At 42.0% G+C, this 52,831-nt stretch overlaps 2 protein-coding genes across 3 annotated transcripts in view; one reads left to right on the plus strand and one right to left on the minus strand.

The window, feature by feature from the left end:
* Window positions 1-15,146: 15,146 nt before the first annotated feature.
* NDRG1 (N-myc downstream regulated 1) lies at window positions 15,147-41,553 on the plus strand. Its single transcript, XM_009083980.1, is given in 16 exon segments — window positions 15,147-15,223; window positions 18,163-18,198; window positions 25,765-25,870; window positions 27,505-27,625; window positions 29,950-30,012; window positions 31,672-31,732; window positions 32,185-32,271; window positions 33,777-33,833; window positions 34,779-34,882; window positions 35,276-35,332; window positions 36,269-36,320; window positions 37,101-37,148; window positions 38,660-38,695; window positions 40,035-40,086; window positions 40,818-40,943; window positions 40,946-41,553. Coding segments are annotated over 16 exon segments (1,188 nt in total). The 5' UTR covers window positions 15,147-15,160; the 3' UTR covers window positions 41,065-41,553.
* Window positions 41,554-51,318: 9,765 nt separating this feature from the next.
* The window catches only part of WISP1 (WNT1 inducible signaling pathway protein 1), a 7,230-nt gene continuing 5,717 nt past the window's right edge, over window positions 51,319-52,831 (minus strand). For both annotated transcript variants that reach the window (XM_009083983.1, XM_009083981.1), the window contains exons 3-4: window positions 52,192-52,385; window positions 51,319-51,689 (exon numbers count right to left, since the gene is read on the minus strand). In XM_009083983.1, coding sequence (XP_009082231.1) covers window positions 51,390-51,689; window positions 52,192-52,385 — 494 coding nt within the window. In that variant the 3' untranslated portion in view covers window positions 51,319-51,389. The remainder of the gene's footprint in view (window positions 51,690-52,191; window positions 52,386-52,831) is intronic.

Genomic DNA, 52,831 nt, shown 5'->3' on the forward strand with positions numbered 1-52,831 from the left:
TGCTGAGGACTCGCTCCATGCCGCCGCTCGGCGCTGCCGTGTGTGTCCCCGCGGGGCGGTGGCTCTCGGGGGCAGAGCAGACCCTGACTGTGCCCCGAGGGGTCTGTGATGTGTGTGATGCTGCCAAGGTCCAGGCTCGCGGGAGCAGCGCGCTGAGCTGTGCCGTGCTGGGTTGGGAGGCAGCGCGGACACCAAGGCTCGTAACTTTCCCCATGAAGTTCTCCGCTGGCGCTTGTTGCTTGTGTCTCGCTGCTCTCGCAGCTCTGCGCTGGGTTTGGGGCACGGCTCAGCCTCGGGTGGTGTCTCAGTGGGGTTATTATCTTTGTGGGTGATGATGGGCACAGCTGCCACTCGTGTTTCCAGGCACTGCTCACTTCAGAGCAGTGTTTGCAGTGGAGGCACATTGCATGTGCTGGGGCTGATAAAATAAGTGACTTCACTTATGTTACAAAGTTTTGGTTAACGCTTTCCATCGTGTTATGGTTTTCCTGTGGAGCACTTGCAAACTGGCGTTGCTCACTGTTTTATAAAGACTACAGTGCCTGATTTTGTACCCCCTCCTCAGGACTTCAGATACTAGTATTTACCAACTGTATTATTTTGATGATTTTTTTTTCTCCTGTTCAAATAGGAACTGTATTTTGAACATAAAACATGTAGTTGTAATGACATGAAGGAGGTCAAAGACAACCTGAAGCTTTCTGTCCAGGTTCTCTGCATGGTGTTGCACTATTTTGACTTGCTCTGGCTTTTTATATTAGCTTTTGTGTGTGTGTGTGTGTGTGTCCAAGTGTGACAAAGATACACAGCTGCCGAAAAACTTCCAAGTGTAACAAAGATACACAGCTGCCGAAAAACTCACTGTTGAGGGCAAGAAATGGAAATAACCTGTAAACAGGAGCTATCAAGTGCTTCAGGTAAACATGTGAGAAGCCTATATTGCTGTTTTTAGTCTTGGCTGTTACAGGCATAATTCACATCAAAACTTCAGCCAGTGGCATTAAGCTGTGAACTTGGAACTTGGCTCTGGGAACATGTTTGGTGTTTCTGTTTTGGGTTTTTTTTTAAATTTTATGTTCTTTTAACCAGAGCCTAATGTAGTTTGACATAGAATGACTGTGTTTTTATCATAAGTATTTGAGTAAACAGCAGGCAGCTAATGCTGCACTATGTCCTGTGAACAGCAAGAATTTAATGATTGTGGATGAAATGGTAAAACTCAGAAGTAGATGCTGCAAAAATAATGTCCCTTAAAGGCTTATACAGTTCCCAGGGTGCTAATGAGCCCCCTGGCCTTGAAGGAGCATAATGCATGAATGTGTTCAGGAGGAACTGGTGTGTGTTTTGACATGGAAAACACAGATGCAGTGAAAACAGGTTTAAATGTAGTAATGAGAAACTCCTTAGGGTGTCTATGGTTTCTATACCTAATACCTTTCAGTATAAACTGAACAGATGCCGTGGCATAATGGTTTGGGAACCTGGAGGCCTCAGCTTCTGAATCTGAGTTCCTTGCACAGTAGATACTTGATTGGGCTGGATTTCAACTTTGAAGACTTTAATCAGAATTTCTACAACTAGTGAACTGAGAGATCATGGAATGGTTTGGGTTGGAAGGAACCTTAAAGATTATCTAATTCCAAGGCCCCTGCCATGGACAGAGGCACCTTCTACTAGATCAGGTTGCTCAAAGTCCCATCCAACCTGGCCTTGAACACTTCCAGGGATAAGGCATCCACAGCTTCTCTAGGCAACTTGTTCCAATGCCTCAGCACCTTCACAGTGAGGAATTTCTTCCTAATATCTAACTGAAATTGACCCTTTTTCAGTTTAAAGCTGTTCCCCCTTGTCCTGTCACTACATGCCCTCGTAAAAAGATGAACTCATCCCTTGAGAGTGGGCACTCTGCAAAGTGGCTGCCTTTGAACCAGGCTGGGGGAGAGGATTCTAGAAGGTCCTGACAAGCTGGGGTTTTCACTTGTTTCCCTTAGAAAGAAGAGTTAGTGTACTTCTTCCCTACCTTCATTGGCCTTTCTACCAAAGTGACAGCAAGATAGAGATGTCAGTGTCAGGTGTCCACAGGATTTGGCAATAGCCAAAGAAGTGTCACCCGCTGCTGTGGGAGGGCTGCCACATGCACTGCCTGTGTTTGGCAACCAGCATCCACCAGAAAACAAGCTCTTAAGTTTTCCAGTTTCTGCCCTCACAATGGCTTTTTTATTCTTGCCAAAATAAAAAGGAACACTAAAACTGACAGATCATCTGGGTAGATTGGATGAATGCTTGGTAAAACCAGCAGGATTCCCCAATTATCTTTACTCCAGTGGGAGGTATTTTGCTCTTTGAATATTCCCTTTTGCACTATGACAGTTACATGGGGAGATTACAGTGTACCTTTTGGAACACTTTGGCAGGGGAGCCTGGTCCTGAAAAGTAGTTATAAGGCAATTAAATAATTTGCTCTTGTCATTCAGGTAGGATTAGCAGTGAACTGTTGTGAGAAAAATTCTTTTATTCACATTTTTAAACTTAAGTGATTAATTTATTTGACTGAAGGGCAACATACATCTTCTCATGACCATCTTAAGGGATTTTGGCAAACCTCAAGCTTCCCATAGAAAATACTGTTTTTTCACTTAACCTCATTAAAGCACAAAACATGGAGCATATATGTAATGAGATATTTCCTGCTTTTATTGTCTCAAAATAGACAAAGACTGAAAGACAAGATAGAGAAGGGGTGAAACTGACTTGAAGCTCTTCAGAATGAAGAAATGTAGAAACTGCAGAACTCTCAAAAATAATGTGAATTCTAATTGTAGTGGATCCGCAATGTTTACATCATGTGTACAGCTGGAAGCTTAAGGCAGTAAAAGTCTGTTTGTTGTCGTGGAGAGCACAGTCTGGGGAAGCAGTGGTGTGAATCAGTTCAGCCCCAGCAGTATGCTGCAAGACTGACTTTGTCTAGTTGCTCTGGTTTGACCACTTGACAGAAAAACCTTCCAAAGACCAAGAGATGCAACTGCTTGGTATTAACAGGGATGAAATATTTGTTCTGGAGATGAAGTATGACTTGCAGCTGACTTTTCAGATCTGTCTTTCATGTTGAATCACAGCACCTAGAAATCTCAGGCAGAAGTACAGAAGGGCCCATTTTGTCCTGACACTGTTTGACCAAATAAATGGAATTGCATGTAGACTGCCCTTGGATTCAGCTTTATGTGTAAATTTTTATGTTTACCTAATGCACAGTGGTGCTGCCCCTGTGGCCTACTTGGTGAAGAACTTCCCTGGACTGTTGAGTGGGGAGCAATCTACAGCTGTCAGCAGGTTGTTGCAAAATCACAGAAAGGCTTGGGTTGGAAGGGACCTTAAAGATCATCACTCCTCTGGTGTGGGCAGGGATGCCAGCTGCGAGGTCAGGTTGCTCAGGTCCAGGAGCAGTGGCAACCCCTCTGCCCTTTGTCAAAAGCTCTACTCCAAAATTTGCAAGTAAATTATCTGATACTACTGGAAAGTTGGGGGAAATGTTCTGCCACTGTTTCAAAGGCTGAGTAAGGCAATCCCATTTTCAGGTTTGATGGTGTGTGTTGCTATGGATGGCTAAAATCTGGGTTAGATCTCTTGGAAATCAATGGCTGTGAATATAATGGCTATTGAACTTGGTGTTTCTCTTGAATGGTGGTGGCTTTTTCTCTTATCTGTGTCACTTCCAGAGCCCTGGGTGACTTCAGTGAGGGACAGTCAGCAGGAGGTATTCCCTACTGTTAATTTCTTTTGGCTTTGGAGTTGGAGCAGCAGAAAGGAAGCATTAAGAGCTTCTCCTGGTTATGTGATCATGTATCATTAAAGTGTTATTATGACATAAATAAACTCAGTACTGAGTGTCCACGTGAATCAGTACCATTATTTGGCATTTAATCCAGCACAGCAAGTGCAGAGTAGAGAAAAAAGTAAACCCTGAAATTATCCAAGTGTCAGACTTGAATGTGCCACCTCCAATGTTGGATGATGAGGAGATGAGTTTAGTTTTACTTCTAGGTAAGGCCTGCTGCATGTTCAGGACTGTTTTGTTTCCCAACTGGCATGAGTGTTGCCTTTGGATAGTGCCCAGCAGTTTGTTGTCAGAGGGGGTTTTCTCCATGCAGAGGTGCTCTGCAGTGTGCTTGCTGATGCACAGATGGACTGCCTGTGCTGATGAAATTTTCCACAGCTGTATCTGTTTGTACTGAGCAGGATGTATGTCTGTTTCACTGCTCTTATTTTATGTGGCTGATCGTGTTTCCTATGTTTCTTTTGGGTTTTGGGCTACTTCCTTTCAGTTAATTGTCAAAATTTTAATATGTTTTTTTCATCTGTCAGGTTTTTTCTCTTGGTGGCTGAAATTTGGTCAATGAAGATTTTCCTTTTTGAGCCCTGTTTTTTAAACTGTATTCACTACTTTTTCAAACCTTTAACTGGCTGCTTCCTGTCTGACCTAAGTATAGCTTCAAAAGTACAGCTCTTTTAGCTTATTTTCTACCATGGATGTGTATGGTCAGTCTGGTAGTACTGTATGGGTGATGTAGAAATTAATAGAAAAAGCAAATCTGATGACTTAGTGCAGCCTGAAAACCTAACTTGCTGCAAACCAAATCTTTCCATGTGCTTTCAACCATCCTTTGGGCTTGTGGGAGGGTTTTTTTTGGTTGTTTTTTTTTTCTGTCCTTGTCATTTCACCACTCTTACAACTTGAATTCTTTAAGAAATTGTGTTTTTTAGGAAGCATAAACTAAGTCATAAGGTTCTTAAACTGTGATGCCCCAATGAAGAGTCTGTAGGTGGAGGCACTGGTATTCAAAGCAAAAAAGTGGCAATGTATTTTATATATATGCTGGTGTGTTTACTGGTAGGTGTAAGATATAATGGAAAAGTAATCAGCGAAGTAGGATGCAACTTTCAAAGGAACTTCTATTTGTTAACAGAGTAAACAGACATCCAGATGGGACATGCACTGTTAAAGGAAGAAAGGATTGCTCTTCCTGTGGGTTTTTTGGGTTGCTTCCTTCAGGAAGTTCGTTGCACCTTGTCAGACTAGTGTTGTCATTTTCCTGCTGCCATAGTTCTAGAGTGCTCTAAAAATACTTTGCACGTACCATGTATAACGTATCCCTACTAAATATGAAGATGTATTTGTGTCCTTGGGCAAAGTTGTGACATACTGGGTTATGGGACTAGTCTACGCAATAGAAGCAGTGCAGAGTTTTTTGATGACTCTTTTTATATTATGACAAATTCAAAGTACTATTCTTTTTCTAATATGACTCAGTTTAAGAGCATCACATATTTTTCCTCACGTGAAACACTGAGTTTTATGCAGCTGTGTATAAAATCCCAGTCTTACATAAAAACTGGGGCTTGTGTAACTCCAAGCCTTCTTGTAAACAGAGCCTAGCAAGTAGTAACAAAGTTCTCTGACTGATGTAACAAATGCTGACCTGGAGTGTAGTTCGGTAAGGCTTCGGAAAAAAAAAAGTCAGCTGTGGATGGATAATTGCTTTTTGCCCACTTTGAATGATTTTGAATGTGCTTCTTTTTGAGAAGCAAGGAGTATTCTGGCACTGGGTGGTGCTGACTTAGCTCACCAGTCCTACTGTTGTGACAACAGGCAGTGTGCTCAGCCCTTGGCAAGATCATATTGTATCTCTATGTGCTGAGGCTTGCTGGTAATGGAAGACTGTTACCCAAATCTAGAAACAAGTAATTCAGCATGTGAAAATGCATAAATTTGGGTAAATTTATAGAGGGACTTTCTTGTGAAGAATTAAAGATGTATCCATAACATAATGGCCATTTGTACAAAGTTTGAGTCCATATTAAGCTGTAGAAGGCTAAAGTTCATCCTAGAAAAGGCGACTGGTGCCTCACAGGAACAGAATAATATCCACAAATCATACTTTTCTCCTCAACAAACAAATAAAAACCCACATACACTCATCATGGAAAACTTCAGCCCAGATATTTTGGCAGGGGTTAGAAAGTGAACTTGTAATAACAATGAACAAGCAATTTTAATAGGTGGTAGAACAAGTCTTATATGTACTTATATAACCCAGGAAACTATAGACCAGTCAGTCTCACCTCTGTGCCTGGCAAGGTCGTGGGGCAGTTTCTCCTGGAAACTGTGCTTATGCACATGGAAACCAAAGAGGTGATTTGTAACAGCCAATATGGCTTTACAGGGGCAAATCATGCCTTGCAAATTTGGTGGCCTTCTATGATGGGGCCACAGAATTTGTTGATAGGAGCAGGGCAACTGGCATTGTCTACCTGGACTTATGCAAAGCATTTGACACTGTCCCACATGACATCTTTGTCTCTAAATTGGAGAGACATAGATTTGATGGGTGGATCACTTGGTGGATAAACAACTGGCTGGATGGTCACACACAGAGTTGTGGTCAGTGGCTCATTGTCCACGTGGAGGCCAGTGACAAGTGGTATCTCTCAGGGGTCTGTGCTGGGACTAACACTGTTCAACATCTTTATTGGCAACATGGATAGTGGGATCGAGTGCACCCTCAGCAAGTTCACTGACAACACCAAGCTGTGTGGGGCAGTTGACATTCTGGAGGAAAGGGATGTGCCATCCAGAGGGACCTTGACATGCTTGAGAGGTGGGCAAATGCAAACTTCATGAAGTGCAACAAAATGAAGTGCAAGGTCCTACATCTGGGCCATGGCAATCCCAGGCACACCTACAGGTTGGGTGGGGATGTAATTGGAAGCAGCAGTGAGGAGAGAGACTTGAGCATGATGGCGAATGAGGAGCTCACCATGAGCAGTGTGCGCTAGCAGCCCAGAAAGCCAATTGAATCCTGGTCTGCATCAAAATGTAGTGTGGGCAACGGGTCAAAAGAGGTGATTGTTGCCCTCTACTCTGCTCTCATGAGATCCCACCTGGAATACTGCATGCAGTTCTGGTGTTCTCAATGTAAGAAGGACATGGAACTGTTGGAGCAAGACCAGAGGAGGCCACAAAGTTGATAAGAGGACTGGAGCATCTCCTCCCAGTATCTGAAGGGGGCTACAGGGAAGCCAGAGAGGGACTCTTTGTTAGGAACTACAGTGACCGGACAAGGGGTAATGGGTGCAAATTGAAGGAGGGGAAATTTAGATTATATATCAGGAAAAGGTTTTTTACTGCGAGGGTGGTAAGACACTGGAACAGGTTGCCCAGGGAGGTAGTGGATGCCTCAACCCTGGCAGTGTTCAAAGCCAGGTTGGATAAAGCCTTGAGCAACCTGGTCTAGTGGGAGGTGTCCCTGCCCGTGGCAGTGGGGGTTTGGGACTAGTTGATCTCTAAGGTTCATTCCAACTCCTTAACAATCTGTGGATCTATGAATTTGCTCAGAAGCTGTAACCCATATAGTATGATCTCATAAATAAATGTAAAGTAAGAAACATAATCAGCCTTAGCTGTGATGTTTCGAAACTTCAGTCCTCATCTTTGCAACATCAATGTGAAAATGCAAAACATACACAAAGAATCCACTACATACTTGCGAGAGTGCAACCTAGAGAGACAGAAAACATTCCTCATCTCTGAGTATGCTGTGAGTCTGTCCCTTCTGGAATAATCTCAGTATGTTTTTGCCTCTAACTCTGAGAGAACCACCCACTTGTTGAAGCAGTTGCAGCTGGGCAGCAGCTATGAACTATTAAAGCATGGCAGATTGAGAATAGGAGGGGGCAGGGAGCATGTCCTGACACTGGTGAGCTGTAGGAACAATAGCTTGTTTCTTGTCTGTTTAGACTGCAATCTTTGTGGCACAAGTCATCTCTTCCATATTATGAAATGCCTAATCCATCTTTGCAGTATGTTATTTCACCTGCCCCCAAAGCCTAGCCTAGCACCCAGGTGCACAGCAGGTGTCAGGTCCTGTACCAGTGCATAGTCTTTAACCTTTACTTCAGACCTCTGTGTACAGCCAGTTGAAGGAAGACTGGGACAGATGCAGAGGAGGGTGTTGGGAGGATGCTACAAGGGTGCTGGGGAAGTGGAAGGAGACAGGCTGGCCAAGGGTGTGTGTAAGGAAGTGAAGCCTGGGAAAGCTGCTGATGGCTCTTCACCCTTTTCACACTGCAGTACTACCACCCACGTCCTGGAGTCCTTTCAAGCTAAAGGACAATATTGGCACTGGTGCAAATGGGCACAGTGTGTTTCCAAAAAAACTTAGGCTGCTGCTCAGATGTAGGATTTCTTAGGAAAGCCCCATGTTCCACTACCTCCTCCCTGTGCCTTCACACTCTGCAAGGACAGTCTGCAGACATGTCAGCAGTGCAAGGTGGCTGCTTAAGGAGGGAGGTTGGGCTGACAGCACTCCTCATAGCCAGGGAATCACTAGGATTTTTCTCAGAATCCTAGAATGGTTTGAGTTGGAAGGGACCTTCAAGATCGTCTAGTTCCAACCCTCCTGCCATGGGCAGGGGCACCTTCTACTAGGCCAGGTTTCTCAGAGCCCCATCCATCCTGGCCTCGAGCACTTTTAATCTCTTTAAAGAAACTTCACATTATTGGAGATGACTGCTTGTTACAGAGGCATGACCAGAAGCAGTTTCAGGTGCCAGATGCTAAAGAAAACTGAATCTCAGAGAACTTAATTAGGGGTTGTAATCATGGAATTGTGATATTATAGCGTAGGTAGTATTAAGGGTTGCTGCAGTAGAAAAAAGACTGCAAGCTTTCCATTTCCCTGCCATCTAGGAAGAGAATAGCTGCTCTTTATATTGATGGGGGGACAACGGGGGTGTCTAGCACATGGGCAATGGGGACAGCAGGCATGTCCTTTGGCTAGCACACCTACCCTTCCCACAGCCAGTTTCTACTCCTGTGAAGCATGGGAGGATCTCAAGCTTTCTAAGGAACATTCTTCACTGCATCCCACAGCGAGAGGATTGTGCAAGCTGCATTGCATCAGTTTTCTTGCTCAACATCTGCAGGGTAGACAGAAGGGCTGCTCCCAGCTCCCTGTGTTTTGATGCTACTATCACTGTGCAGCTGCCAGTGCGGTTTGTGCGTGTGGAGAGTGACCAGCCCTTGGTCTGAGGAACTGGCAGTTTCAAGGCTGTGTCTGATCCCAAACTGATCACGGCTGAGCAGCTCCTTGTCCATTCAGGCACTGCAGCCAGTTGCAAGAAGTGAAAAAGAACTTTAAGAGAAGGGCTGGAGTCGAGCCTGGTGATCTTGTCTCTCAAACTGCAGGGGTGTGCCACAGCTGCAGCAAGCAGGGTTGGGGGAGACACTGTCTCCCCACCTGTGCCTGGCTGGTGGGTCAGCTGCTGCTCTGTCCTTGCAGCTGTCTCTGTGTGGCTTTCCCTGACTGTTACTTGGCACAGGGCTCAAGTTCTTGGCTGAAACATTTCGGTTTCCTAATCAGATTGATTAGCACATAGCATAAGTCTCAACTTAAAAATGGCTAAAACTTTATGCCCTTCTTGATTTTTTTTTTTTTTTTTTCCCTTTGGAAAAACACGCTACATTACGTTTGCAACAACTCACTTCGAGGGTTTTTTTGATGCCAACTCTTATTTTCAACTAGGGCCTTCATGAAGGCATGCTGGTGGGGTTCCTCACAAAGAGCTGAAAGAAAACAAAAGCAAAATGGTTAGAAACAAACAAAAAATAATGAAATTGAGCATTGGCAGCATGCTGTGTTGAAGAGGGCTGGGTGATAGTGGCTCTCAGAACATCTGTGAAACATAGCCCACCTGGCAATGTGGCTGTTTCAGTTTCCTGATATATTTGATTTAATGCTTTGGTTCCTGACCTTTTCTTATTTGAAACTTCAGGCTATTTAAGAGTTCTGCTTCCAAACATTCTTTGTGTCAGGTTATTAACTCTTAGTTGCAAATTGAGATGATGTGTAACTAAGGAAACCCAAAGAGTCCCAGGTAGTTGAGTCTTCAACTTCTAACACTTGCTGCTCAGACTGTTTAGTCAGATGCTACTTAACTGTCAAAAGTCATCTGCCTTTTTTTAAAGGACATAAAGTGCTGTAAAACCTCTTTCATAATTTATTGTGTGGAACGATGTCAGAGAAAATCAGTAACTGTACACAAAGGACCTCGTGATACCAACGCCTGCAACAAAGGGTAGTTTAAACAGGGCAGAGTGTGGGCAGATGCTTATGCATGAACTGTTTTAGATGCTTGCAAGTGAATACTTTTCAAATGTTTCACAAACAGGGAGATTAAATTTGTCATCTTGGTTATAAAATATCTGAAATGCATACTGCACTTAATGAGAGATGCTTTGTGGACCATAACCATACATGAGTGCTATTAACTGTCTTGTCCTGATGTCCACTTGTCTCTGTTTAGTCTCTACTTAGAGGAGACAAGTTTTTTCAAGCTGCTCTACAGTTTGCAGTAGCCATTTTCTATGTTTGGGCCAGTCAGACGAGTTTATAGCATTTACTGCTAATGACTGGAAGAGGTCTAATTGACCATGTGTAAGACTCAAAGGCTGTTTGAGCATCACAGTAACTTTCCTTGCTTCATTGTCAGAAGCCTGAGCTGACTGGTGATTTTTCTGATGTGAACCTGATGTGGGGATATTTGCTGATCAGCTTCTGCAGAGCTTTGGAAATATCTTAGCTTTTTCCATTCTTGCCCCATTCTTCCTTTAATTGTGCTGTGAGCTGCTACAGGTGCACAAAACCTCCAACTGCCACCCCTGTCCTTCCTACCTGCTTTGGTGACAGAGTGCTGAAGACACCTGTGGCTTTCAAGTGATGAAGTGCAGGGTGATGTGACTGGCTTGGAAACACCTCCCACCTGTTGCCCTGGAGCCCAAGTCTCATATGGTCCCTTTCTTCAAAAAGAGCAACACCAGTGCTTGGGAGCTGCAACCCTCAGTGCCCATGGGTCATCCCCTCTTTGCTATTAGATGCTCAGAAGCATTTAGTCCCATATGAAAAGTGATTGCTGTCCCTCCTGCTCACTCAGCCTGCAGGTATGAGAATGCTGTCAGGCTGTTCTGGTGAGGTTACCCTTCTATGCATCAGTACTCAAAAGGAAAATAATCTCTGTTTCCAGTGTTTAAACAAGCAGTTTTGAGGAAATTGCCTTCTTTATGAAACACTCAGGCAGGAGTCTTTTCCTATTCTTTGTTTTCTATGATAGCATGTAAATAAAAACCAGTTGCATATGAGGGCAGAGGTAAATCCTGTAGTGCTGGTAGCAGTGCCCCCAACCCCTTCATGGGTGAGGCCATTGCACTTGATGATGCATCCCATGGCACAAACTGGGACAACCCAATGTGTGTCTTCATAAGTATGAAGTTTGAAATGAGGGATCTTTGAACTTGATTTGCTTCTGTGCTTGAAATTATTTCAGTCACATATATGCATATTACCTAATGTGTATTTGTGATTGCAGCATTGCCAGAATCTAAGGATGAATGGCCTGATGGGGCTTCTTAGCTCCTCTGTTGTGCAAACCCAAGCTTCATATTCATCCTGTATCTTCTGCTACCAAAACAAGGTTCCAGCAATGACTGTCCCTCCTGTGATGATGCAGAGGGACAGGGGATGTGTCCTGAATCTTTAATATCAAAATAATCAGACAACTCATACAGATTTCTGAACTACTAACCCTGGTTATGGCAGTTGCTGCAGTGGTTTTGGAGCAGTGGGTTTGGGCTGGAATGAGTACAGAAAAGCCTCTTTGAATGAAATTGGTAAACACAGATGACTTCACCCTTCTCCACACCCCCCTTTGCTTCCTAGAGGCTGGTTTGATGCCCCTCTTGCTAGTCAGCAAAGCTAGATATGTCATCAGTTTTAAAGCACTTTGCCACTCGCAGAGGTGTTTTAAACCTTTAGCTTTTTCTTAGAAGTATGATTGTTTTCAAACTTAATCCTCTGAGCAGCTATTACAGCAGGTGTCTGCATGCAGGGTGGTGGGTGTCCACTGAGTAGAAGTGGCTTACCCTGGAAAGGAGAGCTTGGGACCTCTCAGCAGGCCAAATTAGCCAAGTGGAGTGAAAAAAAAGTTGTTTTTCTCCAAGTTGGCAACTTTACACTGCTGCTTGCAGATATAAATGAACTTTGTATTTGGAAGACTTCTGTGAGGCAAGTGCTTTGAAATGTGTATAAAGGGATGCTTGTATGGTTATCTGTTTAGGAGAGTTAAGCAGTTACACTAGCTTCAAGCTGCCCTGTCACATAATGGGGGGAGCACAAAGCACCTATTTAGAGAGCATAAAATTTGTGCTGAACAAGGGTGGTACAAAGCCACTTCCCCATCTTTCTCCTTGGAAAATAAGATGTTTTTTACAGTGCTGTCAGATAGCAGGGCTTTGTTTGCCAGCTCTTGTGAACAAATAGCATGTTGTTGTGCTGCCTTATCACAAGGTTGTTGCTTGGTAGGAATGTTTCAGGTATTCCCGATGCACAGGAGGGAAATCCAGAGCTTGGAAATGTCTGATCTGAAAACATTTTGTGGCTCCAAGATATGGTATCCTTCCAAAAGTGAAAATGGTCTATGTTGGGCTTTTGTTCAGCAGACTTGATGGGAGTCGTGTAATCTGCTGGTCAGCACTTCCTAGTGCTGGCTCTTTCGGAAACATAGAGCAACAACTTTGAACTGTTATGAAAACAGGATTGTTTTTTAAGGCTATAAAAGGCATCCATCTTGTTCCCTTTTGGCATAGCTTTTTTTTTGGTCATTTGTAGTCAATGCTCCGAGTCCCTGAAAATCTGAAACTATCCTGTGTAAACAACTTTATTCCACAAACACTAGCTGCAGCTCTGTTCCCTGAACCACTTCCTACTGGAAAACTGTGGGGGACCTGACTTTTTACTACCCTCACCTATGGGCAAGCCACAGAAAAATCACTTGCACTTCCAGTCCCTGTTGCATAATTAAATGCAACATTAAGGTGTTGTTTCTATCTTAACATAATGCATTGAATTGCAAAATAAAAGGTGTTTGACTTGGATACAATTGAATATGAATATTTTTGGCCTACAGATATTGCAGCAGCATTTGTTTTTCCTGCATGCCATGCACAGTTGCTGACTGCGTGGAATGGCAGATTACGTAGATGGCTGTAATAACAAAAATATGTAAAGTTATTACTAAAATGTCACTTGAAGTTGTTTGAAATTTTGCCAACTTGGTTTTTGCTTGTTCATTATGATTAAAATCTGTAATGGACAAAGCAATGGAAAACCTGGAGAAAAAGGGTGAATCAGAGTGACTGCCAGTGAACTAACTCTGTCTTGATTCCTCCGACTAGTTAAGTATCTCTGTGTTGTAAATTTGGATTACACAGCACTGGCAATGGGGTCAATTTTTGTCCTGTCCCTGTTCCTCAAGTGGTGGGATAAAATATTCATGAAGCATTTTGCTAAGCATAGAGTCACTAGTCTAATTCTTTACCAGAAATCCTCCCAATTTCGTAGCTAGCAAGAAGGGCTCCTAAAATCTGAAGCTGTTTGCACGTGCATGGACGCCCACGTTTCTTCAGCATTAACTTTCATTGTCTGAGTGTGTCCCTTCAGAGCTTCCTGTAGCATACAGCTCTCTGGCAAACTGTCACTAGAGCATCTTTGCCTAGGGACAAGTGCATCAAGTTAACCTATGGGGTGGAATGAAAAACGAAGCTGCTGCCACTGCCTGGATGCTCCCATGGGCTTCACAGCCCTTTTTGAGCACCAGGTCATTTATGTAGACAGGGCTGATTGGCTTAAATCAGATTTAAGTCAGGAGATGCAAAATTATGGTTTAGTGAATCGATGTGAGTTTTGCTCTGTAGTTCTATGCTTATCTTCAGGAAAATTGTTGATAATTAAAAATGTGTGCAATTACACTGTATAATTCCTAAATGGGTTTCAGCCCTTTGGCTTGCTTTATGAGGACACTTCTCATATGCTTCACTTCTAAGTGAAGAGACAGTTCTAAACTTTTCTTAAAAAGTGAATACCTGATTTGTTTTATAGTTATGTAGATTGACAAAATTGGAGATTTATTAAAGATGGCCAAACCCACCATTTCTTCAGCAGGCCAGGGGATCTGTAATAAACATACTTTGACTTTTGTATTTCTCATCCTGCTGCTACAACAGTTCCAGTATCTCCTTTGAGAACTGTTTCAGGTCATTCATTAGAGCTTCACAGGGAACAGCCTTCTGCCTCTTGCACCTTATCTTTGTCAAGATAATGAAAATTTGCTGTTCTTCTTTTTAAGTCTCAGTTTGGACTGATGTGGTTGCTGAACTGAGGTGCCCATTGGTCCCAACACAGAACACACACTGTGCCTGCAGCACAGCCTATGGCTCTGTCTGCCTTGGCAGTTGCCTCTTCTGGGGTTTGGCCTTGTCTGTATTCCCAGTTAAGCATCCTGCAGTCCAGGGCTGGATATGGCAATGCCAGTTCTGTCCTGGAGCTGAGTATAGCAATCCTGTTCCTTCCTTTGACAGTTTTGAAAATAGCATTATTGCATGTACCTTGTTGGTGTCCACTTAAAGGAGTATCTGATTTTTATCTGTCCCAAAGAATGGAGCACATAAATCTCAGAGTAAAATTATGCTAATGAGTGTCTGGTGCAGTTTTCTTGCAGTAAAAATCTGGGGGATAGAGAGGGGGCATTGCATAAGTAAATAATTATAAAAAAAGGTTTTCAGGAACAAGTTGTCAAGCAAATTTCAGAAGGTACCTTGTGCAGATTTAGCTATGCCTCCTTTCACCTGTGGAATGACAGTTTTAAAAAACGTTTTCAGGAACAAGTTGCCAAGCAAATTTCAGAAGGTAGCTTGTGCAGATTTAGCTATACCTCCTTTCACCTGTGGAATGACAGTTTCCAGGACTCTGGTCCCTGCCCTGTTTCCTTCAGCATTCCCTGGTTTGAAGCTGCCAAACTTTTGTTTGATCTTGCAGCTCTAATATTTCTTTAATCTCGTATTGTGCGGGAGTGTGTATATAAATAAACCAGGGAGGCATTTTACAAGAGATTCATAGCGTTTCTGCAGAGGTCTTTTAAACTCTAACCTGAGAGAGTGGGTCAATGGGGGAGTGACTGGGTGGAGCAGGATCTCTACTTGTTCCTGTATTTGATCTTTGATGCAAGCTGAGAACAAATCTCTTTTCATCTTTGCAGATATCAGCTACTGACCATGTCAACAGAGTTCCAGGATGCTCACCTTGCAGAGGTGAAACCTCTGGTGGAGAAGGAGGAGGTAATTATTTTAAAGCTTTTAGAGCTTATATGTTTTGTCAGGGCTGCTGTTGGAACTGTTCTTGTTTTCTTAATCTAGTTCTAACAAACCATATGGAAGGAACAAGAAAAGCTGGAGACAGAATAAGACTAGCTTGTCCAGGGTTTTTTTTTTTTTTAAAAATAATGCAAAACTGAGCCTTAATTATTTGGTTTTTTTTTTAAAAGTAATGCAAAACTGAGCCTTAATTATTTGTTCTTTCTTGCTGTTTGGTTTTTCTCTTCTCTTAATTGTGGGGGTGACATTTGTTTTTCCCTGAAAAATGACAGCTTTGGCTGTGTTTTGCCCAATTGGCATCATTCAATAAAGCTATCTCATGTACATCTGTCTGTATCAATAGACTTCTCCAGGGAAAGACACAGTGTTTGTTCTGTCAGCCACCTTTCAGGGAGGCACAGAGAGAGCCTTTACATTTTCTTTGGGCCCATCTGACTCCACAGGTTGGGCTGAGCCCCATCTAGTCCTCTCTGACCTTTACGTTTTCTTTGGGCACATCTGACTCCACGGGTAGGGCTGAGCCCCATCTAGTCCTCTCTGAGTTCACTGAGCTATGAGTTTCAGCCCAACTGCCTGGTCTGCAGCCAGCTGGGTGTGCACAACCCACAGCCTGTTGCAACCTCTGAGGTTGCAGCATAGAAATATCTTAGCCTGGTTTTGGTTTTGTGTTAGGTGGGATTTTTTTCCTTTAACCTTCTTGTACTACTTTCCATTTATTTTTGCACCATTTTTTTCAAAAATCTGCCAACAGCATCTGGGTTCAGTGGCTGTCTGACTCTTCGGTGGTAGCAATACTCTGCTTTGGTATGTTCTTGGCAAATAGTTCACTGTAATATGTGAAGAAACCTCTCAGCCTTTTTTTCTTGAATCAAAACTTAGATTTTTCTCTTGTTCCCAAATGATGTTAGTTCTTGACAATGATGTGTATAAATGTGTTGGTTTTTTTCCTGGTTTTCTACCCTAGAATTCCTTTCTCTATCTGCTACTTTATTTTTTATTCCCTACCTCTTTTGCATAAACACTTCAGCAAATCATTTCCACTTGTGACTGCAGTGAAATTGTTAGAGAAACTTTAAATGCAGTTTCTTTTCCAAGAACACTGCATGAAAGCAGAGCTTGTTTGGATACCAGTGAATGCAGCACTCAAACTTTTCAGAAACTAAGGCCCATATTGTTCAGTAGTAGCAAAGCAAAGGAGACACTAAGCAGAAGTCCTGTTGGTACTGAAACGCCTTTGCTTTAAAGTTCAGAAATATCTTAACACACAGATTAACTTCCTGGGTTTCTGTAGCATGTAGGCCAAAAGCTGGAATCTTGACCATGAATCCTATATGCTTTTGTTCATGATGTTACTTTAAATTCTGTCTACATGAGGAAACTAGCACAGAGTTTGATTTCTCCTGTGGCCATTCGTAACACAGATGAAGTTATTTAATGTATTTTGAGAAAGTGGAAAAGGTTGCCCTGAAGGACAATCAGCACATGCTAAGGTTAACAGCGGAGCTGGTTTTGAGTGGGTGATGCACTCTGGAGTCACATTCTGGCTTGGTGTGCCTGAGCTTCTGCTACAGCCAAGTCTTCATTCCTGAACAGTTGTCAGCCTTATTTCATATGCTGTCAGTACAGATGCCACATATGCTTATTCCTTTCAACTCTAGGTCCCACTGGAACAACAGTGGATGTAATGTTATGTTTAAAAGGTCATGCGACCAACAGTATAGTTAGATTAAAACCCAGTGTGTTGCTTAAAGCTAAGGCTGTGTTAAATGACTTCTACAAGCCCAGTCAGCTCTTTAGCTACTTGGTTTTATGTACTAGACACTGCCTAATTGCCTAAAGATCACTGCTCTCGAGTTCTGTCAGAATTACAGGTAGGGCTGCAATGCTTTGAGGTCCACCAACTGCCTAAAGATCACTGCTCTCGAGGGCTGCAATGCTTTGAGGTCCACCATCTGAGATGATACTACCCAAGACAGCAGCTGTATTGCTTCTGACACCTGTCCTTAATTTATCTGGGCTTCTGAGGCTGAGGGACCTTGACAGGATTCTAAGCTTTCCTTTTTATCTCAATTTTTTTCAAGCTTTGGCCTCTCTCATACTTTGCAGCATGAAGTATTTGCTTGACTGCTCTTCCTTATGTTTTCAGAGCTGTGGTGGAAATAGGAGTTTGACTTCTTTATTGAGTTTTAATAAAAGCAGGTGACTATAAGACACTTCTTCCTTCGAAACTATAAGCCTTGTAGACTATTGGAGGTGCTATAAGACACTTCTTCCTTTGAAGCTATAAGCCTTGTAGACTATTGGAGGTGGGGAGGATGACACTTAACTCCTTTCCTGGTGGAGCACCTTGACAGATGGAGGACCTTCTCATTAATAGCTATGGCTGCTCAGAGTTTGGAATGGATCTCTGTGTCCAGCCAGCCTTCCAGACACTACAAAGACTAATTTAGGATAAAATCCCTTCCCACCTTCCACATCATGTAGCCAGATCCCAGTAATGACTGCTTAACTAGTTGCAAGTGCTCAGTGCATGCCTGAACAGTGACTTTTCATCCTAGGCAGGACTGAGGTGGGCTGTTGGCTGTCCCATGGCTACAATAAGTGATGGGAAAAATTGTGTTTTACTGTTCCTTGTGAATATATTGTTCAGTGAGGATGCACCAGCTTTTGTGCTTCATGTTGCTCATCTGTAATCTAGTATTTTACTGCTTTCACATTCTCTGTGATGATTAGTGGGTGAAAAACCTCTTGGGTGAATTTGACATTCATTAAGAGAGCTTTCATTGAATGAAGGGACAGGACAGAGCTCCCAGCTACAGAACCAATGGGTTAGAATGCATGTCCCAGCACAGATTTCTGTACCTGCAAGTTACTTTCAGTAATACTTTAAAATCTCTTTGCAGGCTATCACTCGCCTCCTTCCAGACTTCGATGTTCAGGCAAGTAAAGCTACTATATTTTTTGGGCTTTTGGTAAAAGGAGAGGCTGAATTGACATTTGAGAAAACAGTGAGATGTGACCAGAAGGGACTGCTTGCTGCCAGAAATGCTGTTACTGTGGGAGAGGAGTCTGAATGGGGCTGTGCCATAGTGCTGTGAAGGGGACCACAGGAGGTCTTTTCACACTGGAGCTGAGAAAGTTTCATTCAAAAGGGGTGGCTGGGCTGGAAGCATTTCTATTCTTGCTAAGAGAACGAGAATCTTCAGCAGTGGTAGTGAGAACAATATATTCCCCTCCCACATGGACACACACACTTTCCCCAATTAATTTGCTTTCATTAGCAGTGTGCATGCATTTCCCCAGAGGAAATGTTCCTCTGGATGCATCCCGTTATGCTGTTGAAATTGTCCAAAAGATTCCTGAGGCTTGTGGGGTGGTGGAAGGTGCTAAGCAGTCAATTTTGTCTCTAATAGGAGTGATGGTATTTCTGTATGTTTATTTAAAGCCAGAACAGAAGAGTTCATAAAGCACACCACTAGGTCTCATGGTGGCTCTCCACTTTCCCTGTGTATCATGATTTTGAGAGACAACTTGGTAACTCTCCTGGCTCCTCCTATTTTATTGCCTTTTGGGCTTTTGACTGAAAAGCTTGTCATTGCTGGTTCTTAAGCTGAGACTAAGGAAATCAACAGCTACAGGAATCAGGCTGGGTTGATATGGAAGGGAGAAGAGGGAGCTTATACCTGCCATGACTAAAAGAGTGAGTGGTGTGTTCCCATTGCTGGGGACAAGGAGTATGTATTGAGAGAAGAGGCTCACTGGGTATCTCATTTTTATCAAGGGGTATAGAAATGGAGGAAGACTGTGCAAGAATAAGGAAAGCTATTGAATTTTTCTAGTCTTTTGAATGTTCTGGCAGAGGTCCTTGAAGGAAATAACCCTTCTTTATTTCATGTGTTTTATTAGCAGTTGTCTATATTGTTACTCAATGTTGTGCACATTGGTTAAAAAATACAGCACAAACTCAACAGTCTGTTCCTTGGAAACTAAGGCACACAGTTATCTTGGACATACTTTTAATCTTTCCATGGTTCTTACTTCCACAGCAAAACTGTACTTTGCATTAATCCTGCACATTCCCCCTTATCTTTTCTAATGATGAAATCCACTGCCTGAACTCTTGATAAATATAAGTTGAAGTTGTCGCCATGTGGCTTCTTGCAGAACTGTGCACAGCATGGGAGAAGCTTTCTGTGTGGGTCCAGATTGATCACTTACTTGGTCTAAATAAATCTGAATCCCAGATTAAGCCTGCTAACAGGAATACTGTGGTATTTTGATTAAGAATCCAGAAGTGACCCATATTTCATTTCTATTCTTGGAATAAATTGCTTGGTTTGTAAACCTTGTGTATATATAGGTTTTTTAACTTGCAAGATCAAATTCTCTAAGCCTTTTTGGTTTTTTTTCCCCATGTTTTGGATTAAATGTCACTAATCCAGAGAAGTGGTTCTTGTCATTTCACCGTGTTCTGCCAGCTCTTGCTTTTTTAATGATCTTTCTTTGTTAAGAGTTTAATCTTTGGTTATTCTAGTTCTAGAAGGAAAAATGTGGAAGAACAGTCTCAATGCATTATGTTAAGAGCTGGCTGCAAAGGAGGCTTAGCTTTGGTCCTTAAAACCACAAGTACTCTACCTATGTGTCTTTCAGTTCCTCTGTGGCTGATTTATGGAAGAGGTGTTTTGGTGCTGTTATGACAACCTTGATTGCTTAGTTCATTAGAGAATTTCATGTGTGGCCCTGGAGGACCCAGGTCACTTAGGACTGATACTGAAGCTCAGCCATGCTCTTAGTGAGCAACCTGTGCCATAAGCCACTCTTGGGAGGAGGATAGGCCTGGCCAGGGAAGGAGATGAGCAGTGCTTGGCAAGAGCTTGTTTTTCAATGCCTGTGTATGAATGTGGGTGTCCACCATACCCACTGCAGCTTGCCCGGCCCTTTTGGGGACAAGTTATGCAGTGTTCAGGTAATGACTTTGTTTCAGCCACCAGAGAAAAGTAGTGACTACCTGTGCAGTGTTTCGGTTCCAAGAATAAATTTTATCTAGTTATTCAGGTTTGAAAAGAAATAGACTCTTATTTCACATGCTGTTTTACACAGACTTGAGTTAAACATACTTTCTCAGTTTTGAAGTAAACCACTGTGTAGTGCAATGTTGCCTTTCTGAAAGAATGTGTTGCAAAATGTGTATGTGGTTATTCTCAGGAGAAAGCATTCATCAAGTTACCAGATCATGACCATGATGGAATAACTGACAGCTATGAACTACCTCAGCACATGGTGTCTGTTACTATGTCTGTCTGTGCCACCCACCTGAAACTTGAAGTGAAGCTTCCTACCTCTCAAAAAAAGAAGTGTTCCTGACCAAACCTGTTTTAGCATAATTAATGATAAACCGATGCAGGGCACAGTGCCCTGTGCTGCTTTATGTTGGCTTTGTACCAAGCACATTTTAATTGTATTTCCAGTTTGATGTATTTGCCTATTCTCTAGCTCACTAGTGTTGGAGCCAGTGCAGACCTGGCTCCTCGTCACTGTGTATAGTCTTTCAGCCCATCAGGACACTGCTTTCTCAGTAACTAAGCAAAACGTTCAGATTTATGTGCTAGCTGTAGGTGGCAGAGATGAGTTTGTCCCTTGCAATCCATGGCTTATAGCCATCTGTATCCCCTGGCACTTAAGAGCCTTTTCTGCTTTACCTCCTCGTCCTGCCTCTTCGGATAGAAGGAGAGAGCAACAGGAGGTGAATCAGCTGGTCCTTGTGGCATGAGGGCATGGGTTTCCTCCTGGCATCGGTGGATACCGTTTGGGGCGTTGCAGTGCATTATGTGGATTTCCTCATCCTTCTAGTTCTCTGAAGGAAAGAAATGGGGGTGGTTGTGGTTTTGTACTTGGCAGAGCAGTGTGACCCAGTGTTAATCGGACTAGGAAGAATCCCTGGGCAGAACCATCACAATAATTAGCATCAGTTCCTGCACCAAAGTTTTTGTTATTGATTTCCATCTTAGCAGGGTCACTTACATTTACATCTGAAGTCATCAACCTTATTAATGTACCTGACTTACAACCTGAATTGAGAAAACTCTTAATTTTGCTAATTTAATACAGAAATCTTAAAAAAACGTAAGAAGCTCCAACAAAAAGCACAAAAAAAATCCACATTAAAAAAAACCCAAAACTCAACACCAAAAGCAAAGCAAGCAAGCAAACATAAAACCCCAAAAAACAACCAAAAAAGCAAACCAAACCCCCCAAAACCAAACCTAAACAAAAAACAACACAAAAAGGAAAAGAAAAATGCCTAAAACCACATTTCCAGAAAAACATTAGACTAATTGAAATCCTATTTTAGAGTAGAAAAATACAGGGAAAAAGATTGCGAAGTAACTTCAGGGCAAAGGGGATTTGAAACCCAACATTGAAATGCCACATTAAAAGCTCGAATATTGTTGATCATCAATATGTTGAAAAAAGAAGTGAAAAGTAGCCTACAAAGGTATTACTATACTAAATTTCTTAAGTAATATAACTTAAAATATACTGTCTCCTAGCAATCTAAAAGCTATTTAAATCCTCTTTAAAAGCTCTGAAGCTTTTCCCTCAGTTCTGAGGCAAGAGAAAAGAGTTGCATTTAACAGGCATAATATTATAAATTAAAATAAAAGCATGAGTTTGTAATTGAGGATTAAGTATATTTGAAAGCTTTAAAATCATCTTGATGTAAGGCAGTATTTTACTTAAAGTATAGAATGTGATGTATTTAGCAAAATGTGAAATGTGTGTGCAGTTTTCATTTTTAGATAGCTATGACATTTTGGTTGCATATCCCTTCCTCCAGAAAACACCTTGTTCATAAACACGTTCCTCAATCGGTTTATGAACCTTGTTCATAAACACGTTCCTCAATCCGTGTCTTCCTTAGCCAGGGTAGAGAGGGAAAGGAGTAAATGAGCTCTCCTGTGTGATAACAAATTGTGTCCCCCTTGTAACCTCATGAAAAAATAAAATGTCACTTGAAGCAAAAATAAAATCTGTTTTAGAATTCATCAGCTCCTTCAAACTGAGGCAGCCTCCCTTAAATTGCATGTACTACATGCATTTGTGTGTTTTTAAGGCACTAAGATAAGACTGCACCTCTGTTAAAGTGAGAGATGTGAACAGATGGTGTGTTTGTCTTTATCCTTCTATCGGATTAGTGTACCTTGGATTTTTTTCCAAGATAGTGTTTTAATACAAATCAGTTGGTGAAGAGCCTCTTACTATAATGTTGATGTTGATTGGGATGTGCTGCCATCTGTTTTCAGTGCTCTGCATTTTGAAAACATCCATCCCTACATCACGTAGACAAATCTCTTGATCTTTAATAGGATCAATAGGGATGTGAAGTTGTTGGTTTGATGTCACTGAACAAACTGGTTTAAATTGATTGTTTTTTAGTACCTTGTGGGTATGTGCCATTAAGAATTCACACTACTGGAAAATAGCACAACTCTTTTGAATTAGGGGAGTCTTACTGTGAAGATAATGAGGAATTAAGCCAATTGTTAAACTGACTGTGTTTTATGCCAGTAATTGGGAGCTTGGTTGTCTCTCGTCTCTGAACTATTTTTAGTTGACACTGAGTTTGAACTAGACTTGGCTTTCTAGTTTCAGAAGAATTAGCTGTGATGGTCAGTGGGATGTGCAGGTTCAAGGGTTTGACTTTATCTACCGTGAACAGATTTTTTTCTTTCATGCATGAAGGAGGAAGATGCCAAATCTTGAAGGTGGTCCATGCAAAGAAAACACATTCTGGATTTTCAGTGCTGTTACTGGAAGGCTTTAGCAGTGAAAATTTGTTGATATGAAATGCATGTTAGTTTATGAGGAGGAAATAATTTCTGTCTTCCACACTCAGCAGGAGGCACATCACACAATATTCCTTACTCTCATTACAGTGTTGAGGTTGCCAAATTACTGATTTTTATGCTTTGTGTTGAAAATTATCTAAGTACAGAAGGGGAGCAGAATGTGGAAAATGTTAATTGCCACTATTATTAATTGCCATCTACTGCCAGTGCAAATATCTTCTGGGGTACTGTATAATGACAACACCCAATTATATATCAAATATATGATGTATAATATTCCTGGGGCCCTGAGCAATCTGAAGTGGGTGTCATCCCTGCCCATGGCAGGGGGGTTATACTTTGATGCTCTTTAACATCCCTTCCAACACAAGTCTTTCTGTGACTCTGTGATTTTATTTTAATAGTATGTGTTAATGACATACCGAATGTATAATGTACAGTACCCTATTTTCTGCCAAAAATTCAAATTAGTGACATTATTGTGATGGTGTAGAATGCTTTAGACTAAATGTTGCTTGTCGATTTTGGAAAGTACTAGATTTCAAACACTTAAGTTCTTGGTTTTGTTGTGCATAATCATTCTGACATACACTAATTTTTGGAAGTCTTTTGTGTTTGTATTGGAAAGTTTAACCCTGGCTTTTAGGAAAGAACTGGCTTCTGATTTAATTTAGCATAAGTTTGGGGTGTTTTAGCATTTGAGATAACAAAACATGAAATGAAGCTGAACTTCACAAAACTTGACGGAAATAGCAACAGGAGAGACTATGCTAATTCCCAGGTTTGAAATTTGGCACTTCATACATTGTGTGGCAGGGACTTAGTTCATCTTTGATGTCTGAGCTCTATTGAGTACGTACTTCCCCTGGTCAAACCTGACTCAAATCCTATTTAAGAATGACATCCTCGTGAATTAGTCTGTTTTGGTTTTCCTAGCTGGGCATTATGGGAGTCATAAGCCTATGTAGGATAGCAGCTTGTCTATATAACCCAGTTTCCTACTGGGACGAAGTAGAAACCTGCTACCAGTTCTCTGTCTGACTTACTGGATTTATCACCCTGTTTTGCTTAAAGATGGTCCTGGATATGGAAGATACGGCTTACCTGCTAAATAATGCAGTGAGTATGCAGAGGAACGAGTCTCTAAGGAGACATAAAAGCTGAAAATTAGAGTTTCAATGGACTATAGTTCAGATAGCAGTGGTGCTCAGCTCACCCGGTGTACAAACGGGGGTAGATCTTGATTCATTGCTGTAGCTGTAACTTAAAACTGATTCAATTGTGTAATTGCAAGAGAAGCAGGTGAAATGTGGAGTGGCATTGCCTAGAACCCTTATTTTCAGCAAAATGCACAGTGTATTCCTTGTATCAAATTAAGGATATGTGATTTAGATTGGTTTACTACCTCAGATCTCTGAAGAGGGTTTTTTTAAAGGCTTTTGCAGAGACTGTATGCTTCTGATTTCTACAGCATAACTTTTAATAGATTTGAATTTAACTTGGACTTTGTCTCTGGGCGTTACTGCATGGAGCAAGTCAAGCAAGCCTTGCAGCAGCAGCTGTTAGACTGTACTGAATGACATGGATCATTATCTTATCTGTGTCCTGTACAGTAAATAAAGTATTCTGATGGGATACTAAGACTGGCTACTACCTACATACTGCCTTGACTGTTGTGTGAGTGTAACGGTACTGTAAATAATTGTCATAATTAACTGTTGGTTTGTGATTCCCTTTATACATGTTGGTAAAATAGCAAATTGTTTATGCCCCTCTGAAGTTCAAGTGCAAGAGAAACAAAAGCTATTCCATCTGTTGTGTAACTTAGGCATGACCCAAATCACATCTGACTTACACAGAGGTCCAATAAATAAAAGATGGTACTCAGCAGGACTTTGATTTGTCAATGGAGGTGTCTTTGGATTTAAAACAATTAAATAGTTGTTGGCAAACTCCTGGTATGCCAAATAATAGAAGTATGCTTCTTAACATTGCTTTTCTGATAATCACCACAACAGTGTTGTGGTTTTTCTGCTCTATTGCAAACTTTAAACAACTGCGTTTATGCTCAGGTCTGTACATTTTAAGCCATAGAGCTAAACACGTGTGGCTGTTGTTTTTATTGGGGAAGGCTACTACAATCACAAGGCTCCACAGTGTGACAGGTCTTTATGGCAAATACAGGCTACTTAGTACTCCTTTCTTTGCAGAATAGTAGTTATTTGCTAAGTTAAAGTCCTTTTCCTAGAAAACAGAAGTATTTTCTCTTGGCAACTTGCACTTTTGCAGATGTTGAGAGTCATAGTTGTAAGCTCCTGTTATTACAGGTGTCATTACATCAAACTGCTTTCTTTCTTTTTTCTTATGTTGCTTTTTAGTGAGGTTAAGTACTGTTTAACTATTCCCTTAGCATCTGGTTAGAGCTAGCACCTTAAGTGCTTCTGTAGTTGTCTGTGGACTGGAGTAGATGGCAGCCAAATGTAAGATGTTAGCAGGGAGCCCCCACTGCATGGGAGAGTGGAGGATGTTAGCATGGGATTGCAGAGCAGACCCAGGGATGGGGCAGGACCCGTGTTCATGGTCGGACAAGGTCTGCTGCAGTGGGTGTGGAGTGTTTGGACAATCCCCTGACAGATTCTTCCTGTTCTCTTCCAGGAGCAAGACATAGAGACCATGCATGGTTCAGTCCATGTCACCATGTGTGGGACTCCCAGGGGCAATCGGCCAGCTATCCTCACCTACCATGACATCGGGCTGAACCGTAAGTAGACTTTTTACCAGGTACAGGTATGTCCTGGTTCCATAACAACTCTGCCGTAATCAGAGGTGTGGAAGTGGTGATGGTTAGGAAACCTTTCCCAGGTCCTTGCTTGTTTGTGTGCATTGCAACCTGTTAGATGGCACCTAACTCCTCTCGTACAGCAACCTTAATTTTCAGGGGTTTTTTTAATCCTTGCTAAGTAAATAATTGGAATATTTCAGTTAAAGGAGCAAAAGGCATCTCATAGTTCATAACAACTGTGTATAAATGCTGTAAAAAGCTCTCTAGGGGAGGCTGAGGGTGTATTGACAACAGGACTCAAAGCAACACTGCTGGGGCTTTGCTATAGGTTCCTGTCTGATAACGAGTCTTGTGTTGTCATGGATTTTTATGAATTACATATCCATTCAGGATGATGAAATGAGTGCTGGCTTTGTGTCCTTAGCCAGTATTAAGAAAAAAGCTTTTAGTGCCTTTTATCTTATCTGTCATATAATAAACTAATATCCAGACCTGCTCTAATTTGTTCTTTACACCAGTACTATTTGCTCTACACAAATGACTGTTTCTTAATCAGTTATTGTTATTTGAAAACACCTGCAGAACTTTAAAGTCTGGCTATTGCTGAGGTGCAGATATTTCTCATAAGAAAAAAAAATCAGCATTCTTACCTGTTTTTTGGAACTGTCTTACTTTACTTTTAATTTTCAGTGGTCCAGGGCAGAGCTTAAGCTGGATCCCATCTTTAAATAAGACCTTTTTCTTTATAGAATTACAAAGTCTTTCTTTAAACTGAATAAACTTTCTCTCCATTTGAAAAGGGGGGAAATTTTTCCCAAACTTGCATATTCTCCTTAAGTTGATTTGAGCTAAAAGTATTTTATATTCTGCAAAGATTTTGCACATATGTTGTAGCATGCAGACGTTCAGAAACACACACAGAATATTGAACCACTTTCTAGGCATCTCAGGGATGTTGCTTTGCACTCTAGGAGGTAAATATGCTAATCCTCTGCCCACATTAATATTGCTTAGAAATCAGAAATCAAATCACCTCTAAATTGGGAGCCTACAGCACTGAGTATCTCAGAAGGAAGCTTTTGTCTTGAGCTGCATGCAGTGGTCAATCACGTAATGTTTATCTTGTAATATTTGGGTAAAAGCACAAAACATGATCTCAGCCTTGGATTCTTTTTTCCTCCATCTGTTTTGACACAACTGGACAAGGCAATGGATAATTTAATCTAAGCCAAAACTTACAATGAGTATCCGTGACTGCATTTTATTATTATTTTAACTTTGCAAAAAGAATAAAATACTTCTGACAGGTACCACAATAACATGGACAAACCTTAGCTGGTCATGAGGAAGGAGTTGTTTATTCTTGTTTATGAGGAAGGAGGGTTTATGCTTCAAGGTATTAAAGCAAGTTGGCATAGGCTGCTTTGTAACAGGGCTTTACTTGTCCTTTCTCCTTTGAAATAAGATTGCCACATTTCCCAAGCTACATCACTGACCCAATTGAATCAACTTTTCATTAACATGCAGGATATGTTAATACATAATTTTATTATAGCTGTGAACTTACTATTTCCCTCAGCATGATTCTTCCATATTTTCCTTTTCTTCTCAAGATAAAACCTGCTTCAATCCTCTCTTCAACTTTGAGGATATGCAGGAAATCACCCAGCACTTTGCAGTCTGCCATGTGGATGCACCTGGTCAGCAGGATGGAGCACCATCTTTCCAAACTGGGTGAGTCATTAGGTAAACAGCCCATGCTTTGAGTTATCATCTTTCTGGAAAAAAAGTGTCTTGATATGCAATTTCATTAAAAAGTACTTGCAGCCAACACCGTAGTTGGCTTTTGAACTTAAATCCTGACTCTGTTTCTAAAGCACTGGAGCTTTGGGTGCTCTGTTGTGTTATGCCAGTTCACAGGAGACTTTAGGGCTGTAATTTTATGGTTTTGCTCCGATAACTAAACTGCTTGTAAAGCAGGTCTTTGACAGATGTTGACATCTTGTCAGTTTAAATACTGAGTTACCTTGTTTTGTAATGACAGCCTGATTAAAAATACATAACTAAATTATTACTATAAACAAGATAGGCATTAACCACTATATCGTGTTCTTCCTAAATCTGTGGGGGTTTTATGAAATGGCAGCATGGTAGATGCTGATAAGTAGATTTGATAACCTACCTGGAAAATCCAAGTTCTTGGACAGTAGTAAAGTGATGTACCCCCACAGAATATCGTAGATGGCTGCATACACCTAACTGTGTACCATGTATGGATGCTGTAACTCTTAGAAACCTTGTGTGTCATGAGCACTGTCTTTGCCAAAGTGTTTGTCCCCTTTCAGTCAAATGAGACAGGTTTACCTTGAGATGCCCCTTAGGTAGGAATTAGCTCAGTTGAAGAAGGGAACAGCCAATATGTCAAGGGGAGGATATGAGGCAAGGACCAGTTGTTCTGTGTGAAGTACGTATTAAGGAGCTTATAAGTACCATTATTGCATGAGCCAGTCTATTTCCCTTCTTAATTTTTAATCTGGTCTGATGCTGAGGAGGTCACTATGGGCCAGGTTCTCAGCTAGTGTTTAACTGCAGTGGCCCAGTTGCCTATCAGAGCAGCCTACAAGGCTATTTTAGTCACCCTTCTTTGTGTTTGTTCGAATCATGAGCTTTTAAGTGTCTTAACCCTCATGTCCTGAACAAGTGTTAACACTTCTAAGTTGTCAGCTGCATGGGCAGCCATCATGATCTATGCTAGTAAAGACCTCTGCTTGATAACTTCATGATGGCAGTGCAAGAACCTGTATTGTCTCTACCAGCCCTCCAACTGGGAGGCCAACATGTGCAAGTTAAGTCATAGAATCATAGAATAGTTTGGGTTGGAAGGGAAATTTACAAGTCACATAGGCCAACACCCCTGCAATGAGCAAGGACATCTTCAGCTCGATCAGGTTGCCCCTGTCCAGCCTGACCCTGAATGTTTCCAGGGACAGGGCACCCACTACCTCTCTGGGTAACCTGTTCCAGTGTTTTACCACTCTCATTGTAAAAAACCTTCTTCCTTAGATCTAACATAAATCTACCCTATTTTAGTTTAAAGCCCTTACCTCTCACAACTGTCCTATCATGACTAGCCCTGCTGAAAAGTTTGTCCCCCTCTCTTACAGGTGTTCTTTAAGCCCTGAAAGGCTGCAATAAGGTCTCCCCAGACCATCACTGTTATGGTGACACTAGCCTTTGTCATGCCAAAGTTTAATTTACCAATCAGAAAATAAAAGAAAATTAAAGGACTTGCAGACCTTGGTTTTTTTCTTTGGTTTTATTTGAACACTAAACTAGAGAATCATTAGGTGTAGTCCTGATGGAAAGCAGAGATTTTAATGTATCCTAGGCAGATGTTTTCCAGCTACTTTGGGCAAATTTTTTTCCATGTGCTACTCAGTTGAGATTTTGCTCAGAATTTCCTTTCTTCAAAATTGTTTCTGCTCTGCAGAAGACCAGGAGCATTAATGAACAGCTGTTTTTATTGAGCTTCCTCAGCAGCTTCATAGCCCTTCTGATGCCTTCATTTTTCCCATCAATATTAATAGAAAGCTATTCTCATTCATCCTATGGTAATTTGTGTGTCCCTGAAAACATGTTGCAAGTTACTCGTCAAATATCTAGATCTCATTGCTGTGATCTGTGATTCTGCAACACAGGGAAACTTTTTTGTGGTAGACCAGAAGTACAGATTTGGTGAATGTGGTTGGAAACTCAACTCTCATGTTCAAACTTTTTCATAAGTTTCAAGTGTTAACTTTGCTTGGAAAAGATTCGTTGTGGTCTGTCTTACTCTCAGCCGGAAAAGACATCTATCACCCTGTAACTCATATGAAGTACCATATAGGTTATGCTCAATTACTTACTTGTCCTTGCTCCTGATTTAAATTCAGCTCATACACTCAATGATCTTGTAATGAGCACATTTTGTACTAAATCTACAGTGACCACAGTGTCTCTAAATGTACCAGTCTGCACTGCTGAACGTGGTGTAACTCCACAACACATGCTTGTTGTAGGTATGTGTATCCCTCCATGGATCAGCTGGCTGAAATGATTCCTGGAATCCTGAAACAGTTTGGGTGAGTGCAGAATTATTTACTGATTTTCCTCATTCTTCTCTCTACATGGCTCACTGAAAGAGCAGCGCAGAGCAGGTATTCACCCATGCTGCCCCTGGATCTTGAGTCTGTTTGTCTGTAATTTTGTTTGCTAGAGCTGTGCTTGTGGTTGTTTTCTGATTCCTATTATAGATGGATCGCTTTTGCTTTTGTTTCTGAAAGAACTTGGGTTTTGGCCTTTTTTGAAATGTCTGTTTATTTTTAAACAGGAAGCAGCTTCAAGTGAAATCCCATGTGCTTAATTTAGGGGCTTCCTCCAGTATTTTCTATGCATCTCCCTCACAGGGGCAGGGCACAGACAATCTGTTCTTCCCACTGTAACAACCCACGTTTTCCTGTGTGGTTAGCAGAAAAAAAAACCATGTGGCCCCATCTGAAGACATTTGCTGTGTTTCTTTTCAGTGACTTGGGTGTCTTAGTGGGTCAGTCCGACCACCTTAAGCCTCTTCTGCTACCAAGTGCAGCTGCCAGGTTGCCAATGTTGAAAGACCTAGTGGCCATGTTCCTCAGCTGTCTACCTGCAACAAGTTTAGGTGTATGTCCTCCCTTAAAGCTTAGGTTTAGCAGGAGCTGTAGCTGAGAAAGGTTCCTTCTCTGTAGACCTGGTGCTGCTGGTACACAATGAAGAGAGCAGGTAGACACCTCCAAGGGGTTTTCAAGACCAAGCAAAGAAAAACAGGCATTCAGTGTTAGGCAGCCTTGGAGAACAGACAGGCTAGACTGCTGCTGGAGTTTTCAGACCAACACCCCAGTTAGGCATTGTTCGGTTGTAACAAGCTGCTACAGTTCCTCAGGCCAGTTTACCTCCCTAGTTAAGAGTTGCATGTTTTGAAATGCCAGAGGTAAGCCACAGGGTTGTCAATTCTGTTGCACGGGAGGGAAAAGTGCTAACAGTAATGTTAGTACCTTGAAAATGAATTAAACTGGAGTGTATTTACAAAGTCTTGATTTAATATTGCTAACGAGAATGAAAACTATCCTCGGCATTGAATAACCTAAAAGCATTGAATAACCTGCTTTTGTGAGTGGTTTTGTCTAGTCTTCTCTTCCATGTATTTTCTAAGACCTTGAAGGTGATGCTTTAAATCCCATTTCAGTTACTGCAAATATTTGGTTTGTCTCTGCCCTGTTTTGTTACGAAGTTTAAATTTCATCACCCCAGTGACTGGACAGCAGGAGATGTTTCCCTGCCAGCCCCCTGTTAGAGAGGAACCAGTGTCCCAGTTGGATAGATGTACTGGGGAGGGAAGGGGGGAGTTGTAGTTAGGCTGCAGATTTTAGGTCTGTATCTTACAAGTTTTTCTGTCAGAGACTAACCATTTCCTCCCAGAATGAGAATAATGCAATGGTTGCTCACTGTATTTACTTAAAGATAAGTGAAAATAGCTTGCTGCCCTGCCATGCATGAGGACCAGGATCCTGCAAATCTGCCAGTAACAAACCAGTTGCCCCGCTGAGCTCCTTACTGGGACCCTCCTTGCTGAGAGTCCACAGTTTGCCCAAGCTGAGCCCACCCTTCTGTAATTACATGCTGGCCTGTGAAAGAGGAAGGCTGCTGATGTGGTTTATTTCTGTTCAGCACTCTTCCTCATTTGTCTCTTCTGCTTTATTGCTCTGCAGGCTAAAGACCATTATAGGAATGGGGACTGGAGCTGGTGCCTACATCTTAACCAGATTTGCTGTAAGTTTTGTGGAGCTTCTCTAAAGCCTCAAACCTAACTTCCCTGACATGTTGTTGTCCCCATAGCGTGCACAGAGAATTCCTGTTCTGCTGTGCCCATTTAAGTAAGCAGTCAGGCTTTTAAGTGAAATACCACAATCTGCAGGATAACTAATCCAGAAGACCTAGATTTTCCATTTTAAGGCCTGGGTTCTACCCAGTTAATTTGCAGAAGGTTTTTATAATGGGAGTTTTCTATTTAAACTTAGGGTGGAGAAAAAGTTAAATCCTAATGTTCTCCAGCTGCTCAGTTGAATTGCCTTAATGAAATTTTTTTTTCCATACATATGCTTGTTTTGTGCAAGATAAAACTAGACCCTACTGCTTTGCTCCCCAGGAGATAATTTGCTAATTTAAATTTTTTGCTGACTGTCATGTTGCAAAGGATATCTGATAAATCTTTTGTTTTACAGTTAAACCATGCAGAGATGGTGGAGGGATTAGTTCTCATTAATGTAAACCCTTGTGCTGAAGGTTGGATGGACTGGGCAGCAACTAAGGTAAACATCTTTAAGTTAGAAAAATAAATCTTACTGCAAGGCTGTTGGGTATGAGGAGCTGGGCAAGCTTGTGTGTCAAGGCATGGCTGCAGACACAAAATATCCCAGACCAATTCCTTTGGGGTGTATTCTTCCATTTCTAAACATACCTCCTACAGGGCTAGTGGTAAAAATAAGTACTTTGAGGAAACAGATATGGATACCCGTGGCATACTGGAGCTCCTGGGTATGGAAATTTCTTAAGATCTGCTGGGGAAAACATAGTTTAAGCTGGACACAGGGTAGTTTTGGAAACAGCTTTCAAGTAAACTTCTTGCATGGTGTAGCATTTAGGTCTTTTTTGTCCATTGCTTTATTTATAAGCACAGTCCTAAAGGTGAACTAGAGCCCAGAAAAATGTTCAGAAATATCATCTTCCAAGTTTAAATCATCTGAGTCTTAGATACCAAAAAGACTCAGAAAAGGGTATTAGCTACCATAGCTGTGGACAGATTGTTCATACAACCAGACTTTTAAGTGAAAGCTCCTGTTAAGTGTTACTCTTTTGTAGTTGTAAGAAACATTGCAATGTGGGAAAACACTGAGAACTGGTTTCAAAAATCTTCCTGGAACCAGTATATAAAAATAAGTATCAATGTTACATTACATGTCACTCAGATCTAACTTGTTAAAACATTTTTCAGGGTAAACTGATGGATGGAAGGCACTTTGTCATTCAGGGTCACATTATAAACACTCTGAGAAGCACAAAAATTAGTGTGTCATCTTCTAAACACACAGAGTCAACTCATTGTGTATCCGTCTAGAGTGATACTAAATGTAATGACAACTTTATAATACTAGGAGAAACTTGCAGAGCTGGGATGTAACATTCTGTCAAGGCTTAATTACTAAATATACTTCCAGATCAAACTTACCAAAATAATCTGATGTGCAAACTTATTTTAAAAAAATTTCATAACTTGTCTACATTGAGATGTACCAGTTGACCCATTCTGATTATCTCATCCCGTGATTCATTGTAATTAAGCTCTTCCATATCTGTGCCCCTGCCTTCCACCTCTCAAGTAGTGCTAATCTTAAGAGTACAGCAGGTGCCCTATATTCTTCTGCTCTTCCAAAGCAAGAGCAGATACTGTGGGTCATGAGCTTAAGGTAATGTCAGTGTGGGTTGTTAGGAAGGAGATTGGGCAGTGAGGTTAAAGACACCCTTCTGGCTGATCTGCTTGGTTCTCCTGCAGGGAATGATTCCTTATACACCTATGCTACTAGTACTGTGTTCTCTCTATAACTCCATTAGTAAAGACATCTTGTGAGAATGACTCAAACATAAACAACCCCTCATGGTGTTATAGTTGGATTGAGGGGGAAAAATATCAGTCCAGGATATTGTACATACAGGGACAGCTGAGAAACATCCATTGATCTACTTATGGGTAATTGGAAGGTTTCAATTGTTTGAGGATTGTTTTAATAGCAGATACTTAGATAATCTTACTGTTCAGATTTCAGGTTGGACAAATGCTTTACCAGACATGGTCATTTCACATCTATTTGGAAAGGTAAGGATGTTCAACAGATTCCTCTGATGCATTCAGTCACTGTATTTACCTCCTGGGGCTGGAAGGAGGGGAGAAGCCTTCACTTAAACAACAAATGCCAAAGTTAAACTGTTAGATAGGATTCATGCTTGTGTTCCCAGTGTTTTGGAGGTGGTTTGCTGCCATGCAGCTTGCTGTGTCCTGAGGACTCAAGCACATCCCAGTTGTGACAACTCTAGTAGGAGCAGCTCCCTATTTAGACAGCCAACACTTAAACATAAGTGTTGTATATGCTCATATTCTGAGCTAAATTAGCCTGCAGATTTTTTTTATATAATATACTTGTAACTCTGTGACAGCTGGTTTTAAGTACTAATGTGTTCTTCTTCCATTAGTGCAAGCCTAATGGAAAGTGCTGTACTGTTTTCCAAGGCTACTTTGCTATGCTTGAAAGTGTTAGTAAATGCAATGGAAAACTCCATTCCAGCAGAACAAGGAACTAATCTATAAAGACTTCAGAACCAAACTGTTTGAAAATGTTACTGATTGAAGTCCTCAAAGCCTAGTTATTTACTATTGTGAAATTGAGTTCCACATTACGTATGTTTGTAAGCTTTCAACATCTGCTTTACCCTGGAAACATTCATTAGGTTTCTTACCCTGAATCTTTTTTTTTTTGTTTTAAAACCACACACTTGACTGACTATAACCATCTGCACTGCAACTACATGTTTTGCACTCGTGAGATCTTGACATTATAACACACTAAAGTTTTAAAGCAAAATTGTACTTCAGTCAGAGGCTAACATTAATTCTGGGTGACATCACCAGGTGCTACAAGTTGTCCCTTCCCTCAAGGTGCACTCCTGTTGTGTAGACATGAGTCTGATACACAACTGCTGTGCCACGTCTTCAGATCCTTTCAGAAAATAGCCCCTATTCTGAATGATTCTGTCTCCACTTTAGGAAGAGATTCACAGCAACCATGACCTGATCCATACTTACCGTCAGCATATTATTAATGATATGAATCAAACCAACCTTCATCTCTTTGTCAACTCTTACAACAGGTAAATACATTTACCTGATTTCTACCTGGAAACTGTTTTAAGAGACTGTCCAGCTCTTTAGAGACAGTATTACTTGTGTGATGGAATTACATGTGTTCCCCCAGTATAAAGTTCTTCTTGATAGTGCCTTTAGGGATCTCAGATGGTTTGCTTATGGGAGAAGGACCTCGTACATTTCTGGGGTGAAAGATGGTACACTGGGACTGAACTTAAAGCATTGAATCATCAGTCTACGTGTGGCTCTACATCAGTTATGGAGGCTACATATATCAGATTAATATCTATGTGTGTTTTCTCTAAGATAGAAGTGTGCTTTCTCTAAGCTAGAAGAATATGAACTATCTGTAAAATTTCAGTGTATCAAGAGCCATTGTCCTCTTCATTTTTTTTTAGTCGGCGAGACCTAGAGATTGAGCGCCCTGTTCCTGGAGTGAGTGCTGTCACCCTTCAGTAAGTACTTTATTTCCTACCCATTCACTTTGTACACAATGTGAGCTAAGAGGTGTGATCAGTGGATGCATTGAAAACGCACTACAAGGCTGTAGCTGCATGTGCTTATGTGCTAGAAAAGGATCTTGTAATTTCATGTAGGAGATGAGAGGTCACTGCAAGTCAGGGTCTGCCATTAGGAAGACTTCCCCTCTTCAGACTTTACAAACATATTAGCTGAAATGGTAAGTTAAGTAGTTCCTGTCACTGTGCATCTGCAGACTTGGGTTTACAGAGTAAGTACTTGAAAAGTGATGTACTTAACTTCATGCAGAAATATGTTGTAGTTAATGGAAACTGTAGCTCTGAACACACTTGAGCCGTGCCTATACAACCAAAAAAAACCCCCAAAACAACAAAACCCTCAAATGTTCAGGAAGATGGAGCAGGTATGAGAATGACTGTCTGTCAGGTGACAGAATGACTGTCTGCTAACAGCTTTTCACTTATGCAACTTGTGGAACATAGCAGTTGTCAAGTCCTTCTCTGCTCTGCTACTGATGTTTACACACAGGACACACTGCTTCTCTGGCAATCTGGTTGAAATTGGATGGACAGATCCAAATCTTGGAGCTCAGGGGCCTGAGGGTGTTGGTGAGACTTTGATGCTGATGCCCATATTCAATTTCTTATAAAACAAGGAATAGGAGCACTGGCAGGGCTGATTGGCTGCCAGATGGGGGGAAAAAGAACAGGTTCTCAGGCAAGGAATTGGAGCATGTCAGTGGATCTGCAGATAATGCAGTGGATTTGATGTATGTTTAAGGTGTCTGGAATACAAACCAAATCATTTCCGCACACTTAACTGTCTCATCCTTCCAGCGACACAGAATGTGGCTGAGGTCAAGTCTGGGCTGTATCACAGAGATAACACCACTTCTCTGTGCTTCTTTGCAGATGTCCTGTCCTCCTGGTGGTCGGTGACAGCTCCCCGGCCGTGGATGCCGTGGTGAGTACACAGAGGCATCTTTGCCACCCTGCTGACGACTGGCTGAGCCAAGAATCTGTGTGAGGCCAGCAGAGCTCCTGCCACACAGCAGCCTCCCTGGCTATCGATCCAGCCCAGCTGGCTCTTCGCTTCCAGACCGCGGGAGAGCTGCCATTAATTCCTTGCTGTTTGTCCCCTCTGTCTCTGCACTGTTATTTAATAGCTGCTGCGTTAGGAACAATCACCACAGCAGTTCCAGTGAACCGCAAATATTTTCCTTTCGAGAGGAATCTGCTGCTGGTGTTTTAACTTGTTGTGTGGTGCTGGAGCTGTGCCCTGGGTCACTGTGGAAGCAAAGAGCTTCTTTTTGACCGTTATAACTTGCCCCAGATGACTGGATGACTTCAAATGTTGTGCCTTAATGGGCATGCCCAGTCTGCTGGCCTGGAGCCACATGGCTGCTCACCACTTGGGACGCTACCAGATGACCCCAAATCACAAGATAAACAATACTTGTTGCCACTGGAGTCCCAGAAACAGATGAGGAAAAAAAACCCAATGTCAAATCTCCAATTCCCGAATAATGTGTTTGTACCTGGAAAAAATACAGTCAGAAATGTGAACGGACTACTTGGGTTTAAAGATGTGTATATGTATACATGGAATCTTCATACAGAAGCATAGGATACTCAGGTTTAGTCTGTATTAAGCCAGAAAATAAGGTGTTTAATCTGTTTTCATCCAACAGTTCATAATTAAAATCTTGTGTATAATGCCTTATGCTGCCATTCTTTTATATAGGTTGAATGCAACTCGAAGCTGGACCCAACAAGGACCACACTTCTGAAGGTAATAACAAAAACTGTGGGTTTTTTAAAAATAAGAATTTTCTTCATTTAAAACCAGCTGGAATAGCTAAAAAAGCAGAACCAGAGTGATGTGTTACAGCTCAGATAACAGAGAATTCAGTTCTGATGTGGAAAGTCAGTTCCTTCAGGGTAAGAGTACCTTAGTAGACTAGGGGCTTCTTGTCAGAAGTCTTGTCTGTTAACAGCAGGGAATTTCTCAGCTCCTCCATTTTAAAACACTAGGGACAAGACTTGAAATGCTCAGTATTTCACATACCCAAAATGAATTTGACTAGAGCTGGCAAAGTTGATCTCAAGGTATTTTGAAAAGTTTGAAAAAGCCGTGAGCAGAGTGGAAATGCAAACCAGCTTGTTCTGTTCCTGTGCTTGCCTGTCCCTCAGCAGTGGTGTTGGGTGAATTGACAGCTGATCAGGCACAGTTTGGTCATCCTACCTTTTATGAGGGTATGGTCCAGGATATACTGTTATTTTCCAAAAACTTGGTAAAACTCACTTCCAGACGGCAGAACATCATGCAAAGGCTTTGGATGAATCATGACATTCAGAGTATGGGTGCAATCTTCAGCTCATTACTGATGAAGTAATAGCATGCTAATGGTGAAACATGTCTGATCATGCTTCTGCTGGAAATTTCTACTGCATATCTCTTTATTGAACTGGTCAGTGAAAATTGTAATAATTTTTAAAATGCTTTTTCCTCCTAACATTGGGAAGTTAGACTGCTGCCTTACCACATGGGCATGGGAGAAATCCTGAGAGAGATTCTGGCACTATTTCAGACCCTGTGTCAGTGGCCAGCTTTGCTCAGACCAGGGATATGGCTGATGCCAGATCCTGCTGTAGGCCTGTTTTGCTGCGACCTAATCCTAGATAGGATTTGGGGTTTCCTGTAATTTACAACTCCACTGTTTTCAGCTTGTGGTGTTCCTTGGAACAGAACTGTTTTTGTTGGGTTGACTTTGAGGGGTGGAGTGGCAGGAAAAATGAAGTGCTCCAAAAATATTGCATGCACTCAAGATAGCTTTTCTCATTTGGCTTTCCCTGCTTCCCTTGGCAAGTCAAGCTGATGCTTGCCATCCGCAATCTCAGCAAATTGTTTTTCCCTCTCACCTCTGAGCTATAGATGTTTATTTTCTGTCCCCTGTTTGTCACCCAGGTCAATACTGAGGCATGTTATTGTAATTCAGAGCTCAACTTGTAACCAGGACTAATGGGCTGGTTTCTAAGAAACTGGTAATCACTGCCTAGCAAAAACCATTTGTAGATCCAGCTGATGCTTTGCCTGAGGGTCAAGACACGTTGGGGGTGCAGTCATAGTTTTTATAAACATTTAACAGCTTACTTGGATGCGTTCATCCACATGTATGTTAGTCACACAACAAAAGGAAATGTTTTTCTGCCAGATAGCTTAAAAAGGTCATTTTAATATATCCTGAGCATAAATGAGTTCCTCTGACATTACACTAACTGGCTGTTCTCATCCCATTTCAGATGGCTGACTGTGGTGGGCTCCCTCAAGTTTCCCAGGTAGGATCTGGCAGACGGAAATCCTACTAATCCTGTTCTGCAGTGTGTCAGACTGCAATAAATGGGTGTTTTCCTGTAGGGTACTTGCTGTTCCCAAATGTCAGCCAAAAGGATGGTTATGATTTCACGAATAATGATGTCAGTTGGTCATCTGAGCTTTCTTTTTTCTTTAAAGAGCAATGAAGCGCAAAATTAAGATTGGGAGGGGATATTATTTTCACTAATACAGTCTTAACCAAGTAAAGATCTGAGGTGAGAATGTGGAGGCATTATTTTATGCCTATCTACTAAACTAATGTGGATTAAGTCTTGAGCACCAGTGTTTTAAAAGCATTCCTATTTGGACTATTTATAGTATAGATTAGGAAAGTGGGAGGCAGGAAATAACGTTATGTTCTTGCATATACTGACTCGGCTTGACTGAGAATGAACTGGAGTTTCTGGAATGTATTTAGGCATAAATTCCAAGCTGCTAATAAAACCAAGCTGGGAAAGTTAAAATTTACCTATGCTCTTGTGTTGCCTCACTAGCAGTGCTGACCTGTATATCAGCTTTGGAATGTGATCTAACATCTAAACATATTTCTCAGAAATAGAATATGGTGTTCATGAACTTAAGGAAAAACTGAAATTATAATTGCTACAGCTGAAATCCCTGTACAGGCAGTGTGTGCTCCAACAGTGGGAGTTGGAAAAAGGCTTTTTTAAAGCCAAACAGGAGTATGTGCATTGCTTCTGTTATAGAGTTCATTCTTTGCAGTGATTCAGATAGAATTATACAAAGAATAGTCATGTGCAGTAATTGAGATTGTGAGGCTTGTGTGAGCACTATGTCACCAGCAGAGAAAACCAGGGAGTGCCTCATGGCAAGAATGTCAGTCATAAGCAGTTGTGCTTGTGAATTCCGGCTGAGCTTTTTTGCCCTATAAACATAACTATCACCTCTGACTAGCTGAAAGAGTCCTCTGCTGATTAGGAATTGCTCAATTACTGACCTTGTATGAACTGCCATGTATATTTTATGAGGCCAGTTGTTTTACTTTGGTTCACCTGCCTCAGTAACTGCATGAGCAAAGTTTAGGCCAGGCTTAGAACACTTGTCATCATTTCTCTGGATATCTCACTCTCAAGTTCATGTGTCCATTTTGTAAAATAATAGGGCAGAGGAGCAGACTATGAAGGGGAATGGTGAAATTTTCTCATAAATGAAGTTTTCAGACATTCAGTAGAACCCAGAGAATATTTAAGATGTCCCTGCTAAAGTAGGTCATCTGTGGCATCTATAACATTGTAATGTAACTGAGCACTGCATACAATAACACTCTCTCTCTTTTTGCAGCCTGCCAAGCTTGCAGAAGCTTTCAAATACTTTGTTCAGGGAATGGGATACAGTAAGTATTGGTTTTATGGAATGGTTGACCTGGGCACCCAAGTTAACTGGGCATCTAAGCATCCAGAGAGTCTCTGATCCCAGGTGTGTGCTATTTTCCCTGTTGGATATGCATTTGCAAGGGGGGAAAAAAGCCAACACCTGTGGTTCCTGGGCAAAGGGTTTTCAGTCCAAGTTATGTTATTAAATAGTAAATAACTCTGTAGGCAGCTTATACCCACAAACATCTGCTTTACTTTATCTTGATATTTTTAAGGTGGATATTTGTAATAGTGTCCCCTTGTGTCATCACAGGATATGGTTCATATACTGCACACAACGTTTGAAACTTCATTAGTTCAGAGACTTCTTTGAGCTGTAGCTGTTTGTTTTTCACGTATGTGCTTCTGACAGCTGCTGTAATGTAGATGCATTGCTAGCTTGGGCTGCCAGCAAAGGTTAAATATCTGAAAGTAGCAGGAGGTCTGATGAGTCTCTTTAGTTTACTTCTAGATTCTTGCAGTCACAGCAACGTGACGTAAAGCTGTCTTGGATCCCTCAGCCCTGCCTTAATTATTCAGGCTCCTTAACTGTATGCCTGGAGCAGTGGAGGGACTTCTGCATATGAAGCTGCCATGAAAAGTATATATTCCACCTGGAAGGTTTCTCCAAAGGTGGTTAAGGCTGGAGAGGAAGGCAGGGGCTTCCTTCCAACCCAAGAAGTAAGGAATTAATGAAAGACTCTTCTTCCAGTGCCCTCTGCTAGCATGACCAGGCTGATGAGGTCCCGCACCGCTTCTGGCTCCAGCGTGACTTCTTTGGACGGACAGAGGAGCCGGTCCCACACCGGGGAGGGCACGAGGAGCCGGTCCCACACTGGTCCCACACCGGGGACGGGGCCAGGAACCGCTCCCACACAGACACGCGCATCGAGCTGACGCCCAACTCGGCGAGCAATGCTGAACAATCAAGCCCCAAGTCCATGGAAGTGTCCTGTTAGATGGCAATGGGAGGCTTAAACTGGTCACAGTGTGAAAAAGTAATGGATGCCCCCTGTGTATCACAAAAACATAACTGGTATTAATCTCAAGCTATTCTGTAGGATGAACTTCGTTCACCAGGGTCTGACAGGGACCAAAGAAAAGAAGCATCTCATTTGCTCTGTCATTATTCTTGTAACTCAGACAGCTGCTGCTATTGTGCCCTCCTTCAGTGGATGCCAAATTCTAAAGGATACTTGCCAAAAGCTGATGTGGTTGTAAACACTTCAGAGTCAAACCAGAATTGCTCAATACCCTCCTTTAAAATCAAAGCTGTTACAGGCCCCTTTATCTCTTATTCTCTTGAAGTAAACTGGCACAATTTGAGATGAGTTCCAAAGAGGGGGAGAAAAAAACCCAACAAACTCTCACAGATGACTTTAAGAAAAAGGAAATGAAACAAATGTGTTATGGCCTCATGTTGAAGCTGGAGTCGAATTAATTGTATATAGCTTGACTTCAAATGATAGAAAAGTTAATGTATCGTGCATTTATAGGCCTTCTAATTAATTAGTATTCAAGCCTGTTTTCCTATGTACAATAATATACTACTAAAATAGGCGATTTTAATGTGACTTTGAGATGAACTAAATCTTTAAGCTTTTTTATTTCACTTTTTTGAGATTTAGTTCCAGTCTTCCTTTCCTTCCCCCCTCCTAGACCCTAAAACCTGCTTAGCCAAATGAGCACAGGATTTAAATTTGATAAGCAAGGTAGGATTTCCTGTTTGGGAACTTGGGCCAAAGGGTTTACCATACTGCTGAAGTTGGTGTAGTTGTAACAAGTAGGGTAGCCATACATGCCAGCAAGGCAGAAACAGCTTGATTTTTCCTTCAGACAGCTTCTTATCTTTGCAGCTCAAGTTTTTTGTGTCCAGCACAATTGTGATAAATTTGGAATTCTGTAAACAAAGACAGATCCAGCTGTTCTTTGTCGGGAGAGATGAATAACTGTGGGATGGTATGTAATTAGATACTGTACATTCAACTGCCACTAATTACTAGATTTGAAACTCTGATGAGATCTCACTGGTGCTGAGAAGTGTATTCCATGAAGTGGTGGAGCAGCAACACTGTATCTATGAAATACAGTGTCTAATGACTGCGTAGATGTAATGATCTGCTGGTTCTGCATCTTTACGTAGCCTCCTGATACCTTGGGTTGCTTTCTTTGAAGCTAGTGGCTTGATACCTTTCTGCCAGGCAGATTTTCACAGTTGGGTGTTCTTAAGTTTGTCCTTCCATAGGTAGTGGGACAGGGTTTCCTGAGCTCCAGTGCATAACTGCTGAATTGCAGTCCTCACACAAACAAAAAGCTCAAATGCTGAGCAGTTAAATAGCACATGTTAATACTTTGGGATTGCTTGTTCAGAAGAACACCATCTAGGTTACTTTATATTGACTAACTTCAGCTCTTGTGTAGAATATCCATAACGGTTTGTGGGAAGAACAGACAATTTCCAGAAAGAATAAAGCTATTGTGTAAAGTCTATCAAGAAAAGTTTCTTAATGAAGTATTTGTATTTATTTCAAAACAAATAAATTTGTAACTTTGCAATGTCTGGTGTCTTCATGTTTTACCAGGAGTACAGTAGTCTTCCTCAGTCCAAATATATTCTTGTCATCCTTCTGTATCAATGAAATCTTTTTTCTTTTGCTCATATCTCTGCCATTCCCTACTTTTTTGCTCAGAGCTTTATTTTTCCCACTCCAACCCATAGTAAGAAAATAGCACACACTTCAGCATTGTTGCTGGCTGGTTTAGTACTAAAGGATAATTTTGCTCTAAGAAATATAGAAAAATATTGAGCCTTGATACAGAATGCTATTTGCTGTTTGAAAGTTTCTTTGTTTCTCTGGATATAATACTGTCTTGTGCACAGATCTGTGCACTGACTTCCTTACTGGAGTTGGTGCCATGTTCATTCCATCCTTTCTGATCTCAATCTGCTCTGTAAATCCATTGGCATGACATGTTCTTCACGATTATCTGGAGGTATTTGGGCCTCTTGATTGAAATTGCAGATGCTACTTTGAGATATTGTTTTTTGACTTCTTGCAAGAATCTAAGTTCATAAAAGGAAAGATTAGCCTAGTGATGTACTTAACATCCTGGAGTTTTCAGGAGCAGGTGACTTTGTGATTTTGCTAAGACTATTTTGGGCTGCTCATTCCTCCTGTATCTCAAAAAAATTCCTGTGATAGAAAGAAGCAAAAGCAAATATTTGGCATGTCTGAGTCAAGGCTCTGCTAGATGTGATGATTCAGCAGTCATCATTGGACTGATACCAGCAAAGGGCTTGATTTGGTTAACCACAGCCAGTGCCAGTGAAAACAGGAGGAACCTGTGCCAATTCAGCTTACAAAAGAAGGGCAAAGTTATGTTCTTTGCTGAGCTCTTCTGGGAATGGCTAATCATTCCTTCCACAAGGACACCATGGTGTGCCTGTCAAGCCCAGGCAGTTTATGTTGGTTTAATGGGAAGGAATGTATCCAAGCCTTCTTGTGGCACAAAGGGATCTGCGAGCACTTCTGAGCAGCGAGGAGTTGCTAGGACCACTATAACTATCAGCTTTGCAACAGAAAGTATTCATTTGGCAAGGAATGGTGTGTACCTGCAGAGAAAAGCTGGAGGGCAGCACAGAGGAGTGGTGTCCTACCTTTCACAAGGAGTTATGACTCCCTTCTCCCTGCAGTGCTGGTCTTCTGACATCTTTAACTGGTCCTATAACTGAAGAGATGCAAGTGCCTTGCAGATTTTGTAGAAATTTTTATAAAAGCCCTTCCTAGAGCTTGCAAAAGCTGATTTCTGTGTTATTCTTGGGGACAGAATTAGCCTGGATATTGCAGTTTCACTAGCACAGAAGAGATGAGCTGAGGTTTCACTTTTTTCACTAAGTATGAATGGCCACCAGGAAGCAAGGAGTTCCTGTGGCACAGAGGAAATTCAGATTGGATAACAGGTTTCCAGAAAATAACCAATTCACCTCTCACAGTGCTTTTGGGGTTATGAAGGGTGGAAGAGAACAGAATGGACTCTCAGGGACCACGAGGCTTCCTGATTGCATTAATGTATCTCAGTACCAACTGCTGCAGTGATGCTCTTTAAAACCACTAATAGAAAGGGTGTCATTGCTGAAATCTCAGTTTTTAACACCTCTGCCTGGGCCTTGATATCTACTGTACAAAAATCTGGATAAACTTCAAGATATCTTCCCCCCCCCGTCCTTGCAGGGCAGGAGTGGGAGAGGATGTTGCATGTTGTGGCAGCAGGACTTTTGTGCTGAAAGATGCTGCTTTCCTCTTTAAAAGTCTCTACAGACTGAACAGCTGGAAACTTTAACCTAAATGTGTTTTGAGGGTTTACGATTAATGTCATGTGTTGCAAGTGACGGAGTGAGCTGGAGTGAAAACTGTTTATAGCAAAGCTGCTTATTTTTCCTCTCCAATGCTAGAATCCTCTTCCTGTCTGTTTCTGCATCTTGGGCAGAGTATCAGCTGCAATCCTCTGCGTGCTGGTAACGGGGTCTGTGGATCCACCAATACAGCACATCGAGCAGTCCTGCTTACAACTTGGCCCTCCCCCTTCCCTCATGCTGTATGCTTTTTTATGCACTATTTTGCACTATTTCACGTTCACTGGAACAGAAAGCCTCTCCCAGTCTGTCTATATGAACAGCTGTTTTGATGTGTGGATTTAGTGTTTCAACCAAGCCAAATATAGGCTTTATGTTGGTAGCTGATGCTATGCCTAATGTTTAAATAAGTGACAGAAAGGATGCCAGGGTATTTTAAGAGCTCAACCCTTCCCCCTTAGCCCTTTGTAACAGACAGACACAGCCTCTCACTGTTTCTATCTATTGCTTCATTAAGGGCTCCATTCATTTTATAAACAACACAGCTGCTGACCAGTGTTGGGGGAAAAAAATTGAAAAAAAAAAAGGCTTCTGATTGCAACTGCCAAACAGTTCAATGTCTGTTCCCTGCAACTCAGCATGGGGATCGTTTGCTCACCCAGCACCTCCTGGGGGCCAGAGGAGAGTTGTTGTTTGGATGCCATTAAAGAGACAGATCCCCATCCCATAGACCCTACGTATTTTTGGTCCTGGTGACTGTGTGATGTACATCAGACGCTGGATGCAGATATCACTGGGCATGTCCAAAAGAGTCCATGGGTTGGGAACTGGGATAGCAGGTAGCTCTTCCTTCCCAAGCAGCCGAACCACTGTGAGCTGTGACTTGCAGCAGAGCTGGAAAAAGTATCCTTGGGTGACCTGCCACTCTCTGCAATTGCTTATGGCTGTAGTGGATTATGGTATTCAGGTCAAGGTCAGTGTGCGGAGGGGGCTGGGGGAGGAAAGGGCTGTTTGAGGGGCAGCCACACTGGGGGAGGGCTGGGGCAGCTCCAGGCAAAAGCTGCATGAGCAACGGTGCTTAGAAAAGACCAAGAGATGCTCCAACAGCCTCTGGCTCTGTGTGTGTGTCCATACATCCATACCTGCGAGGCTCAACACCCTACACAGCACAACAGGCAGGGAAGATGAGGCTGCTGAGCTGTGGATTTGCCCCATGTGGTGGACCTGGCACTGGCACAGGGAATAGGCAACCTGCCTGTAGGGTTAATGAGCCTGCCCCAGGCTGAGGTGCCACTCAGCCCTCACACAGCAGTGAGATGCACACTGTCAGACCCCCTTGCCACACTTCAGACATACAGTTACATCTCTCCATCTGGGAAATTGTCATTTACTGATGGATTGCAATATGTTATTATTAATTTTTCATGATAACCAGTGACCAAATAAAAAAAAAATTAAAAATCTTAATTCTTTACCACCAGCTGCCAATGTCAAACACTGATCCTGTGGGGATTCCCTCCCTGATACTCATGTGGGTTTGGGACAGGGGAGATCATACAGAAGTAGAGCCTAGGACAGAATCAGCATTTTGATTGGAAAGTGCAAAGTACTTAGGAGATGATGAGTTTCCCAGACTAGTGAAAGCAGCCAGGAAACCCTTCATGCAAGATCGTGCTCTTGGCAGCTGCCACACAGGCAAGCAGAGGATGCAGAAGCCATAAGGGACTTCTGGTGCCTGTGGAGGCAAACGTGGTACCTTTGCTAAAAGCTATTGCCAGAGGCACAGTTGGCTGGGAAGTGCTTAGCAATGCAGGGACTGCCCTTCCCAAAAAAAGAAAAGAAAAGGAAAAGAAAAGAGAAAAGAAAAGAGAAGAGAAAAGAAAAGAGAAAAGAAAAAAGAAAAGAGGCTCACTGAAGGAGAATGCTGGGGAGAGGGTACTTTCTCACCTGAAGTCCTGGGAGCCATAAGCAAGCCCACCAATGATCCATCACAGTTCAGGACAGGAGACCACTTGAAGTGCTTATGCTCCTACCAAGACAAGTAGCCTACTTCAGGCTGGAAGGCAAACTTGATTTGTGGGAAAACTCTGCAAGTATTATTTTTATCTAGAATTGAAGGGTAAAATGCTTACTGGGGTTCGCTCTGAGGCTATGTAAATGAAAGGAGATGGAATAATTATTCTTCAATTTAAATGCTTTTCCCCATGTCTTTAGTAACCTTGTTTAAACAATTTCAGTATGTAGAGCTGCTGCAAAGAGGTAACTCCTGCAGCCTCTCAAGAGAGCTGATAACAGAGGCATGCTTAGGCAGGTTGGGTAGCACACTCCACTTTACTGAAAAGCTCTAGAAATCTGACCCAAGTTCAGTAAGTGTTGGGTGGAAAAAAAAAGTAGAGCCAGAAACAGGCCAGCAAACAAAGACATGTGAGCTAGGGGACACCTGGCTTTCCCAGGCTGCCAAGATAGTCACACTGAAGAAAATGCTCTTAGATCATCCTTTTTTACCACATTACTGGCTCTTATTTCTGTGTGCCCTCCAGTTCAGGGCTTTGTCACAGATGACATACACACACTTGGACATTGGCCAGGCAAGGAGATCAGAAAAAGAAAAGAAATGTTGGTGGCACACATATTTCACCTTCATTTGCTTGCCTAAGCTTCTAAATGAGGTGTCAGTCATAGATTCATTAACCATTTACCACTAATGATGTTATTTAATATCTTTAAACCATAGCAGCAGAATGCCACCTAAAAAAGCCTCACCATAATGCTCTATGAACAAATAATGTATTATATAGCTGGAGTAACTCAGACTGACACTGCCAAACCAATCTGGTTTTCCCATTAAGTTTTCATATCTTTCACTATATGAAGCTTACAGAAATAACTCTGTAGAACTGTTAAAATTGGAAAGTCCTGATTTGGGAAGGTATGTGTATGGATATGTCCCTCTAGATTGTGAGAGCACTCGGTCTCTATCAGTGTAATAAACTGCTTATTTTAAAATTCCTTCAAAAAAGGTGGGAGAAAAAAATCTCAGGGTTTAATTTACAAGATGACACAGTGTTTCTGAAAATTGTGGGGTTTATATATGCACAGAACAACCCTAGTGAACAAGTCAAAAATGTGGCAACTGCACTACACCCTGTTTCCAGTTGCATGCACACCAAAATAGTGTTTTAAAATCCAGCCAATGCTCCATGAGAAGGCATTTAAACAAGTTTCATACTTGCTTCTTCAGTGAGTGGATAAGCTGCTTTCTGGGGCTCCCAAACAAGGAGGCTTGAGCTACTGCACTGACTCTGACAAAGTCCCTACAGAATGCTGATGATGGTCACTGGAGCTGGCTGGAGGTTTGTCATTTGTATCAGCATGAGCAGACCCTCAAAATCATACCCTCCATCCTTGTGCCAGCCTACAGGACAAACAGGATGATTGCCATAAATAAGATGCGTATCAAACTGTTGGCTTAGGCTGGATTGCAGATTTGTCACTCCCATCCTTTCTCAAACCTTTCTCTTGACTACTGTAGCATAGAGGTCTAGCACCAGCTCTGATCCTGGTATCTCCTCAATGCTATTATTTTTGATTTCTTGGATGATGGTACTACTTTCAGGTCCCAACAGAGACCTGGGCCCATTGTACAAACATACAGTGAACATCAATTCTTGCTGAAGGAGTTTTCACTCCCAACAGAGGCAATGAACAGTAGGGCCTTGTTGTTTGGCTCTGAAGTACCGAGGAAAAGTTAAGCAAAGGGCTGGATCCATCAAGCCTTTGAGGATCTAGATCCTCAATGTATTTAAACAGTAACCACAAAAGTACTTTTGTAAGGATACACGATTTGCCCATGCATGGAGGGTGCCAGGGAACTGATTTTAAAGGCTAGTCTTAGTCCTAGGGCTAATCTGCTTGTAAACATCCATTAAAACAAAGGATCTCTAATGCACCACAAACTGCAGGTCAAGTTCACTGGCTACAAGTAATGCTCTTCCTCTTTCAGAGTCACTGCACAGACAACCAGTTGTACAAGTAGTAGAGGTAATGAGACTTGGTTTCTTATACATTTGTGTCCAATGTCCCCACAAAACTCCTTTACAGCAGTGTAATAACCACTATTCCCCATCTGTGATTCCTTCAGCTTTGTCTCCTCCTTGGCTGCTGGTCCAACTGGTGCATCTATTCAAACCCCCTTAGCACTTCTGCTGAGGTGGTTGAGCACACTGCAGATGTGTTGGATGCAGTGACTGCCTGGCAGATGTGCAATGGTCTTGGCAAGGAAAACAAGGTGGGTTTCTTCCCTGTCCTGCTCTCTGATTTAATTTTTTATTGCAGGAATCACAATGTTTCTGAGATCTTTGCACTTCTGCCTGCTTTGTTTGACATTTCCCACAAAGGGACTGACTGATGGGCGAACGGACGGTCTGGTTGCATATGCCTTGTTTCCTTAGGAAACCAGGCTAGAAACAGAAACATCTTGGGTGCATTGGGCAAGTTCTGTGGTTTCCAGGCATTCATTTCACTAAGAACTGACACGCACTGGAGCTGCTGGTCACGCATTAGCTTTCAATAGCTTCTTTTATCTTGCAGTGAAAGCCATGTGTTACAACCACTGCAGCATTTGATTCTGGTGGTTACAGCATCAGCTAATTGCAAAGCAAAGCAAGCCTAAGGGACACATTTTTTTTACATGATCTGGTCCTGTTTTCTTGTTTCCTTATGTGTACATGTAAGACAGAGAAAGACTGTACATATAAGCACACATGCACTCCTTATCATGCACCACAGGAATATATATGTAAATATACACATATATATTCAGGCCCATGTTCTGTATGGTTTTATATATAATATTATATACAACATTATATAAATGCATACATAATATTTTATAGATGTGTATACATATACACATAAATGCTTCAAAAAAAACAGTAAAACCTTTGAATTAAGAAATTACCTTGCTCTATGAAAAATATTTTGGCCAAATCCTTATATACATACAAAGATGCTATTGGAGTTAACAGCTTTTGAAGATAAACAGCATTTTTTCTAGGTGTTTTAACACAGAAGTGGCATTATTTTCAGCTCACTCACAAGAAGTTTAATCCATCATAACAAGAAAGATTTATGTCTCCCAGGAACTAATCTAGTTTCTGCTGGGTTATCAAGATGAAGACAGACAACTTGTCAGCTGAACTAAAAGCAAAATAAGTGACTGATTTAAAACTGTTGTCTCATTCCAAGTTCAGCCCTGTACTGGTCCATTCTCCAGACCACGTGTCACTCAGCAGTTCCACTGTGCCACCAGGGATTTTAGAATCAGATACTACAGTTTCCCATGCAGAAACACATTTCTGCTCTCCCAAGTAAAGTGAATGTGAGCCTGCCATGGGACATGAGCGCTGTACTAACAACTTATTGAAGAAAAGAAATGGCTCCAGCATCCTTCAGTAATGATAAATTTATTGCCTGGAAAGGTAATGACAGGGTTTTTTCTTCTCTTGGCTGACATTTGCATGTGAAACCACTTCTGCAGAAAATGTTTGCATGGATGTTTACTCTAAGGAGAAGTCCCATGGGAACTAATGCCCCAGAAGCTATGCCAAGGATTGCCTCTCCTGCACCCACCCATCCACAGAGCTAATGGGAAGCCTAACACCTGCATTTAGCACATGTCTTCTTCATTCTACCACAGAGCTGATGGGAAGCCTAACACCTGCATTCTCATTTAGCACATGTCTTCTTCATTCTACCCCAGTCATGTAAAACAAAGATTTGTGTCACTGGCAAAGTGGCAGTGGGAAGTGGGACCTGCTCTCTGGTGGTCCCCAGACACAGAAAACACCACTTCTCTGTGAATAAATGGGCAGATGACATATTATCCTTCATCTCTCATCTGGATGGGAAGCCTAACACCTGCATTCTCATTTAGCACATGTCTTCTTCATTCTACCCCAGTCATGTAAAACAAAGATTTGTGTCACTGGCAAAGTGGCAGTGGGAAGTGGGACCTGCTCTCTGGTGGTCCCCAGACACAGAAAACACCACTTCTCTGTGAATAAATGGGCAGATGACATATTATCCTTCATCTCTCATCTGGCTCTCTACATTTCATCCTTCAGGTCTGCAGAGCTAGCCTAGAAGTTAATACATAGCCCATGGATAAGAGGATCTATCCTGGAAAGATGAGCTCTTGGGTGGCTATTTTGGATTCAATCTGTCCAAGATCAGAGCAGGTAGAGAAACTGAAAATGTCCCTGGCACAAGATACTCCAGTAGATTGAGGTGAGTCCAAGGAGAGCAGGACACAGAGGTTCTTTAACCCAGTCTAGTGCAGTGAGAGACAGACTCATTGCACAGAGATTTTCTCCTCCCTAGGCTATTCCAATGAAATTCACCACGGAGTAGGATCTGACTGAGAGGCAATTCTAAGACTGATCTCAGTGTGACAGGTACTAGACTACAGTCCCAAGGGTCAGAGCATCAAATCCTGGAGTCACATGTTGAAAATAAAGCATATTTGCTAATTTCCAGCTTAGACCACATTGTTCAAGAAATGACAGTAAGGATGTCTGAATCTCATGTCTAAGCTACTGACAGCCATGCTTTTGCTGTCATACTAGGGTTCTATTCTTTCTTTTGAGCAATTAAACTGCTGGCCTAATAAATGGCAGTGCCAACAGAACTCTCATTTAAGTCCCAGTATCTGTGCATAAGGGAATTTCTGGCTGCTGTTAATGGATGGAGATCTATTAGAGCTGAAAATCCTGCTTGTTCATGGCCTCTCCAAAAACAGTGTGGCAAAACAAGGAGACATCCTAACTCAGGAATAAACAAATTATACACTGGCAGTGGATGAAGATTCTCCTTTTATTTTAAAACCTCTGTAAAATCAGAGCAATGGGTCAATTCCAGCAGTCAGCCAATTTAATTAGCGATTTCAGAGTAATCATGGTAATGAGCCAAGTCGGCAAAGATGTCATTGGGGTTTCTGCAGTTCAGGTTGCAAAAACAAGCATTGATCCACATGATTTTCCAGGAAAACTCAGTTTCATCTGGGCACTGAAATCTCACTTCAATAGTCTTGGATTTGTAGGGTGTGCAGCACCTGTTGTCTGTGCAGATGCCGCAATATTTGGGTCTATATGGACTTTTGCTCACACACCCTGAGATGGTGTAATTCATGGGTTCATTGGCCCTGTAGACAGCCAAGCACTTCTTCCCAGGCTAAATCAGAGAAGACAGAAAAAAAGACAGGTTAATGTTTAATGTTGGTATGGGTTGGACATACAAACCACCTCTCCTACATTTAAAGGGTTTTGAAGCTGTTAGGAAGGATTTTACAGCCCTGACCTAGAGGGTGTGTCAGATTTACCTGTTTACACATATGAACCCAAAAGCTGCAAGTAGGATACTTGCAAAGTAGAGTTCATAGCCATGACCAGATGTGCACCATCACTTTTCCACTAACTGAGTCACAGGTCTGTCCTATCCAGCAGCGAGCACAGCAGGCTTGGTTTGCCTTTCCTTGCAAGAACCTTTCAGCTGGAGCTAAGACTCCCAGGGGGAAGGTTTTCATACCAGCATGTGGAAGGACAGGGAGGACACATTTTGGACCTCTCTGCAGCACAATAAGTCCATGAAATGCAGACCTCAGAGACCTGGATACTGCCAGACAAAGGCTGACCCCATGTCCAGTTCAAGGGGTGCACAAAGAAACAGTGCCCACCTTGATGTGCTGGGTTATATCCACCTCACAGGGCCTCATGTTGCACAGGCGACTTTCCTTCAGGAGCCGACACTGGCTGTTGTCGTTGGAAATCCTGGTGGAGATGCCCAGCCCACAGGTCTTTGAGCAGGGACTCCAGGGCGAGGTGTGAACAATGCAGTTCTTCTGCCAGGCTTCATCCTCTCCCTCGTATGCTGTGGAAACAGATTAACCCCACATTATTCAGCCAGGGCAGTTTTCCATATTAAACACCCTCTCCCCAGCTCATTACACATTCAGGCTACTAACCCAAATAATTAAACCACAGCAAAGTGGTTCAGCACAAATCCCCTCATCCCACCCCCTTTATGTTGACCTACTTGTGTCAGACTCTCCAGTGCTGCGAGCGCTCGGGGCCAGGGCTCATTTCTTTATTCCCCTTCACAGCCTTGCACAAGAGGGTCCTTGTCTGGGACCCCCAGGTGCTGCCACAATGCAAACAATTACAGACGCCTGCGTCAGCGGGTGGAGAAAAAGGATGAGATCTGATCTCACCATGAAGGTTTATTTCTGAGCCCATTCAATTGATTCCCTGTAGCAGAAAGTGGTCAACAGTCTCTGCTGGATGGCAGAGGGCTTGGGAAGCAGCCACAGCCTTTCA

The sequence above is a fragment of the Acanthisitta chloris genome, unplaced genomic scaffold, assembly GCF_000695815.1.
Source record: "Acanthisitta chloris isolate BGI_N310 unplaced genomic scaffold, ASM69581v1 scaffold15141, whole genome shotgun sequence".
NCBI classification, from domain to species: Eukaryota; Metazoa; Chordata; class Aves; order Passeriformes; family Acanthisittidae; genus Acanthisitta; species Acanthisitta chloris.